Raw genomic sequence first — 72,089 nt, forward strand, 5'->3', positions numbered from 1 at the left:
TTCAAACAGCGTCGGCGTCGGTGCATTCGACATCGCCGTTGCGAGCGACACATTAGGGCCATTTGTTTTTAATCTGTACCAGCTACACCAGTGGAGCAAAAAGTCATTGTAGGTATAGGAGATTTCCTACACTAGTGTAGCTGGTGTAGGTTAAAAAATGTCCCTATCATGGGCATGCATGTGAGATATCGCTGTGGAAGGTGGCATGTCCACGCGCTGAGTAGTAGTCAGGTTATGTGTCGTCAGTTCACTACATGATATGATTAATTTTACAGGAGCCACTAACTGCGGCTACGGCTTTGGAATGAAAGGGTGAGATTAGAATCCTGCCTTGCATAATCTTTGGATTACGTTTAGGACGCTGGCTCCAGAGCAGCAGGCGCATTTTTGCGGTTTGGTTATAGTGAGGCTTCGTATGTTTGTCGAATTGTCTTTCATATATTAAGCTAGCCTCATACTGCGTGCTTATGAGTACTTGTAGTCAAATTATAGGCACATAAACTAAGGGATTAATTGTTAGACTACTAGCAAACTGGGCATATACACGAACGAGGATCCGCAAGTGGATTCTGCAAAATGGGTAAATGACGCCCAGAAAGCGCAGCCTAAGTATCCTACACTATGTTGTACGGATCTCGAGGTGCTTTCAGAAAGCGAAATGCTGTCTGTAAAACATTGTCAATCGAAACACGCGGCCTAATTAGTCGTCATAACAGAGGCCAAACTAAGTCCGTTTTTATGGGCTTCTAGGATATTGGCAGCACAACGCGGAAACTTATTCAGTTCAGTACACAAGGTAGAAGAACGCGTACAAACGGTGGCGAACCCTTGACTTTCTGCTTGTGCAGATAATTCCCTTATGTTAGGCGCTAACGTGACTCACGACCTGCTTTATCAACTGAGATATCGAAATAGTTTTGTGGTTGTTTTACATGTATTCTTTTCGCCTTTGCTAGCAACACACAGGTCGCTCTGAAAACCAGCGTTCAGAAAACAGTTTTCATCAGATTTGATACGTTGGGGCGTTCGAACGTGAGGTCCGTTTTAGATTAGATGTGCGCACACTGGTTAATGCAACCGCAAACGTTGCTCATGATGTTGCCCATAAAAGTTATAACTATATTCTGCAGTTTTTTTTATACAGTGGTTCTCACATTCTCATCATCATCCTCATCTCACATTCTCATCATCCTAGAGGACTCAACCAACTGCAAAGTAAGGGCTTCTTGCGTATCCCTCGAATTTACTTTGTTTGCGCCTGCCATAGTCTACGGGTTGTCACTTGAATCTTTTTCAGGACCCGTCCTGGCTGTAATATTCGCCAAAAAGAGTAGAGGAGTATCTTATGCAAATCTGCTATTTTGAAGAGGCTTTCATGCTTTCTAGGAGACATCATTGTTTTAATGAGCACTGCCGGAAGAGAAGAAGTTGCCTCGCATATTATGTCATTGATAGCACACAATGAACTGGCAATGAACGACGAAGCACTCACCCTTCGTTCACATTGGTTGGTAGCGACCGCATATGGACATCGCCAACACGTTGATATGAGCAACAGCTGGACGACGACAGAATGTTCGAGCCATAATAGCTGAACAGGCGCATGCATAGTCCCGGTGGATATACCGAAACAACAGGGAGCCGGGCTCACGTTGCTTATGCAGCCTCGATGACACAGACAATGGGTACCGCTACATTTTCCACCATCCGGCGTAATATTGCGGCGTCAGCGGTAAGATGATCGTTAATTTGCTGCGTCTCCGTTGCTGTAGCAACCCCTCTATATATCAATAGGAGAGACTTGGACATAGCTGCCGTGGTTCATCGCTTTATATATTCTTCTAGGGAGCTTCATTCAACCACCATCTATTGAAATGACGTCGGTATCTATGGTACACTGTCAGCTTTTTCGGCACCCGCTGTGTAATTTGTACCCAAAGTTTAGCAAAAATGTTATAGAGCCTCAAAATGTGTCTCAAATTTTTGAGCGAAATACTTATAAATTTCATATCACACAATCAAAATACGCCCATCCAGAGATTGCTGAGGCGGCGCGATATCTCATTCATTGTTTACCTGTAACGGAGTATTGGTCGCAAATGTGAATGGCATCCGGAGGAAAAAGAACAATTCTGATCCGTGGTCGCTTTATCTCTGTACCCAGCGCTAGCGATCAATGTGCTGGTGAAGCATGCGAAGAACAAAACTTGATTGCTTAGATGTGGCCTCGCTTCATGGCGTATTCTTTCGTGGACAGACAAATACTTTTCAATTCGCATAGTGCAGTTCAGTCGTTCAGTCGTGTCCGACTCTTCGTGACCCTATGGACCATGTCACGCCATGCTTTCCGGTCTCTCACTATCTTCCTAACATCACATAACTTCATCTGAAGTGCCTCGAGGATGCCATCTAACCATCGCGTTCGCTGCCTACCCTTTCTCTGGTGACCTTTCCCAACATTAAATCTTTCTCCAGCGAGTCCTCTCTTCTCATCAGATGACCAAAGTAGCCGAGCCGAACTTTAGAATTTGACCCTCTAATGAGCAGTCAGGGTTTATGGTCGACAATATCGACTGATTTGATCTTCTGGCAGTCCAAGGAACTCTGAAGAGTCTTCGCCAGCACCACAATTCAAACGCGTCAATTCTTCGGCGGTCAGCCTTTTTCACAGTCCAACTCTCGCATCCATACATCACAACTGGAAAGACCATAGCACGAGTTATACGGATCTTGGTTGGCAGACTAATGTCTCTGCTCTCTACTAGGCGGTCAAGGATAACCATTGCTCTCTTTCCCAGAAGTAGGCGTCTCCTAATTTCATGGCTGCAGTCTCCTTCCGAGGTAATCTCCGAGGTAATTCGCATAATATCAAGGAGGAACTATATGCTTCTTCCAGACGCCAGATCATCTCATTTAGGGCCGAACTTAGAGATAATAGCTAAAGCTAGCGGACATCGCCGTTATGCTAGAAGCCGAAAAATATCGTTTCAAGAAGGAAAAGCCCCTCTCGCAATGAACTAGAGCACTAATATCCCGTCATCGGCATTATCAATTCTAGGTGGATGGTGAATACTGCTGTATTACTTATATCTGTTGCTCATCACACCAGCGTAGGTGCTCAGAAGTGAATAAGATGGGCGTCTTGATTAGATATCGTAAATCAAAGAGAATAGCGCACAGCATGATTAAACGTTTCCTCTTGTCCTGTCTTGTCGTCGTCCCCGTTTTTCGTTCCTGCGCTATGCTCTTTGATTTACAGCGTAGGTATTCCTATTGCTTCAAAACATGAACGTCTTTCACCATTTTCGCATTGTTCGCATTGCCATGCGAACAATTGTATTTAAGTTTTCCTGTAATTCGGCGTACTGCTCGATGGCTCCATAAAACAAAAGATCGCCAAGTCTATTTGTTCGTATTTTTTTTTCATTACATTGTAATTATCTTGTGTTCTTTCCTCATGTTCTGAGAGGCTCTCTATTTGCAAATTACGGATCGAGCTTTTTTACTGCGTAGTTCAGTTTCTTTCTTGAATTTACTACTGATCTCTTTTCATAATCTCGAAATTGCAGCCTCTAATTAAGGGCATTGTTCCACGCGTATGCCATACAGCGGATCAGTACCTCCGCAGAGCTAAACTTCCTTTACCGCGGAATAATGTGGAAAGTACGATTGCATACACGTGATATTTCGATAAGAAACTGATTTCGATATGAAAGCTGGAAGCACCAGTGGCAGGCAATCGGGCTGGGCTAAGGATCATGTGTGCTCTGAAACATGGTGACTTGAAAAGCGAGCAATAAGTTAGAAACCATATTTCGGCGCAAATCTCTTCACGACACAACAAATGGCGGTGCGGTTTGCCTCCAGGCTGTCCCCGGCTGGTCGTCTGCTCCTAGTCGCGATTGCTTTCGGCCTTTCGTGAATATTGCTTTATTCTCAAAACAATAGGTAATTACGCCACTGTTTAGAAGTGCACAGTATGTTTTAACCAAATGTTTACTTCATGGCAAAAAAAACGGTGTTAGGCGCAAATAAACCATATTTTGCGCCTCGTGTTGTTCGTGATGTCTCGTAATGAATGTGTGATGAATGTGCTGACAAAGTGGGCGTATAGAAAACCTCTTAATCACATGTCCTCGAACGTTGACAACTAAGAAAACAAATTACTACAGCGACAGGGTTTCTCACCCCGTGCCAGAACTAACAGAACTGCTTCAGTGGTCCACGTACGAGAGCACTATAGTGCGACAGAATAGCACATCGGCTAGATTAAGGGCACTTTAGGCGCAAGGTACTTCCTGAAATCCGGGGATATCTTAGATATGGCACCAGATTTTTGACACTGTTTACAGTGATATTGAACATGCGCTCAGAACAGTTGCTTCCGAAGTGTTTCTCGCAAACCAGAGTAGTTGTTGCCAACATTCCGTCTTCCATTTATTTATTTATTTATTGCATACTTTGCATTTTGCATTTTGATGTTTGCTTCCCATTCTGCAAACCGCGTAGAATCAAATAGTGCAGTAAACATGCAAACACGCACTTTAGCGCTGTCACTTTCACATCTTTTTGCGCAGGTCAGTAAGGGAAAAAGGGAAAACTACAACCAGGAACTCGCTTCGTGATTGGCAACATGCGGAAAAACAATGGATAGGAGCAACCCAATGAACTCGTGAACACAACGCGCAAAAGAGCCGATCCAGTAACCAAGGAACTGCTAAACGTACGAAATGGCTAGCTCGCATGTAGAAACTTCAGAATACTGAACAAACGCTGCACCTCGGTAACAAAGCATGTGTTCTGGTTTAACTCTGGCTAACCCAAGTTGCTTAAAAAAGGGAATTGCGCTAAAAAAAAGCCCAACAACGTGCTCTCTTAACCCAAGTTGAGTTGCGATTGCAACGGCGGAAGCTTATTTTGCCTCCTATATTATTCCGCTATCAGGCCCTATCAGTGTAAGGTGCTACATTTTTGTGGAGACGTAAGCTATCCTTTAAGAGTATGACGCGAGAGCTTAAGCTGCCAGCCCAAATATAAATGAGAAGGGTTCAATGCTGCTGAACCGAATGTGGAGTGAAAGCATTAGCTACCGATGACCGAGCGTTCTTCTTCTTCCTCCTCCTCTACCGCCTTCTCTTCCTCTTCTTCTTCCTCGCGGCTGTTCAATGTCAAACGTGGCCCTTCCCGGGACGACGTTATGGGCCGAAACCTGGCGCAGTATTGATATCGCAATAAACAGTACGCACAAAAACATAGCATAACGCGGGCGCACAATGCCTACAGCTTGCCGCCTTCTGAAGCGAGAAAGCCGTCTCGTCTGCTGTGGCAGCAAACTCCCGACAAGTGATGCCCTCTGCCGCCATCCGTTGGTTTTATCGCAAGCAATACCAACCGGGAGGCAGCTATCCACGTGCAAGCCAGTATATTCAATACTTTATATTGTATCGTGGTATGCCGAATAAAGACCAATTAGAGGGCGTCTTCAGTGTCTGAAAGCATACGTCACTTTTGCTAACGCATTTAGGTCATCAGCGCAGCCAAAACCAGCCACAATATTCTTGCTTAGTGGCTCACACACCGAATCATACAAATCACTTAAAAGTCTTCAGTCTTCTGTCTATTACCACCAGCACTGCAATGTTAATCACGCCTCCCCTTCCACCCTTCCTTCTCACGCCACACTTCTTCTCAACGGAAAATTAAGACCTTGCGTGGAAGATGAAGAAAAATAAAAATGTTTTACTCTGAGGTGCCTACCCAACCTTTCCCATTTAACAAGGAGCGCAAAAAAGTGAAGCATAAATTATTGTAGAAAGGTGGACGCAGGGAAGGTGGACAGCAAGTGCATCCGAAATCATGACATCCCGGGCTATAAAGGACCATGCCATGGTTTAAAATTGAGGGTCGGAATCGTCGCTTACTTTTATTTTATTACCGGCGTCAACGGAGGAATCAGCCATGAGTTCTGTGGGATTAAGCCGAGCCCTAAAATCCCAAAGTAACAATTTCAGGTTGACACTTCACCGCAGAAGCGACAGGTTGGGCTAATTTCTGGATTAAGTGTTTTCGAAACACAGTGTGAACCAGGCAATGCATCGGTTTAAGGTTTTCTTGGCACCACCTTTTGCTCTCAGTAGTGAGATATTGTGGGTGTGTTCTCCCGAATCTGTAGTAAGTGGTGTAATCATGGTATGAGGGAGGGGCTCTCCGAAGTTCTCCAGGTCTAAGGCAACGACAACTGCTCGGCCGGTTACTACTTGAGTGAATGTGTGGCTGCTGCTTTGCCTGGGGTTCAGGCGTCGGCTGGCACCCAAATTAGATCAATTTCTCTTACCTGTTCTGTGGCATCCAGCTTGACCAGTATGTCCCGAAAGATGCTGGGGATTCTTCCTTTGATATAGTTGCAAACATGCTTACAGTTGCGTACAGTGGCGGCAATGGCGGCTTCTTCCGCGGGAAGGGATCTGAAGAATTTGTGGGTTTCCGACGACATCGACCTTGTCAAATTTCGATCTTCCCGACTTCCGTTTTAAGCAGGGTCAGGTAGCTGAGTGCGTATGTTAATGTGCTTGGAACGAACGCACCAATGATTTGGCAGCGATCGTGCTCTTTCTCTACTCTCTTTTGATTATTGATGCTGCGCCTGATCCTTTTTGTTTTCTGTTGGATAGATCCTTTTATTATTTTCGAGCGTGGTTGCGCTACCCTTTATATGAGGTATTCTTATCGCAGAATTTTCATTTCTTGGACACCTCTCACTTTATAACCTTGCATCTTTACCGTTAGCGGTATTCTGCCTTCTGGTTTGCATCGCCTAACGACAAATAGCTCACTCTCTCTCGGCGAGCAGTCGAGTCTTGCTTTCGCTGCATATTCCTGAGTTGCCCTGGCAGCCTTCTTTGCAGTGCTTCTTGTTTTTCTCCGACTGAACTTTGATTGATTCATACAGCAGTATCATCGGCTTACAGTATGTGGCGCACTCTGTTGATGAAGTTTAGTTATGGCGTTTAGTTTGTTTGCTAGCTTGAAGAGTGCCAGGTTGAACAGGAAGGAGTGTGCCCTAAATACCATAGTACGATCGCTCTACGGCATCCCAAAACTTTTTATACACACCCCTGACAGCCCCAGTCGAGCTGCTGTTAAGCTGCGGTCGCGATCACCAGCGTTTCGCACATTATAATAATAATAATGTTAATAATAATAATAATAATAATAATAATAATAATAATAATAATAATAATAATAATAATAATAATAATAATAATAATAATAATAATAATAATAATAATAATAATAATAATAATAATAATAATAATATTATTATTATTAATAATAATTATTATTATTATTATTATTATTATTAACATTATTACTATTATTATTATTTTAGATTGATGATCCTGAAGTCTTGCAGGGCGCTTTTATCAGGTTTATTTAGTTATTGGCAGTTTCAAAATCAATGCTGCCTGACGTCGGGACCTTTGTCGCCAGGAAGGTAGCAATCTGTCCAGGAACGAGCTTCACTATCGTGTCATTCGTTGATCGATCCGAAGTTGTCTCAGGTGCGTCCATGCGCATATCTTCTTGCTGGTGAGATTGTTTTTTCGAACTCTGAACAGGCCAGCGGTGTCGCGTAGCTCCCGGAAGGTATTGGTTGGCTCCAAGCGTCACTGGTTGGATATCTGTGAGGCGGTGGTCCGTCAGGAGTCGCTGTAAGATATTAACATCTGGTTAGTAATGAGCAAATATATATGATTAAAATATACGCGCTTTCAATCTGGGCAGCATAACAGCTGCCCAGATTCACAGCTCAGAACAATGCTCAGACAGATCATTAAGGCGATAGCCTCTCTAAGCTCATAAAACGAAATGCATGCGCGAGCGAGAGTTGCGCACGAGAGTCGTTTTGCGCAGGATTTGTGCTTGGGATATGCGCGCTGATGTATCACTTGAAAATGATCCTGATGGTGTTGTGGCATATGTAATCGTTGTCTCAGCGAAGAAGACGACGACAGCCTCAGCACGCCTGTTAAGAACGCGCCGTTAGTGCTACGTAGAAGCAGGATTGAATGCCGGTGGTTCGCTGTCCCGTTCCCGCCTGGCACAGCGGGTCCTGCCAAAATATATTTGTGGAGACCCGACGACCAGTGTGTCTGTTGTTCATCTTCAGAATGTCATCAGAAAAATCAATATCCTGTCCCCACCGGGAATCGAACCTTCATGCCTCGGATCCCCAGCCGAGAGCTTTAACCATGTGCGACACGCCCGTGATCGGGAAACGTACTTCATAATTCGCCTTGCCTACCGCAAGGATGACAATAGCAATGATAATGACGCTGCAGTTTGTGATAACGTAGGTGCATTTAGTTGATAATGATAATGAGAGCAAATATCATGCACCGTGAACAGCTGAAACGCTCCGGCTTTCCCATTTCTACAATGTAGATTCCACAGTGCTCTCGGAAGTTTTTTTCTGTAAGGCCCTGTCGGTAGTTGTTAATTTTTTCTGTAAAAAAAAAGCTAACAATGTTCTAGACTGCTTTAAGGGAATCGGTTATCGTTTTACTTCCAGATATTTTATTCAGCGAGATAACGCGTACACTATCGCGATTCTCACGCCATTATTACCATCACATTCAGAAATATTCAGGTCGCCTGAGCATGTGCTCTTTTTAGCTAAAAACCAAAGTTCTCTACCAGCAACCATAAGAAAGCTCGTAATCATGTTATTTCATAGGCTCTGCATAATAAATGTTTTGAGCTCATGAACACAGCAATGTAAAGACTTATCCTCTTCTTTCGCAGCGACATAATGACAGAGATACATACCAAACGCGGGAGAGAGGATGTGGTGAAGGGTGGCTGTTCCTGGCCCTAAGGGGCCGGGACTAGCGGGTCAACATCATTTGGGGCGAGGGCTAGTCTGCCACAAAATTTTTATCTGTTGTCGGCCGTCATTGCACTCACCACCGCTTAGATGGTGGACGACGGCTGTTGCGGTGCGCGTCTTTCTCTCCCTCTTCTTTTTCTTTCTTATCCAATTTCTCTCCTCTCCGCACGAAGCAGTGGAGGTGGCTCAGCTACAGAACCAGTAGCAGGCCCGTGTATTTTGTTTCCCTTTTTCCTACAGCCACAACAACATACCAAACGCCTTCTAAACACATATAATATCGTAACCACCGTATCACTCATCCAGAAAGGCGCTCACTCTAAAGTTATGGAAAAATTTTCCCAACCTGCTGACCTCGTAATCTTCAATCACTAATTCCTGAAGACGGCAGCGGTGGCGTAGCGGTAGAACATCCGCCTCGCATGCAAGAGGACCGGGGTTCAAATCCCGGTGCCGCGCAATTCTCCACCGGATGACAAAAAAAGAAAAAAAAAAAAAAAATCCGCGTGTCGATGGAATAGCATATACAGGCTTGGGGTGCGACCTGATGCCGGTGAACACCTCCGGCAACGCACTCCCTCACCAGAACAGGAGTTGGCCACCCTGGTGCAGTAATTGGCCACAACCTCCTATGATAAGCTCCATAAAACCCCGGCCCTCAGTCACCAGCGGCTGCGGAACAACTGACCACGGCGGCGGTCAGACCTGTGACGCAGCAGGGGGTGCTAAGAAAGCCTGGCTCCGCTGGACAGGCCGCCATTGGAAACTGACCCTGGCAACGTTTAATGCTAGAACCCTTGCTAGTGAAGCTAGTTTAGCAGTGCTGTTAGAGGAACTAGAGGGCATGAAATGGGATGTCATAGGGCTTAGTGAGGTTAGGAGGCCGAATGAGGCATATACTGTATTGAAGGATGGGCATGTACTGTGTTATCGAGGTTTACCAGAGAGGCGACAACTAGGGGTAGGTTTTCTTGTCAATAAGTATATAGCGGGTAATATAGATGAATTCTATAGCATTAATGAGAGGGTTGCAGGCATCGTAATTAGGCTTAATAAGCGGTATAAACTGAAGGTTGTACAGGCCTATGCACCTACATGTAGTTATGATGACCAGGCAGTTGAAAGCTTCTATGAAGATGTAGAATCGGCAATGCGAAAAGTAAAGACGCAGTATACTGTACTAATGGGCGACTTCAATGCCAAGGTAGGGAAAAAACAGGCAGGAGACAAGGCAGTAGGTGACTATGGCATTGGTTCTAGGAATAGCAGGGGGGAGTTACTAGTTGAGTTTGCAGAGCGCAATAACTTACGAATCATGAATACCTTCTTCAGCAAACGGAAGAACCGGAAATGGACATGGAAAAGTCCTAACGGAGAGACTAAAAATGAAATCGACTTCATAATGTGTTCAACCCCCGCCATTGTGCAGGATGTAGAGGTAATCGGGAAAGTTCGATGTAGTGACCATAGGATGGTGAGGTCCCGAATTAGCCTAAATCTGAAGAAGGAACGCAATAGATTAGTAAGAAAGAAACCCATCAACGAATTAGCGGTGAGGGGGAGGGCAGAAGAGTTCAGAATCTCGCTACAGAATAGGTTTTCAGCTCTAACTGAGGATGGCGACATTACCCTAGAGGCAATGAACAATAATTTCAGAGATATCATTACTGAGTGCGCAGTAGAAGTAGGCGGTAGGATAGTTAAAGAGGATACCGGTAAGCTGTCTAAGGAGACGAAAGATTTGATTAAGAAACGGCAGAGTATGAAAGCTTCCAATCCAACAGACCAGATCGAATTGGCCGAGATATCAAAGCTAATCAATAAGCGCAAGGTGGCCGATATAAGGAAGTATAACATGGAGAAAATTGAGCATGCTGTAAAGAACGGGGGAAGCCTTAAAGCGGTAAAGAAGAAATTGGGCATAGGCAAAAACCAGATGTATGCGATAAGGGACAAGGCGGGCAACGTCATCACTAATATGGACAAGATAGTCAAAGTAGCCGAGGAGTTCTATACAGATCTCTACAGTAGCCAAAGTAGTCAGGACCGTAGTGAGATTGGCGGTAGGGAAAAACAGTCAGACGTTCCACCAGTGACGAAGGACGAGGTCAAGAAAGCACTAGAAACTATGAAAAGGGGGAAATCAGCTGGAGAGGATCAGATAACTACAGATTTGCTGAAGGACGGGGGGGATATCGTGCTAGAAAAACTGGCCACCCTGTATACGCAGTGCCTGGTGTCATCGACGGTACCGGAAGCATGGAAGAATGCAAACATTATCCTCATTCACAAGAAAGGGGACTCTAAGGACCTTAAAAATTACAGACCAATCAGCTTACTGTCTGTTACGTATAAGGTATTTACTAAGGTAATCGCCAATAGAATCAGGACAACCTTAGACTGCAATCAAGCAAAGGATCAAGCAGGGTTTCGGAAACGGTACTCTACTATCGATCATATCCATACCATCAATCAGGTGATAGAAAAATGCTCGGAATATAACCAGCCCTTATACATAGCATTCATTGATTACGAAAAAGCATTTGACTCAGTTGAAACCTCGGCGGTGATGCAGGCATTGCGAAATCAGGGGGTAGACGAGCCGTACGTGAAAGTGCTGGAAGATATATATAGTGGCTGCACAGCAACCATAGTTCTACATAAAGAAAGCAATAAAATTCCCATAAAGAAAGGTGTTAGGCAAGGAGACACAATCTCCCCAGTACTATTCACAGCTTGTTTAGAGGAAGTATTTAGAGACTTGGAATGGGAGCAGTTAGGGATAAGGGTAGATGGAGAATACCTCAGTAATCTGCGATTTGCTGATGACATTGCCTTGCTAAGCAACTCGGGGGATGAACTGCAAATAATGATTAATGACCTAGACAGAAAAAGTAGAATGGTAGGCTTGAAAATCAATATGCAGAAGACTAAGGTAATGTTCAACAGCCTCGGGAAGGAACAGCAGTTTACATTAGGTAGCGAAATACTGGAAATAGTAGGCGAATATGTCTACTTAGGACAGGTAGTAACCGCAGATCCAGACCATGAAAAGGAAATATCAAGAAGAATAAGATTGGGATGGAGCGCATTTGGCAAGCACTCGCAGATTATGACTAGCAGCTTACCGGTATCGCTCAAGAGGAAAGTGTACAACAGTTGCATCTTGCCTGTACTCACCTATGGGGCTGAAACGTGGAGGCTAACCAAGAGAGTTCTACTTAAGTTGAGGACAACCCAGAGGGCTATGGAACGAAAAATGGTAGGGGTAACATTAAGAGATAGAAAGCGTGCAGAGTGGGTCAGAGAAATAACTCAAGTTAATGACATTCTAGTGGAAATTAAGAAGAAGAAATGGACATGGGCAGGACATGTAGTGCGAAGAGAGGATAACCGATGGTCGCTGAGGGTAACAAACTGGATTCCAAGGGAAGGAAAGCGTAGCAGGGGGAGGCAGAAAGTTAGGTGGGCGGATGAGATTAAGAAGTTCGCAGGGGTCAAGTGGATGCAGCTAGCACAGAACCGGGTTAAGTGGAGAAATATGGGAGAGGCCTTCGCCCTGCAGTGGGTATAATCAGGCTGATGATGATGATGAATTCCTGAAAGACGTCACTCTCAAGCTGCAATAAAGACAAAATAATATAGAGATAGGGGGAGCGGGGGGCGTGGGGAAGGAGAAATGCGGACAAGGTAATCGGCGGGGTGCTTCTTTTGTTTACTTTGGAATGGAGGCAATGCAGGAAGATGCCAATAAAAGATGAAGTAATAATAGATGATGCTAGCTATAGGGGCGATGCGTGTTATAGGAGTTGACTTCGATGGTCGGGGCACCACATCATAAGATGATCAATCTCACTTTTATTGACAGCGGCGCATTTCTAGCTAACGACAGGTCTGTAACTGAAATACGCCGCCGTCACCAGTCGATTCACAGGTAAATCCAGTGCATCAACAGATATTTTAGTCGTGAATCACTGCAGGTAGACTATACCGGCATTAATCTCGAAAAGGAGACGGCGGAGCCCTAGAACTTGAATCCATCGGTTTTAGTCAACTTTTAGGGAAACGTAATATGAGTTTGTAGCAACACTGGGGGAAAAAGATGAGTCACAATATTCTAACAAATTTTGTCATACCAAACGCATACATGTATCATACAATCTCATATACTTTTCGTACGTCGAATGAGATTTGTATAAGATGATATGATAGTTCTACCAGTTTATTATGAGAGACAATGTATAAGTTTATTGATATCTCATTGCTTTTTGATAGGTTTTTCTCAAGGGAATTTATGCGTCTTGGGGCAAAACGAACACCAGCGTGGCCATCAGGAGCCACAAATTGTTTTGCTAAAAACATACTTTAGAGCAAGAATAGAGTTGTTCTCGATGCTCTTCCCGTTAAACATATGTGCGTCGCGCAGAGCAACAACCTGTCGACAAAAAGGTTTTTGCCGTATAATGGAGTCCACCTTCCTAGCTTATTACAGATCCCACTGACGTACTTGGAAACCAGTGAGTAAATTGCTTAAATTACTTACTGTGATGTTAACATCAACGGGAGTATCAGCGATCCCTAGATGCTCGAGCCGAAGCAGCACTTGACTTGGCGACAGGCTCTCAAGAGTCAGCACGTGCACGGTGTGAGGTAGAGACGACTGAAGTGCCGAGAACTGAAACACGTGCAATGTAACCACTCCATCAATACTTGAGGAAAGGTGTTGTCTAGTGACTCTTTCGATAGCGTGCGTCCATGTCAAGTCAGTACCGAAATTCACTTAGACTTGATTTTACAACGCTATTAATAAACTAACAATTTAGGTTTCTCTTACTTCAAGCTAAGAGCCTCGTCAATTTCACAAGTCCAGGTCAAACATTCTGAGCAATCCACTCTTCTCTAGGACTTTAATATACCGTAGAAAGCGAAGCAGGCACGGAGTAACACATATCTGCGAATATAGTTCACAGCACTGAAAAGACACGCCAGATAATTACAGAAATGCCGTAACATGTGAGCCGGTCAGAGTACCCAGGCTCGAACCGAACTGCGGCGACCACGGTTTGATGGCGGGTAAATGCCAAGGCATCAGTGTCTCTGGAATGCCAGCGCTTGTTAAAGATCCCCAGGCAGTCCAAGTTCCCCAGCCATCCAGTGCGTCACTTCTCTCTCTGTTTCTTGCTCCCTTTCTTTCCTATAACCCAATTTACATATAACAATTAGAGAAACATGGCGCTAAATGAATTCGGTTGATATATGCTTTGTGAAGTACGACTGGGCGCTTTAGTATGCCTTAACATGTTGAAGATAGCCAAAGAAACTGTGACGGCAAAGACACAAGAGAACTCTTCGCAAACTGTCACGTGGGGAAATGTCACCAAGCTATGCAGGCTTAGAGTAGACGTAATGTGAACATTTAACAGCGGCATGAGAGACCCTGATCCTGACCCTGAATCTGACAGCTTCCTTTTCAGTGTTACTAAAGCGCCATTTTGGCTGGTGGATTTCTGCGCGACTAGAGTGCTGGAAGTGTAGCTGGGTCTCCATAAAATCGGCACCTGATGTCCTCTTGGCGTGACTCATTAAGAAGTTCCCTTGCAAATAATTATTTTTGCCAACGAAGATATTAATGAGAATAATGCTATTCATATGCCACCAACTTCAGGTAAATGCTTCTGCAGCTTGCCGAATGTTGCACCAATCTCTCTTGGGGATATGTCACTCATGCATGCCATGACACTCCCATCACAGTTGCAAAACTATTCAATTTTAGGGAGCATGTAATAGTGATCGTAAGGTGCAGGATGATTTTCTAAAATAATAACGACAGTGGGCATAGTTCTGCTTTTCGTTATCAACAAAAGTAGGGCATCAATATAGAACGCACCTAAATAACCCAGAAAGAGCATATATTTAGCATTTCTTTCATTATACCTTGTTCTTTTGCATGCCTGAGGGAAGCGTGGTATAGATTCACTTTCCGGTGATCAATATAAAAATTATTTGTCGCACTTAGTAGGCTTTCCACGTAGGCTCAGCCTCTAATTGTGACGTGACCGCGCTTATCTATCTGCAGCTCGCCCTGCGCATGCTAATTCTCGTACGCCCACTTTGGTGCTCCGGTAATTCCCAATCCATTAATATGTGCCTCTATTATCTCGAAGATACTCTTAAACAAAAAGTGGTAAGCTGTTACATAATTTAAAAGACCAGCCAACATAGGCATAAAGCCCCGCTTATCCAAGCTGTGCGAACGTGCCGGCGTGTCCTAAGGATAACACGCCTGACTGGCAATGCAAGGGTCATGAATGGATCGATTCCTCTCATCCACCCGTATATTCGAGAAACCCGAGTTAGCAGCTCTCGACAAGTCGGCGATGTCACGTGGTCGCGTGTCCTTGTACAACGCTTCCACTAATTAGTGCCAGGCCACGTCAGCTGACAACTAGCTACAGCTTGTCACCGCCATGCTCCTGCGATGTTCCACTCGCACCACCAACGTCAACAACGACACCGTTTTTACTGGAAAACGAGGTTGAAAGGCTCTCACTAAACTAAAACGACAGCATTGAGGCCCGCCAGAAAATCCCTAATCAACGTGTAAGCGAACATTCACGAGCATACCCCTACGATGGCAGTTGGCACCTGGCAGAAGGAAACATCCATTGATCGCTCGCTTGTTTGAGATCAAGAAACATGATCATATGGCCGAGTTCGCCGGAGCTATAAACTTGAAGAGCGCCTTTAAGATGACAGGATGAGATGGGAATAGGTCACTCTGGGATGCTTGGACCCCGATTCAGGCACTTTATTCTTGAGCCACGAAGACTTCTTTTTACGGCTGGGTAAAAACGCAGTTTTGTGTCCTTTTCCACAATGGGGTACCTTACGACTGTTTTCTAACGAGTATGCGTGATATAATACCGACTCAATTAAGGGAGTAGTGAATAAACAAGGAGAAAAGTGTATATACGCGCAAGGTTATCTCTAACGAGAGCCGGCAGAAAGTTACAGCTTAGAGCGATCCGCGATCCTTTGCCGTGAACTGTCATCGCGTGTTCCGCCGCACATGCCCACTTTGCCTTGACAGCGCGATTTGGCGCCTTATCTTGTGCTGCGGCAGGCAGGACTGCCAGGTCTGGACCCATCAGTGCTTGAGAACTCGCGGCGTAATGTAGTGGGTCCCGGTTACGCATCGTGCATTGCTATAACTCTATCAACGAAGTGGCGTCATGCCCGTAATGACTGAGCCGCAATGTCATAGAGACATTTATCTCCTTGTCACTCAGCAGCGTCACACTTGTCTGACGTTAGCTTCACTCACCTGCATGATAGTAATGCTCACCTTGTCCTGCTTGGGTTGCCATCCGGCGGGAGCGAACACCAGAACCGGTCTGTAAACAAGCTGCAACGCCTGTAGACGCAGCAGCTCACGTGCTTCCGTTGGGGTACCTAGAAAAAGCAGGTGCTTTCCTCGGGCCACCAGTCCCTGTCCGTCGGGGCTCGTTTCCTCGATGCTCTCGGGGTTGCCCAGCTCATCGTTGGTGGAGTGGTATCGGTGGAGCTGGACAGTTCGTCCCCGCGGTGTTGCATAAAACAGGAGAATAGGAAGTGAGAGCATAGCAAACAACAGATCCTCACAGTGGCTACAGGGAAGAATGTAATGACATGGAATCGTTGTCTCCTTAAATCCGCGCACTTATTTTGCGAGGCACTTGTTGCCAAGAACATGGAGTGCTCACCGCAAGAGCTGTCTTTATCGTGTGTTCCGTGACACCGTGATAACTGAATATAACGTGTGCGATTGAAAAAGATAACGTTGCCCATGCCGCGCCGCCAAACGCACAACGGGCTTAAATCAATGTAAAATAGAAGATGGGAAAAAAGAAAAGGCTGAGTTACAGGAAAGAAACAAAAATAACAAAACAAAACCATAAACGAAACCAGAAAACCAGAGTTTAGTTTGTTATTGCTTGATGTATGCCCTTTTTATATTCTGGAAGATTGACTGTGATGGGTTTAATAATGTCAGCGTAGAGCTACTATATATGCATGCAAATTGCCAATTACTTATGGAAGGAGAGGGGATGTTTTAGTTATCTACTCAGGATTTAATTACTCATCAATGTATCTTGTTTTTTTTCTCCTAAAGATATGTCAACGGGTTCTCAATCATTAGTTAATACTCAATGCTTTTTTCGACATTACAACCACAACTTCATTAAGATAATGAGGGAAGGCTGTTTTTTTTTAAGTTTTATGACTGATATTGGTACTTTACTGACCAAGAAATTGCACACGATTACGTTACTTCCTAATGCGAAACTTGAGCGCAGCTCATCAGTGGTTTAACAGTTTCGATAAATTGAGGCAAAGATTTCGAGCAAGACACGTATGTACAATTACAGACAACTTTTTTTAATTTTTCACATGTATTCCTTCAAGAAACACTCCACTAACAGGTCTTGGCTGTCATGAAAGAAGCGTTGTGGTCGGAGAAATGAAGAGAGTAAATGAATTATCGGGAGGTTGCGGGAAGCAGCGCGTGGGCCCGTAGGAACGTTGCACGACGAAAAGATAGCAGCGACTGACGATGCCGCTGACGCCGCTAGCGAGTGAAGCCAGTGAGAACGGGATGCACGCACCGTGACCCGCTTAGCGAGCCGGCGTTTCGGCAACCGGAGAGCACCATCGCCGAAACTCAGGAAGAGGGGGGGGGAGGGGCTCCTCCTTTTTCTTCATGGCGGCGACAGTGTTCTGCGCGCAGCACGTTGTTTTAATTCGCTAGCGGTGTCAGCGGCCCAAGTCAGTCGCTGCTAGCGCTGCCTCCGGCGACCCCACCTCCCTACTTTCCTCGTGTTCTCTGGTTGCTGCGTGCGCTCCTGCCCGCATCGTTCGCCGCTGAGTGTACCCCCCCCCCCTTCCTGGAAGGCTGCGGTTGCCGAAGCTCTGGCTCGAACTAGGGGGCTGAAAGGGGGGTGGAATTGGTTACGAGGCCGACGACGCCGACGCCGCCGCGAAACTCGGGAATGGGCGCCAAAGAGCTGCGCTCTAAAAGCATGCCTGCCTCAAGGGTTACGACATATATTCATCCGCCCTGTAGGTCCAGTGAGTTTTTGCGAACAAGTGAAGTTAACTCCCTTTGCTGTTCGTTTTTTTTTTCATGCTACCCATAGGAACGTATAAAAGAAACTTTCACAGCAAAATGCTGCAAGGGATCGACCATATTGGAATATATCAATAAAAAGGCTCAACTCGTAGGGAGTTAGGGCTGCGTTGCCCATTGCAATAAAATTCAGTTTTGCCCACTCAGTGGGTTTGCGAGTGTTTGTTGGCAGCCTGGTAAAGGCCGTTTTTGTTGAATGTTTCCATTTTCTCAGATGCCTCTCCTTCCCGTTCAGCTACAGAATTCCCGGTCAGCAAATTACTTATCAGAAACAGTTTTTGCACTTATTCTCTGGACCTTATATAATTTAGTATATTTTATCGCTTCGGGAATATGTATTGTCGCATCTTCTTGTGTTAGATTTTGAAGTGCAGGGAGTTGTTCCTTAAGAAAGCTACATAATTTAGATAAAGATCCAGGCTCCGTGGGAATAGCTCATTTAATCGTGGATTCAAATCGCTCGTTATCTCCACTAACTGCCTTTATTGCATATTCTGTCGATAGCAATATCGAACCAGCGCTGTGAAAACTGTTGCATGTTGATCTTTTACAAATATAGCAACAGCCACGACATATAGTGGACTGTATTTTTTCTACTTAGTAAACTACGTGAACCGTGATATTTCGAGAATGGGATTCTACTCTGCCGTAACGATATCGGCTTTTATTTTGCTTTGTCACCGTAACGCATTAGTGCTGCTGTTTAGCGATTGCGGTAAGCCCAAGAATTACCATAAGCTCGATGTCTCCCTGGCGCAGACTTGTTCCACCCTGGGCCCGGTCTGGGAGCACCAGCATCTGCAAATCCTTGTCTTTGTCCTGCGGACGAAACGAACACGCAGTTTTAGTACTCTTAGCGGGTAACGCGTTTGCATTGCAGCATGTATACTAGAAAGGTAAATCGTTAACGATTGCAAGATTCCTTTGCTCTGCGCTTACAATTCGCGGTTTGCGCTTTAAAAAGTCATCGCCCAGTGCCCGACAGAGCAGTGGCAGTGGTTTTCGTTGGTTTAAATGGATGAAAGAAAAATGCAAGCAATTTGGAGCTGCTGAAAGGCAACTAGCACAGTTTAATTTTACATACTTTTAAAGTCACAGTTCCTTTGTGAAACGCGGGAGTGAAAAAAAGTTTCACTAGTGACGCAGAACCTTTAGTGATTTGAGCGCTACCTTTAGAGGATAGAAAGCCAGCGTTAGCGGCTTGCAACTGAAAGTAGCGTTGCGGATCCTCGTCAGCTTGCGTGTTGTTTGCTTCTCACTTATTAACTAGTCCCTTAATTTGTGCCCCTACATCTCAGGCATTATTATTAATTGTTTTTATTCACAGATACTGCCTCAGGTTTGATATATTGCAGGAGTGGTAACATAAAACAGAAATAAAAATCACAATACAATAATAGGCACTTATTGAACAAATTGCTGAGGCGGCAGCTGTCGTTGCGATCCATAATGTTTTTTCTACATTTCCACTGTGTGCAGAAAAATAATTAAAAGTGTTCAACGCTGCAGAACCAAATATTAGCTGTGGGTGACCGAGCGTTCTTCTTCTTCTCTTTTTCCTCTTACTTAGCCTACATATAAAGCCCCGTTTTAACAAACCCGTATGAACGTGCCTTAGTGGCCTATACGGGTAACGTGAATGCCAGAGTCCTAGCAGGCTGATTCTGACATAAACGTCCCATGTGAAACGAGACCCAAGTTGGCAGCTCCTGCTGACCGCTTGAATTGGTAGCCCAGCTCTCACCCTAGTGTCACGTGGGGTGTGACGTCACAGCGTCACGTCGGTAAGACATGGCTACCGGCCGCGCTACGCTGAAGGCTCGAAACCTAGAGTAGTATTGCTTTCGCAATAAAAGAAAATTTAAGACAATCAAGGAATGCCCTGAATGATATAATGCTCACAGGATTGATCCGACGGGTGGTACTTGCTGAACAACTGGTTGGTTAGTTTGTGTGGTCTAACGTCCCAAAGCGACTAAGGCTGTGAGAGATGCCGTAGTGGAGGACTCCGGAAATTTCGGCCACCTGAGGTTCCTTAACGTCCACTGATATCGCAACTTGCTGAACAACTAGTGAATGAAATGGGTATAGTTAAAGGAACAGACTTGTGCACAATTCTGAGTAATGTAATAAGCCGGTCCCAGTTTCGTTGATGTTCGGTGGATTTCCGCAATAACACCTTGTAATGCTTTGAAGGAGAAAATCGGTGATGATACCAATTAAAAATGAACCTGATATTTTTTTTCCTGCACCAACTCAAGTTTATCTTTCTCATGCAAAAATGAGGTGACTTACGGTTATTCAAGCAAGAGCCTGACGTGGAATCTATAAGCTGTTGGTTTGTATTCTTTAGAAGCGTCTCTTAATTTTCGTCTAATCAGCCTATATTCTGGCGTGATTTTGCGCATGTATTGTCAATATGAACAGTGCGTTTCAGGTTTGAAGAAAATACTACACCAAGGTACATAAATTCGTCGGCGCTTTCTACTGCGGGCTTCGAATTTTGTAATTGAATTGTAAGGGCATCTTTGTATTTGTGAAGGTCATTGTAAAGGTCATTTCCATTTGCCAAGTTCTGCTCGACACATAAAAGGTGAAAAATACATGATTTAGTAAAACCTGGTCATTGATACTGTACACAGTTGAATATTGAACAACAGCTTAACAGGAGTGTTAGAAACAATTTGGATGACATCATTAATATATATGCGTCGCCGATTTTCACTGTGTGAGATTTGGTACATAAATATTACGGTGGGTTCTATTCTCATCTCAATGAGCTACCTGAGTTGGGAGCTTCTTTCATATCAGCTACGTGAGGTGACATGAACTGGTGGACCAGTTGGTCAGACGTATTTATCCAGTGAAATAGCGCAGCTGTACGAGGTCAAGGGGGAATAACAGAACAAACGCAGCGCTAAACTGACAACAAATATTTATTCCGGATGCTTTCGGCTTATCTACTCTAGTACCTTAGAAAAAACAAAATAAACAGGGAGGAGCGGAAACGTTTAAAGTGATTCAAACCCACTCCCTATATGCGCATGCAGCTGTATCGCGCGTACATCGATTATGTGAATGCAGATAGTTGTGCTCCTCCAAGGAGATGGCAACGGAAGGGGTGCTGCACATTTGCTCCCAGCTTCATGATTCGGATGCCTCGATTATTTTTCTTGTAAGTTTATCCCTGTGTTTGGTAAACCCTTGGCTGCTTTTGAACACTGGAAAGTATGAACAATCACGACAGTGATTGCTTATGTTGCGGCAGCGTTCTTAGCGTTGTTTCCATGCTCCTTAAGTTTTTCATTTAGACAACGGCCAGTCTGGTTGATGTATGATTCACCCCATGACAACGGGACTGAATAAACCACGTTAGGCACACACTTCTTGTGATTTTTCTTGTGCTTATGACCAGATTCCAAGCTTTCCAATGGGCCGTTTACCATTGCACACAAGCCACATAATCTCACAGGTGCCGAAAAAGCAACATCCACTCCAACGTTTTTGCATATTCTTTTCAAATTGTGGGCAAAACATGGACATAGGGTATTACTACCAGATTTCTTTGCTTGGAAGGAGTTACAGCATTGCCCACCTTCAGAGTTTTCAGAATCCCTTCTGCTACTGACGCTAGAATATGAATGAGGTATTTTGCATCTGTTAGTCTTTCAACTTGATTAGGAAACTATAGGGATCGAATTTTGTGTGGACAAGATTTTTTCATGGCATTTTTAAAGCATGACGCCAAAATGCCCCTTTTCACGATTTTTGAATGGGCTGAGCTGTACGGAAGTACCGGCATTTTAATCCTAGGTTCAAATTTCCAGTATATATGACAAGCACTAAAATATAGGGTCAGATCCAAAAACTTAACGTAGCCGTTAGCAGCCACTTAATGTGTAATTTCATGCGTCGAAGGCACATGAGAGCAAATTGCGCACAGGTCATTCACTTCCACAGTGAAACTACTCGGATCACAATCTAGTAAAATAAGGTAATCGTCTACATATTGGGACACTCCTGTGACTGGACAGCTCATGAGACATTGTTTGAGTGCCATGTCAAGCTTTGCAAGAACGATGTCACTCAGCGATGAAGCGATGCAAGATTTTATGCAGATCCCTTTCTTTTGAACAAAAACAATGCCTCGCCATTCTGCATAGGTTGTCTAAAGATACTATACTAGCAGCAGATCTAAAAAGCTTTCTGCAGAAATGCCACAAGCATGTTGAAAGGCAACCGCTCCGTAGTCGTCAATTGCTTCACTAATTCACTTCAACACCGTGTCATGATGCATGGAATAATATAGGCCTTTGACATCAATGCAAAATGCGCGTAGTGGCTTTCCCTGGTCAGTGTTTATAAATTCAATACATTCGTCCTATTTATTTACCTGATAATGGTCGTCAGTACTTAAGTGAGTTAGTTTTTTTTACAAAAAAAAAAAGACCTAGCTCGCTTCTGCCACGTGCCCTCACTCACGGCAGCTCACTTAATGGAACGTCTACTTTGTGAGTTTTCTCGCTAAAAAGAGGCAGCCGAACAAAAACTTACACTCACAGGTCAATCTTTATTATTTTAATCGTGCTCGCCGTAGTATGCCAGAACCAAGACGTCACAACAGTTGCACCTACCTCAATATAAATCCAGGAGGTCACAGGATAGTAGTGGGATGAGATGGGCCACTCGTTCTCTTTCACTTTCACCCTGCACCAAAGGAAATGGTGAATGCGTGCGAAGGTTGCGGGTGAAATATATATTGCATTGCTGGCCTCTGAGACAGCTCTTCTAGCCTTAATAAGGCACAAAAACAAGTGTCTTCGACAGCTTGCAAGATCTGGCATAACCTGAAATAATTGAAGTGCAATAATTATAAACATGAAATTCTCCCGTTGTCGGCCACCTGAAGGAGGCGTCGAGCCTACACCGAGAACGAATATATGGGCACCGATTGTCTTTAATCCATGCACTGATTTCCTGCAATCTGGGCGCCGAGACATGAACATCCGGGATCCTACCGGCATTTAACCAGATCAGTTTTTTCTCTCAAATGCTCCCGCTTTCTCTTCAAACATGGCGCCCCGAAGCCACACACTAGCGCAGAACATCTCCCAATGCCGGCGGTCAAGGCGGCAGCCTTTGGAAGCGCGTTCGGGCATTAGGAATGAAGCCCGTAGCTGTGTTCTGGCGTCAGCTGATGGCGTTTTTCTCTTTAGCTGGTTTTGTATACAAGCTAGGGGCGCAAACGAACTCTCTGCTTCGCCTGCCTTCTTGTCATGCCAACTTATCTTCGTGGCAACCACCCTCCGCGGTGGCACAGTGGCTAGGGCAGGGCGTTCGTCTACTGTACCCAAGAGCGCGGGACAGAATCCTTGCTGCGGAAGCCGCTCTTCGGCAAATGCGAAAAGCAAGGTACCCGATTGTTCGATCCCAGTGCACGTTAAAGAACTCCAGGTGGTAAAAATATCCGAAGCCTCAATTATAGCGTCACAAAGTGACCAAATATCTATATAGTGACATACGCTGCAGCATTGTTCTACATTTCATTACCGTCACTGTCGCCGATGCTTAAGCAAAGCAATAAATCGTGTCGAAAGGAGATGTATAGGAAACGTCTTGGCGGTAAGCGATCGCTTTGTGAGTAATACTGACAGCAGAATGCTCCCTATGGAGATAACATGCTATTCCCATAGCCAATTCATGCTGCTATCTACTTTTCATTACACAAGACACGGGTGTTTCATTTTTTTTTCACAAGCTTTCAGTTACAGTTAGCTTTTCACTTCAATGTACATATTTTGAAGCTTGAAATTGTTAGCGTTTCTGGCTAAACTATGTCATGATTAAATAGCGAAGTCTGATGTTTTATCTGATGAACGGATTAGTCGATATGCACACTTCGCTAAAATTTAGTCTAAAATATTTGCTATAAAATATAAATATTTTGAGCAGCCGCTTACAGCAATCATAGTGTGTGAAACATTAAGAGAGTAATCTTTTTCTACGTTATTTTTATCTCCACTTGCATCAACAATAGAGAAATATAGTTGTACAAGAACGAGAAGCTGCGGTATCCGTGACGAGTTGACAGTTTCAAACTCATCAGACCTTAGTTCTCATTTGTTAATGTTCAACTCAATTTTTCAAGCCTTACTTGCTGAAAGTAGGGCCGCTACGCTGACAACTATTGATGTATGCGCTAAAAGGAAGAACGATGAAGTAACGATGCACTAAGACACTTGCTCACCAGCTTGTAGGCGCGCAAAGCGCTATGTTGTGGCTCTTGAAAAAGCAAAAACTACTCTGAGAAAGCTGTAGAGGGTGCTTTACACTGCAGAAGAAATTTAAAAGGCACCTACTAACTATACTTTTGGGTAATGTTCCAGCATAACAACTTCATTATAAGCTCTGTACAATGAACGTTACAAGCCTAAACCAGTTAGTTAGTAACACACAATGTCATTACTTCTCTAATATTGCAAATATTACGAATTTATTATCACGTAATATTATCGTCAAGCAATAATTACTTCGATCGTTACTCACTCATCCATCTAATCACAAATAATGTAAAGTAATGATTGATCATATCATTCAAACCGCCAATGTTTCCCATATGGTACCACGGCCCCGGCGCCAAAAATCACCAATTATTATTATGCGTGATATGCCACGACTACCATAATGCACATATTATAATTCTTACCGGTTAGATAACATTACTATATCCAGATGTACCCTGACATATAACCAGATGTATTTTACGAGCGCAAGAAATCGCGCGTCGAGAGAGTGTGACAAGAGGGAATAGATGACGCGTGGCTTCCCGCGCCAGAAAGGCTCTAATTAAGCGATGGAAAAAAATGACGGGACCGAGGCTATATTGACTTGCCTCAATGTCCCACTCCCAATGAAAATCATTGCCTTGGTCGGAACTAGGACTTTGGTTGAAAGAGAACACCAAATGGTATTTTGTCGCAATTTTGTAGATGATGAGCATGGACATTTTATTCAGTGGTAGAGAAAAAGAGGAGGGTCTCCTCATTTCAAAAGCGCGTTGGGTTGAGCTGGAGCGTTGTCCCCGTCAGAGTATATCATGTTTGGCTGGTTATTAGATTAGTCATCACATTCGCTGCATTGGATAGCACTAGTTTTATTCACAGTGCGTGGTTGTCAAAACACCAAATCAAACAGAAAACAAAAAATTGGGTAGAGAAAATTAGGACCTTGTACGGGTGAGAACGCACCAGCATTACTATTTGTGGTCGCCTATGACTATAATCATGCCTCAACATCACCCGCCCCTTATTTTTGTGCTTGCGATCTGTGTGAAGATGCCGTCCAGCCTCAGTGTGCTAAACCTGTCGTCATCAATCACTCCGCTGCGCTCACATTCCCTGCTGCTAAAGTGTACGACACCGATCCTAGTCAGTCGATTGCTTATAAGAACTTCCCAAGGTGATGTAGATTTGTAATAAGGGAGCAATTAGTACTCATTGACATCTACCCCAGCGCAGCAGTTTCAGAGAACGCAGTACAGATTTCCTTTGTAGCAATTTGGCAGCTCTCGGGTAGATGTCAACGAGTAATTGCTCCCTTATTACACCTATTATAGCACCCCCTACACCTGCTGTGCCGGCCGTCAGGATAAAGGTCCCATCTTTTTCGGGTAAAATCAAGTATCACAACGACGACAGACAGATTTTCACGTAATAGGGCTAGTAAATATTTCAATTTAAACTAAAAAAATTCTATAAGGCCTTCTTCGCTCTGGTGGCACCATTGTTCGTAGAGCAAGGAAAATATGTTTCAGTACCACCAGTGTTGAGAGGCGACAGCGCAATCTTTCGAGTTTTATTACATTAAGCGACATGGCACACCCGCTGTTAATTTTGCAGCGACAGCTCTTATGGAACACATTATGCAGCAATGGATCATTCTGGCAGGACTTATGTAGCTGGACGCTGGGATCACGTTTTACTCCTTGCGCAAGGCGCATCTTGTGGAATATTCGCTGCCAACAAAAGGAATGCGTAGCATTCAAACTTGAAGCCACATGTATCAATACCATAAATAATAAGACAGCATTAATAACCACTAAGAGAGTTGAATGTAACAGCTTGCGCGCATACTTGTACCTGAAATCGCCCAGCGGGAACCCAATTGCTCGACTTATCTCTGTTGCACGCATGCGTCTACATGGTGTACGATGAGTGCAACCGCTCCGCCATACAAAGAAGTCCAGTCTAATACCAATGTTCGAATAATTAAGCAATTTGAATATTCGCAAACAATTTTTCTTTTTCAAATATTGCTTTGTTCCGGTATGACGTCAAACCTTGCAACAATAAAAAACGCGTCACCCCTGGCATGAATATTTAACCTCCTTCGCATTACGACGTATGATGCCAGGGACCTCGTCTCCCAATAAAAATGCCTTTTATCCGGGGAAAAAAAAAACTAACGAAATATCTTGACCAACCCATCGAAATTCATCTCAGGCGTTCCCTGCAGGGCCCTGTAGATATTGTGAAACGTTGCGTTTTAATAGTTTTCCAGAGTATGAAAACCAGCAGCAAGGTATTAAAAAAAATCAGGGTTTAGCTCTGTTTTAACCAATTATGATCCGCAGAAGCCATGTTTGGCCGCGTTTGGCATTGATCGTCTTGGCAGCTTTTCATTGAAAGACTACCAGAGAATATGACAAGGTGTTAAACGTCTTTAGTTGGCTTGGAATTTGGTGAAAGAAAATGCTGAGTTCTCAGTTTACACCTACACGCACAATTAAAGGCACACAATTGCAGGTATATACAATGTTCTTTCAAATCATTATGACATACTAGCCTCAATTAGCACATCGATGCTAAATGCAAAACGACATGATATCAGATGTGCTTTGAACGCTGGTTAACCAACATTTGTGAGAATAGTGATACGAGATCATGGTATATGTCTCCATGCTCTCACTCTCTGTTCACACTTACTGTCCATGCATTTCATGAGGCAAGTAAGGTTTTCGCATTAACCATTGCGAGATAAATTGGGTGAAGCAAACATTCAGCGTTTATATTTCCTCTATGCAAAGTGAGCAGGATAACATAAGGGCATTCAGTTCCTACATAGATATGTGCTGGTACAAGAGTGTAAATATTTTCATGAAAAGTGCATGTGCAGCATTTGCACAGCTTGCGTCCTGTATTGACCCCATAAAATGTTTTTGCTTCTTTAGCCTTTACACCCAGCATCTAAAAGACGTTTAAAATGGTTTGGCGAAGTACCTCGTGTCCTACCCGATGACGATAAAGGTTGTACGAATAGGGGTGCCCGCATACAATATCTATAAGGCGACGAATCTATTTTGAGGCCACGCACTCAACTTGCTCCACGGCATTTTTACAATGCGTCTCTTTTTTGATATGATGCAATAGTTTTTTAGGTGCTAAAGTACTACACAGGAGGTTCAGAGCCTAGTAAAGTATTCTAATATATTTATGTCCGCTTCGTGCGGGTGCCTATTGAGGATTTGTGTGGATGCTCCGCTTTTCTAAAGCTACTCAAATTATGAGAGACGCCTGAGTGGACGACTCCGAAAATTTCGACCATCTGCGGCTTTTTTAACGGACACTCAGATTGTACAGCCCCAGGGCGCCCAGAAATCTCTATGTGAATGACAAATTCCTGTAAAAAAAAAAAGAAGAGCGTTTCATCTTTGAGACTTCTCGCTCGACACCTGAGCTACGCCGTACGTAACGACTATTATATGAGTGTCATGCGTATGAGTTACAAAGTGGAGTACCAAGTCGTAACTAAAAACTGGTTATGCCATTCAGTCCTACGATGAAACATGACATACAAACTTTTTTCTTGTTTTGGAGCTAGAAATTGATGAAGTCATTAGGCCATATGACAAAATATTGAAGTATGGTGGTGCAGTATGCATAGCTAGAAATTTATGGTGTCATCAAGAAACGTTACCAAGATGACTTGGAAAATAAAATAGAAGGTCGTAACAAGAATCTGACGTCATTGAAATCACGCGACTAAAAAGACATGCAAAAATAGTGTGGTACGTTGTAACTAGAAATTAATGACACCATTAGACCATGTGAACAGATAGGCCTTGCGAAGGTGGTGTAGTTTGCCGCAATTAGAAATTGATGATGTCATGATCAAGTTACGTGATGAAGATAGCATGCGAAGTGGCATAATATATTGTAACTAAATATTGATGACGTCATGAAGATCAGTCAATCAACAAATCAACACGGGTTAGCAATATGGTGCTGCATGCCGCAAGAAAGATGACATTGTCAAAAACGACTTACAAAAATGGTGTAGTATGTCCTAACTAGACAAAGCATCAGTGAGAAGATAAATCGATATGAATTCGCACTCTATACCTATGTTAGAAGCACTCCGCTATCTCTTGTGGGAGGTTTCGGGGCCAGAAGAGACAACCGCAATATGACGGAAGCCTTATTGGAGTGCGCGGGCTGAAGTGAATACTTGGAGTTCAATAATGGGCTTCGACGTCCTGCACATTGACCCCATCGAAACATGTTTGCTGAGCCCCGTACTGAGACCGGCTCCTTCGGCTCACAACCATACCTTCCTAAGCATTTTTAGCCTCCGCGAAGCGTTCAATAAGAAGGCTTGGCCGAGGGACAAAGAGCGTATAACTGCATCGAATGTTGAAGACGCAGCTCTAGCTGTAGCAGTCAAGCTGGAATATTGCTACAACCCGACCCATGGTCATAACTCACGTCCTGTGCATGTTCCTCCAGCCGTTACTGTCCGTGTAGAATCCTTCGTTGCGTAAGTCGCTGTGAAACTTGCTGATCACGTCGCAGCCCGTAAAGTCCCGCCTGGAGGGCTCCGCCATCCTAGATGAGAACAAAACCAAAAGAAATAAATTTAGGGAAGATAAAGAGGACAGCAATACTAAACTGATACACAAGACATCTTGTGGTTATTTGAAACACAGAGAAATCCAAACTTCGCCATCATCATGCAGTGAAAGTGGGACATTGAGCAATATTTTATTGACCTGATAATGAATCTTTACAGATCTTAGCAAAGTTCTCTTTTGAGAATTTGCCGCACTATAAACCGTTTCTTTCAACTTCAGCTGTACATAAACAAGTACTCCTGTGTTGAAAAATTGGGCGGGCAGAGCTAACACGGATGGACTTAAGGAAGCTGCCGTTTTATTTTCACTGGAGTTAATTGCACCTGCGGCAATTGCTCAGCTGTTGAAAGCAAGAGCAGCCATATATATGTTTAGGCCTTTTCTACTTTATATAAGTCCTGTCTTCAGTAAAAGCAGCCTATTATTCATTCCCACACAGTACGTTACACCTTAATAAAATTTCTTCATAAGTATTGTTTCGAGCACAATACGCAGCGGACACTTGCTGCCGTGAACGTTTAGCCTTACAGTTCTGTGAGTGGTCCGACAGTCCAGGTGAACTCGATGAAGGGACTGTCGCTGTGTAGCGTTATAGCTTGAGAAACGTAGTTGTTGAAGATCTGATGGATCTCTTGCACAAGATGCCCCTGTTGAAGAGAGCCGGGTTTACACTGCGGTCCAAAATGCCAGTTATGGTAAAAGCAACTATTCTGACAGATCGCGCGTAGTGCCGAGTCACTAATAATGCGAAAGCATTAATAGGCTCTGTTTTGTCGCCAAAATGTGAAGCCAAAGTGCGTCCGCCGAAACTAAAGCCAGAACTCTGTGAGCGAAATAAAGTCACATGCAGTGCCTTTCCTTCCATATAGACTAAATAACAGATTAACTTTAGGTGTCTATCTTACCTCACTTTCAGCCCCGGCTCCTATGTGAGGTCTCGACATAAAACATTATGCGCTGCTTTATTAAATATCCTTAACCAAAATCCATTTTCGTTTCAGGGAATTTGTATTCTAAGGTAAATGTCCTTACACAAATTGTTGCAAAGCTGCAAAGCGTCGAATTTTGAAGAGGCCGCTGGGGCTGAAATATAGAGGCTAACTAAAGGGTCTGACTTAGATTCACTTATTTATCCTTATGACATCAAATGACAGAGGAGAGGGGTCACTGAAAAGTATTGCAATATAAAGACAAAATGTTCTTTGGCCAAATGCAGACAAAGCTCTCAAAACATGTTTGCTGTGGACATAAGAAAGCGAAAAAGTGAAGAAAAAAGCGACGAGGTAGAAAACTGAATTTCGGGCAGGGTCATTCTGAAACTCAGGATAACGAACAATGCTATAGAAATGGAGTGATAAGTGCTAATCTAAATGATGGGAACAATCTAGATTAGGTCAAAGAACGATTGCTAATAACTGGTTGATTAAACAAACTTTGTTTTCATAGACAAGCCAGGCGGAAAAGGTTAGATGGACGCCACAGACGCAAAAGGCTCCCTTGTTATAACATTTCCTTTGATTAGGGGAACTTAATAGCTTATTCATTGAACCATGAACCACTTCGATCAGCGAGAATTACTTCTGAGAAGTCAGTAGTATACTGTAATCAACATCAAAAGGATGAATAAAGTGAAGTGAAGTGATGAGATGGCCATGGGCAGGACAGATAAGGAGAAGGCAAGATGACAGTAGTTTACGACAAGCGACTGGATTCCAAGTTGAGGCAAGTGTAGCAGAGTGTGGCAGAGAATTTGATTGGCGGACGAGGCTATCAAGTTTGCAGGGAGTAAATGGAAGCAACTTGCATAAACCTAGGATAATTCGAGGAACATTGAAGATATCTTCGCGCCGCAGTGAGTGCACAAAGCGAATGATGTATGCCACCATCTTTAAAAGGATTGATTGGGGAAGGGGGAAAGGGAGATTTACGGAAATGTCATGGCAAGCGCTCTGCATCGTTGGATTGATTCCATGGAGGGCTGTTTGCTGCCTAGGGCTTGCATTTTTTGCGACCACAGATTCGTCCAAAAGGGGCGCAATTGTGAAACGCCACCAAAATGTGTGAACTTCCGGGCCATACACATATTTATTGTTCTTTGTTAATATCGGCTGGTATGAAGAGAAAACATTGAAACTCTGGCAGTATGATTATTTTTTTTTACACATAGCTGGTACTCATAAACCTAAGCTCTTGGTATCAGATGTCATTTTCCTTACATTTTCGACCTTAATTAAGCTTTTGCATTACATATAAAGAATTATTTTATAATATTTATGTTGTTATTGATTTGTATTTTTAAGAGTATGCATTTTGCAAACTGCCCTGCAATATACTGTGGCCTATATCTACACTAGCTGAGATTTAAGTGTACAATTTTATGATACTTCTTCCGGTTACAAGCGTATCGCGAAGCAACTTTTCTGGCACTCCTGAAATGTTCTGCCATGGCAGCCAAGCTCATTTTCATTGATATATGCTTTTTCGATAAAGCATACAATATGAAGTTTCGAAGAGAATAACATAACAAAATTACCATGAGAAATATCAGACGAAGCAAAATGACATAGTTTGTCGTGTGTCTACCGACGTCTAGAAAAACGCTGGCCCAATCCATCACTTCAGCTCCTTTTCTTGTGCTTGATAAGCAGAATCACGATCAGCTTCAAATTATAGAACACTTGCTGAGCTTGAAAAAAAGAAAACTACAGTGCAAAAGCCAAGTTCCCACGAAGAAAACACACGGACGGAAGGACGATTCATCTAATGTATTAACACAGTTCATATTGGAAAGGCCGGTGCTACTCAGAGCTCTTATAGGTTGCACTGTCCCCATTTCAGCCCTAATTGAATTTCCTGTATGAATGTCTACAGGATTCGGTGCGCCTTTGCTCTACGGCATGAAATGGCATGAACACAATTGGAGTTGTAATACAGGAACGGCCGATATCAGTCATCTTCCATGGTTCAGGAAGGAAAATACTGGACTCAGGCTCTTAAAACATGTTTACAATTATAAATTCAGATGTTTGCTTTTAAGAAATCGAAAACAAAAATTTGTTCAAAAAGTCTACCGAGGCAAAGACTCGAGCCATATCATATGCAGAGCCCGATCCGACCGCTCCAAGTACTCTGCGTTTAAAGCTGGACAATATAGTCATAACCTTTCTTGCCTAGCGTACCTGTGCTTTTTCGCACATTAAAATATTTTTTCCTATCAGGAGGCGGCATCAGTATCTCGTATCTTTATTCTCATCGATATATTGCAGGCACGATTCAGAATAACCAAATTCGCTAGTGCTATTTGGTTTCAGACCCTCTTAGACTCACATTTGGTTATATATATATATATATATATATATATATATATATATATATATATATATATATATATATATATATATATATACTTGTGGGGCTTCTGCCACGGCTACTACCTCAACTATATTGTCTAATATGCAGTCACCAGTGCATATTTAGAGGGTCAGCGATGTGTTGCAGTTACATTACGCTCGGGCATATGTTAGCAAAGTGCTACTCTCTTCCAGACACTTTCCTAGTGAAAGATTTTTTTCAGTGTGGACAAGAAAGTACTCAACAGGACCAGACGACCTACAGCGATTGCATCTTGTAACTAATGCATACTCTCGTGGGAAATAGCGAGCTGCAGTGCGATTAACTCACCTGGTCGCTAGGATACACTTCAATAGCCTCACAGAATTAAGGTATTTGCTAAAACTAGGCATATCGTACACATACGCAAACGTTCTTGCATATGTTAAATGCCTAATAGCATGCTGACATAGCTGGCAGCAGGACACTGCTTTTCTCGCTTTGCCTCCGCACCGAAACCCGCCGTCGTGTTGTAGCTTCGAACCAGAAATGATCTGTCCGCTTTGACCGTCATATTCTATCGGTCCTTCCGGTTTAAGTTCCAAAGCAAGCATAGCCTGTCCGGTTTGATCTCCATAACTGGGCGACTCCGACAAGATTAGGCTCCTAAACAGGCATGGTTTGTCGCCTTTCACCTCCATAGCAGAGCTGTTAGTCAAGTTTTAGTGTCGAATCGGACCTGATCTGCCTGGTTTCAGCTTCAGTCTTGTTTAGCCTGGCCGGTTTGAAACTCTGAACCGGTATAAGCCTGTTAATCTTCATACGGGGCAGGCCACATCGGTATGAGACGCTTGGAAGAAAAGACGGTCTAGCGTGATACGGGATTTTCAGTAAGGAGAGATGAGCTGAGGACACCCCACTACTTTCCGGTTTGAGACAGGTTACACCGGGCTCAATTAGTGCTCATACCGGACAGAACATAACTACTTCGAGTCTTATACTAGCTTATTTGGGTGTAGCGTAGGGCTCTCACCGGATGTTAGTCAGCCAATTATTACTTGAGCATAGTGGATTGCGCAGTACACGCCCCTAGCAGTCACCGGAGATAAACTTGGAGCGCATAAATACTGGCATGAGAGTAAGTTTATGTAGGAATATGAAACATACCGTAGATGATAAATTGAACAAAGCTTGACCTTCGTAATATATACTAATAGCTACATATAAGTGACGCTGCAGCTGTATATGTAATTCCTCCAGAGAGAGGTCTTTAAGGAAATAAAATGAAGGGAAGTGAATGTCGTATTCGATTGGCAAAGTACAAAGCAGGGGACATATCAGCAGACGGTAAAAAAATGCGCAAGGAATGAGAAATAACACTGGACCTAGCTGCTTTGGTGAAATTACTTTTTGTCTTGCTTTTTGTTCGTAATGTGAACCAACTGAGCTGAAGTTCGTTAAAACATCCATTCACTGTTCATATCTATTTGAGGCTTGGTCAAGAGTCTCCCGCTCCTTTTTTTTGTGTGATATGGCACTTTGCCTGCCCAAAGTGATGCAAAATATTTTATGTGAGACCTCATTTAGTGGCAAGTGTTTTGTTTGAATGTGTGTGTGTGTGTTTTTTCAATGAAGTACCTGCGTCTGTGCTCCGCGGAAGCACGTGAAGATAAAGGATGTATCACGACATGCGTTATCGTGCCAGATATGTTGTTGTGTAACCATAATTTAGTGCGCTAAGAAACTGTGAAACAAGAGCGAGTAGTAACATTTCGAATATTCTTAAATGCTCTGTACAAACCACCTGTGCTTAATAGATGTTCTGTAGTTGGCTGACACCTACTGATAGCAAGGAAAATTTTCAACAAGCTTACAGGAAAGTGCATGGCTACAACCGCAGTTTACACGCTTAGAAAAATATAAGCCGAACATAAAAACATGCAATTTCGTCAATGGCATGCATAACTTTATACGTCTAACAAATACGACGAAGGATATAAAATTTACATGCCTCAGTAGTCAGCAGTATGGAAAGGCTTCGCATGTTAGTGGTTCTAAACCTTTCTGGACAGTTTTCATTTTCGTTTTTGTTCATTTAAAATGGTAATTGCAATGTTTTGAAATTCTGAATGTCCTTTTTTGGCTTCCATTCTTTCTCTAAACAAATAGGGTTGCTGGGAAATGCAGGCCGATCATTTACAAATCCACCCATTTTGGTGCAGGTCCATCGTACGCATTAGGACGTTTTTTTTTTGTTTAGTCCTCTAAAATATTCGTCAATATTATTCAGCAGTGGCTTCGAGTAGAACGCCTTTGAGGTGCCTATTACAGAACTAACACTTTAACATCCAAGCTAAAATGCATGCGATGGTGCAAAACTACAAAAGAGGTTTTGGACTTGACACGCAACCGCATTGAAGGCGCTTCTAGAATATTTCCCAACGCATACTAACAAAAGCCGACCGCCGCTGTGCTGCTGCAGCAAGTGATCCCTTTTAGATTTTTTGAAAAACAGTATATTTATTGAGTTTATTCCGCATCAAAGCGCCCCATACGAAACAATTATAAGGGTTCAACGCTGATGAACCAAATATTGAGCGAAAGCATTAGCTGCGGGTGACCGAGCATTCTTCTTCTCGTTTTCTTTTTCCTCAGCCCACATATAAAGCCCCGCTTGAACCAAGTCGTATGAACGAGCCTTATTGGCCTATAGGGGTAACGTGAATGCCAGGGTCCTAGCAGGCTGATTGTGACATAACCGTCCCGTGTGAAACGAGAGACCCAAGCTGGTCGCTGCTGCCAGCCCATACCCTAGTGTCACGTGAGGTGTGACGTCACAGCGTCACGTGGGTGAGACGTGGCTACCGGCCGCGCTATGCTGAAGGCGGTTGCGGCGGCTCCGACCACCTGTGCCTCTCATGTGACGTCACTTAGTTTGCGCATGCGCAGCTGTCGCTTTTTCTAACGACGGGGCACACACGAGACTCGGAGTTGACTAGCCTAGTGAAGCTTTTTGCTTCAAAACGCGCCAATATGGCGCGACTCACCTTGATGATGCGGTAGGTGACGGCGCCGCCCATGTCCTTCGCTTCGCTGGTAGCCGTGAAAACGTAGTGACCAGGGTCAGATGTGTTTGTCATTGACGTCTTCTGGAACAAGTAGGCGGCAAATGTCTGCCTCAACTGCACCGACACCTTAGATCCGTGCAGGAGGACCGACGAGAGGAGACCAGTCTTCGGGTTCAGTGTAACGTGGTACCTCTAGGAAGAAACCACAATCCGAACCGGTAGCATGTAATCAGGCCATTTGTTCTGAAATTACTTGACACAGTGCCGTTAAAGCATAACATAACGTCATAGCATAGTATCCCCAGCCTAGAAAATGCGTAGTTGCATAGACCTATGTACAGTAACATAACAGCGCTCGAAGAATGCCATTTTAGGATTTTGGAGTAATGCTAAATTATTCCGATGTGAGATCTCATGCATTTACTTGAGAGCGCACACCTTGAAAGTATAGCAAGGTACGGACTGTGAGAGCACAATATAGCACACTGTAGCGTAGAACTGTAGTGCGTTGCACGACGTTATGATGCAGCATGTACATCAAACGTTTTGCCTTTTATCAACATGAAACTTTTGACGAGATTATGCAATGTAATTTTTAAATAATACAATACTGGTTCGATATGCGATAATAAGGGCGTGTTGGTAAGGCATAGCATAGGCTATCATAGCTTAGAAGAGCAAGCACTGGAAAGCACATAAAATATCAGCACAGACCTCCACAGCGAAGAATAGACTAAAGTAACTTGTTCCGGTGTACTACAGAAGCCGTCTCAAATATCTAAAGTAGGGTTGCGCAAATTTGATTTTATATTAACACTGAAGGTTTCGACTCATTGAGAAGTGCTCTATGTATTTCATCCACTGAAAGAAAATACAAAGCACGGGCAGCATCCTTGCCCTCTTCCTCACTAAATAAAGAATGGGGAAGGGCACCACTTATGCCGAGAAAATATCTGTCTATATCATATATTGTTCTCGGAGGTTGACACCAGGAATGCTTCAGCATCTACATATGTATCCAGTAGTGTGAACTGGCAAGTTAACTTAATAAAGTAGGACGCTCCGACAGACGCGACTGTTTGTTTCAAAGTTTATTTAGCCGACAGTTTCAAGAATGATATTCTCTTCCTCAGGGCCACTTTACAATCACAAATTTTTTTGGTCACCGACTTGAAAAATAACGAGGTGTGAAACCACCCACGCAACCCACTCGAGAATGTGGGCTCGACCGCATAACCTGCTGCCCTCAAAAAGCACCCAAAGCTGCCCTGACGAAAGGAATACCATTTCTTAAACTTTCCGCGAAATATATATACACTGGGTATCCCAGCTAAACGTAACCAAGGATTTAAAAAAAATACTGCGCTGAGCCATAGCACAGTCAAATCAGTTAGGAGTTGCAAAGAGCCGCCTATGCTAGTCTGAAGTATTTTTCTTTCACTAAGATTATAATAGCAAATACTGATTAGCTATTTTTAGTTATTGACTTATGAGAACTGTTAATCCAAAAGTTGTAGATCGAAAAATAGCTAACTACACACAACAGCGTCCCAATGAGGACATGCCATAGCGAAAAACACGACACCGACGCACACTGGCAACTGTAATACAAACAACGGAACTCGAACTTTCTCTTTGACATCCAAGTGCAACTTCCCCCTCTACACCCACGCATATCACACTCGCACACCTCTTCGTTCCCAAGCAGATATGTCTGGCCAACAAAAAACATTAGCAACCCTTACATCCAAGGTAGCGTGCACCAACTGGCCCTACAGGCTGCTATCTTATGCCAGCCACGTTGTGTTCATCAAACTAGCGCTTAAGTAAAGTGTTTATTTAGCAGCCGAAAATGACGCCTGGAGCAACAAAAAAATTAGCAGGTTTCAACGCTGCTGAACCAAATATGGAGCGAAAGAATTAGCTGCGTGTAACCGAGCGTTCTTCTTCTTCCTCTTTCTTCTTCTTCCTCCTCCTGTTTCCTCCTGCTCATTCTTCCTCCTTCTCCTCCTCCTTGTTTTTCCTCCTCTCAATCTTACTCCTCCTCCTGCTTCTTGTTTTTCCTCCTCTCATTCTTCCTCCTCCTCTTCCTTCTTCCTCTTCCTTCATCTTCTTCATCCTCCTCCTCCTTCTTCTTCTTCGTCTGTTAGGCGCAGCGCCGGCTCGGGGACCACGGATAAGGCACACAGCGACGAGCGGTTAGACCTGGCGTAGTAATGCTTTCGTAATAAAAACATTCCTCGTGACTGCTGCAACAATTAGTGTCATTACGTGCCCGCGATAACAAAATCCGCTTATCCCTAGGACTCGCGTTAGATACCAGCCGCTGCAGCCGCATATCGATGGAGGAGGGGTGCAAGGAGCCTGTGTAACTTCCTACTTCAGTGTATATTAAAGCAACCCCAGTTGGCCTAAATTGGCACTGTTAGCGCATGGCTATTTTATTGAAAAATAATGATAATAGGTAGTAAAAAGATTTTTCTTGCACTAATATTAATTATCGCTAACAGCGAAGGCACCTACTAGGACTGCGGAAATAAAGGGACAGTATCAAAACAGGTAAGGGAAAACAAAGAGGGGAGGAATAGAGAGAAAGGACAGGGTAGGGTATGAAAAAAAAAGAAGTGTCGAAGCATCAGCAGATTCCAGTTCGTGAGTGTAGGCGTTGAAGCAATGGCCGGTGGATGCACCGACAATACAAAAGGAGCGCGCGCGTGAATGTGCCTTTGTGTATGTGTGTTTGTGTCTTCCTGGAGGATCTATGTCTTTGACGCTCTTGTCCCTGCATAAGCCCACAGCAGGTGGCTAACATCCAACTCTGCAGCAGCCCCAGCCTTCATCCTTCTAAGGGATACCTCCTCCAGTCTAGTTATGAGGGACGGGGTACGTGCAATGCGGAATGAGAGCACGTGTACGAAAAGTAGTTAGCCTAAAGATACAAAACATAAATATTACATAGATGTGGTCGATTACTGCATAGTCTTCAACGTAGCATTAACAATGCAAGAATAATTTACCAGAATAGTATTCTGGGAGTAGAAATGACTATGAATTTGATAAGATTATCGCATCCTATATAGTGAGAACTATACCTTTTGTAAACGATTCCACTCGAAGTACTTTGCGCCTAATATATTCGCTAAATGTAAAGAACGTCATTGCCATTACTATTTTAAACTTGCATCAGATGGCCTACGGCGCTGCGTTATGTTTTGTTGTCATGCATTTAACATCAAAATAGTTAATTTTGCATGTGGAAATAAGGAATCATCTCCTGTTCCTAGAACGAGCGCGAGGCACGCAGTTGGCCATAATTAGAACTGCTTGGGCTCTTGGAATGTCGTAAAACAGACTTCATACAGACAGAAGTAAGGAGAGACTGTCGACTAAGTTGAAATTGTTCGTGTCAAACGAGACAGCCTGCATATGCCACGCTTTTGTAAGGAAGCCGAATCCCATCCAGCTTTACTGGCAACGTTTTGAAAAGTGCAAGTTGTTGAGGCATTGATTATATTCCGAAAATACATAGTTTCAGACTCAAGCACAGTACCTCGTTTTCAATGAAGTTCACCGCTTCGTCAAGGTCGAGGAAGTTCTCAGGGCTTTTACGACTTTCTTGGGCGGGTCCCACCTTGACGTGGTACAAGCTCGCTCCCAAAGGATCTACATCGGCTTGGAACACCAGTGACTGCCGCACATCTCCCGAGCTCTCCTGTATGCCATGCCGGTGCGGAACCAAGGAAACCGTCTGGGAGGCGGAAACGCAAAATAAAGTACGACACCTATGATATTATGACGAATGTCTGCAAAACATTCATGGTTTTGAGATCTAGAAAAGTAAAAATGCAGCCGTACCTTTTATATTGGTAAAATATAAGCTCTATTCTCCATGCCCATCGTCCAGAAAGCAATAAAATCTGTATTAATTTACCCGTGCCGCCGGTGCGAACTTCAAGCATATACTGTTCATATATTATTTTTAGCCATATTCACATCAGTTACTTGAACAACGCAGTAACATTGTCGAAAAGTTGATGGTTACATGACTGATGCTATTGGACAGCACTGAATGAGCTAAGACTTTTTTGCATCATTAGATTTTACATTCGACACAATACCATGCGCCTTTGGCAAGGCCTCCTGTGCACTTACATCTACTGTGAAAATTACAGAATTGCAGTTAGCTTCGCTCAATTTTTGTTCTCATAAAAATGGTGCATACACACAAATGGGTCATGACATGCACTTAAGAGCTTAATGATGAAAGCCTTCCTTTCTTCGTCTCTTCTCCCTCGTCTGTCCACTTCTCTTTTTCCTCTATCTTGTGTGCTTGTTTACTTATTATAATTTCAGTACTTATATTTATTTGACTTAGTTGTCAGACTTATTGCGACTTCCCCATGGGGAAAATTATGTTTATGTGAGGACCTACTCCGACGTCTCGCTGACACTTCCCGCGGAATCTCGCAGAAAAATCTCGCACACACGAGATATTCACCACAATCAAGAAAAGCTTTCGCTTTAATATACACTGCAAAACAATATCTAAGCAATGAGGTCGTTCAGCCTATTTTTGAGCAACAAGTACCCAAAATTATGCGCGTGTTCTTTGCATTTTTGCGTCTCGACCTTACTCCACTGGCTGAGATATGTTAGCTCCTAGTTCGACGAGACGTTAGAGCGCAACATTTAAGCGAAAGTTTGGTGGTTGGGCTAGTTTCTAGTTGAACCGTGTCGCCGTTGTCCAAAGTGAGAAACATCTTTTGGCCGAGCTGGCTAACCTAATGCGTTTTTTAAACTTTGTGACGCCTTACGTTTTGCTAGCGCGCTTCGTGGTATAATACCTTTACACTTTCACCTTCTTTGTTTTTCATTGTTAGCATGAAATAAAGATACAAAAGAGAGTCGCCAGCCAAAGAGAATTTTTCAGAAGAAAACCGAGCCACGAGCAATGCACCGCTCGCACGTGGCTCTTCTTGATCTTGTTCTGACAATCCTCTATGGCTAGGGAGAACAATAATGTTCATTGTAAGTGCGCACACAAGTACGCACATTTATCAAATACTTTTTCCATGCCGTCTCCCATAGCCTGTCTCTTTTCGGAACGTGCAACCCCACAAACTATCAAATACTTGAACCTCGATGTATTGAAAAAACACTGAAATATTTTCACTCGAATTTCTGCATAAGGAGTGTCGTAACTGTCTTAAGAATATTTAGTCAAAGCACGAATTTGAAGGCAGGATCTAGTTACCAGTTTTCATGGCTAAGGAAAGTATCTCTTCGACTAACCTTCTGTCAGACTCTTTGACTTCCGTATAGTGGACATGCATGACGAAAAAATTATTGCTCTTGGCATATTTAACCCAATATAATTTCTGAGTACCACTCTTGAAAAAACTGCAAATCATCTCTTAGGTTCGATCTCGGCAGCAGACTGTTTTTGAACCGCTCTGAGGCGGCTTCATGAACAGTGTAAGGACTAAAAACAAACAAACGGAAAGGCTAAGGACTTAAAAAACGCAAGAATATGTATAATGATGCGTTAGGAAAACCCTTTCCTTGTCACGGGTGAATCATAGGAAGACATAAAACAAAAGATAAAACATGACAGCTAAAAAGCGATACACGTCTGCGGGGTCCTGCAGCGTGTTAAAGTGTAATCACCCTAAGACATCGAGAGAAGAGCCGGACGACCGAAAGCCACAGGCTACCCCTCCCAAATTACCTGCGATTCAATCTTCGCGCCATTTGGCCCGGTGACAGTTGTTATGCGTTCACCGTCCCCTTGGAGAGGCAGATGAATATATGGGGAGACCGGCACGCTCGCTGGGTTGTACACGATCAAGCCGAACTGCGGTGCCACAAAATCAATCAATCAATCAATCAATCAATCAATCAATCAATCAATCAATCAATCAATCAATAATTGCATATTGGCTGATCTAAAAAAATTCATTATTCAAACTGTTGCACGAAAATGAAAGAGAACAGGCATGACAGGCGTAAATAAAACTTGAAGTACACATCAGAAAATTAACGATCAAATTGAAGGCACCTTAGTAAAAGCGGACTGAATATTCTCGCGAATTAAATCACCAACTATTAGATTCCATAGAGCATGCAAAATTATTGCTCTCGCGTTTTTATTTAGGTTCATCTGTTCGTTTTTCCGCTTGACGTAATGCACAGCAATGCAATGCATATTCAGTTTATCCAAATCGAAAGCATTCATGGTGTTGCTGCCAAGCTATTTCCAGCAGCATAAAAAAAGGAGGCATTTGAAATAAAACAGAATTCCGTTAAAAGAAGTACGTGAGGAAGGCTTAATTCAAGTAATTTAATAAATAAGAGCGTGTCGTACATTTAGGCCACAAGTCAGTCCGAACACGAACTTACAAAGAACTAGGGCACCGAAACACGTATAGAGTGCTGTTAACATATTTGCTTCGTTTTCACTGTCAATCACACAAGAAACGGGTCAATAGTAAACACCCAAAAACCAGCAGAAAGAACGACGCTGGCTGTTTCTGAGGTGCGATAGTAATATACATGATGCTGAAATTTCAAATCAGTATAGAATGAATAATATAAAACTCTTGTAGACTGCTTTCAACATATTTACTTCGGTTTAAGTTTGATAAACGCAAGATACGTGTACAGTGTAGACATGCGGAAAATGCACAAACAACAATGTTGGCTGCTTTTAAGGTGCGAGCATGTTACGCGTGATGCTTAAATCTCAAACCAGTATAGGATGAATAATATTAATATTTCTCATTTTTAACTTTCTGCTACTATAAATCATGTTTTCATCAAGTCTTCTTTAATAATAATAAGTCTGCGTTATTATACTAGTAAATATTAATAAAAAATGGTTCTGAGGAAAGGAAAGGCGGTGGTGTATCTGTCACCCTTGTTTCATGGACACCTGAACCGCATCGTAAGGGACAGAAGATGGGAGTAAAAACGGAGAGAAAGAAGTGCCATGTTGGATGGCTACTGAGTAGCTTAGACCACCTGGGATCATTAACGAATACTGACATCTTGTTTATAATATTGAGATCTTGGTTTCTCCATACTGAAGTTAGATGTCGTGTTAAATATCTTTTAGTTGACTGTTCTAGAGAAGACGTCGTTGGTGCGACTGCCATGACTTGGGACTGGCACAAAGTCTGTCGTGTTTGATTCAAAATTAAAGGCCTACCTCACGAATTCCTCTAGCTGCTGGTTTTCTGCGCTTGTAATGTGAGATATGTAATGTCTCGTTGCCATCTCTTAGCACCTGTCTTTAGCGGCCGAATCGTGGCATTTATGAGTCGCGTAGACGTAAAACACAGAACTGCGTCATTTTCTCCCTCGGCTAGCACAGTGAAACCTCAAATGCCCAAGTTAGAAATTTTTGTTTGGTTCTGTACAAAAGCGTAATCATGATGTACCCACGTCGAACTAAAACTAATGAAAATTTTACCTTGTCGCAAAGGTATTTATGCAAGGTGTTTGGCAGTAAACCTGTTGAGACTATATGCACTTCTGTACTAACATCATTAGTGTGTGTAGTTACAACAGGAAAGTACTGCAGAGACAACTAGAGAAGCATAAAAATGTACCACACAGCTATAGAACAGTCTGCCGATACGACAGAGCTACAATATATTTCACCGTATCTTTAACGATATTTGACAGTTCTGCAGTATTTTTGGATTGAGCTTCCTCCAAGATAACAAGCCATCTTCAAATTATATCTTGACAGTGCCATTCCAAGCCTGATGGGCAGCTCGCTTTATGCTCGGCGCCTTAGTGGATTTTTGTAGGTATAGGCCGGTCATAGACAGCACTGTTTCACTAGCAGTCAGTGATAAGCATACATGCAGGTCTTCTCACTCGGACACTTTCAATAGGCACTGCATTTTTCTTATAAAATCTGTAAAAGATGACTCTTAGCACGGCGATGAAATGAGTGGGCGCGTTCTATCAATCTCCTGCATAATTTTGTTCCACGCTGCGCATGTGCAATACGCCTCTAGAACTTTGTTTTCTGGTGTGGGCAGGTAATAAGCTCAGTTTTTACAAAAGACTGCACTGCAACGTTTACGCGCCGACAATCTTTTCTGGGTGATTCTATATACAGAGATGAATACGTTGAAGGGACGCTGAATATAGAAACTTGCTTGAAATGAGTTTTTGCAATTCGCCTATGATAGGTTTACGTTTGTTGACGGATCTCCAGCTTTTACGAGCTTAAAAAGATAAGAACAGAAGTTATGGCGTTCCGAACACTGGAAAAACACCACAAATAAACTGCGGCGAGTCAAAAAATCATTTACTGTCTCACTGAAACTACGCTGCATCCCCAGTCACTTAATAACGACGGTGACGAAGTATATCTCGTTCTTGAAGTTGCGGGTAAATCGAATAGCATAAGAATGTTCAGCTCATATTTACATATCAATCATTACTTTGTTTCCAGCCGGATAAACATCGGTACTCCCAGAAATACAGTTATAAAATTGATTTCTTTACCGGGACTTGTAATTAGCCTATTATGTAGGCCGGCCAAAGGCTGTTTATTGCTCTGAAAATTATTTATTACATACTTGAATCAGCGCTAACATTGTGTGAAATGAGCTCACCGCTAGAAATTACCTGTCATATTTTTTATCCTTTTAACATGATAACAAAGATAAATCTCATCTGATTACTCAGAACGAGTTTTGACAATGTGCAAATCTTGTTCACATTGTAGCTGTGCAATACCGACTTCTGCATGACTTCAGTTTATATGAAACAATACACACCAGACAGTGCCTTGTATGGACACAGGGGGATAATTGAATAAGAAACAAACTGTAACTTGAACCACGTGCGACAGGCACCTAAGCACGGTCTCCTGTAACTTCATTTCTTAAACGCTATGCCTAGCCAACCCAAACAGGTCAGCTGACCTGAACGTTAGCCGCTATGCACCTACCTAGACTAGGGCCACTCAATGAAGGTAAACTAAAAACTTTTAAAAATACTGCCAGACTCCTTCCCCTTCCATTGCCTTGCTGTTCGATCCTTTCATGTGCCAAAGCGTTAGTTCTCCTAGGCGGAGGCACGCAACGCGGACAGCATATGAAAAATGAAAGTACCATTTTGTTACAGTGCGATAAGTACCACTACGTGATCACTCACAGAACATGCCTTATTTTGAGGCCGCATTTAGGGGTGAGCGGTGAACAACGAGGTGGAGAAAAGTTGAGTAGGAGGAAATAAAATATAGCGCTAACTTTACAGTTACAATGCGTTCTTCTTAGCAAGACGTCTGGGCCATGATCTAACGCATTCAAGCTGTTCTGCAGCCGGTCATGTGATCTTTACCACACGTTTCGCTTCGTTTGCTGCAAACCCTTTCATACACATCATTTTTCACAATTGTATTATTGCACACTATGGCTTCGAACAGGAGCCTCGTCTTCAAAGACGTGCCACCACGAGTGGCATGTGGCGCTGTATAGCTTTTAACGCGATATCGTTAGGGGCCCCGCTTCGCAGAAAAGCAGGTTTCGGCGTTGTGGCTGTGAACAGAAAATCAGAAGATCACAATCTTCTGATTGCTTCTGAGAAGCAACAAAAGTTTCGCGGAAACGGGTGGAGTCGCACAAGGTTTCTTCGCAGAACGAGGTGTGCACGCAACCACTCCGCCACAGAACCGCATTGATTCTCTGACAATAAAGGTAGACCTAATGTATGCATTGACTTTTCACTGTCAGCTAATGCTTATGTGTGTGATTAGAAAGAAACTAATTACAGAAGTAATAGTCAAGCCAGTTACAAATAACATTTCCGGTTTGGTTACCTGCAATGCGGTGCTAATTGGATAATGCCTTCGATCGAACGGCGCTGCCGCAACAGATAGCGCGAGACACCGCCAGAATACAAGCCTTATACATCCACCCATTGTCTTAAAATAATGGCGTTTAAATGCTATCGCGTTAAACTGTTAAACGCAAAGCTTAAGCGTTCATTTTTTTTTAAATATCTGGATAGCGTATGACATATGCCCTTCCCGGCTATAATGAAACGTGTTGCGCTAATAAATGTACCTCATGTTCTTTGCTGTACTGGCATTCGCTTTGGTTGAGGAGATGACAGAAGTGGAAATTCGGGGTGTTATTTACGGTAGCTGCACCCGGATCCAGCAGCGACGCCACGCTTCTGCTGATGACTTTCTGCGGCGAAAAGCAAAAAGGCAAACCGTATTGTGTAAAATACCGCTTCTCATAAAAAAAGTACAGTGTACTGCTCCGCCCTGAAATGTCCTTTGTGAGGCAATCCAGATACGCAGCCGTCAGTGTGCTATGCTGGTAAGAGACTCTACGCTCTAGCAATGGATAGTGCCCGCGAGCTTGCAATGTGTACTTTACAACTCGCCGCGGAAATACGACAATTTCATCACTATGCCATAAATGGAGGACATGACATCGTCTACCAATGGCTTCTAGGACACAGCGGCATAGCGGGCAATCTCCGGGCAGACGAGGTCGCACGAACAGCCCACCAAGGCGGCGATTGCGTGTTGATTCCATTTTCCAGGGCAGACGCGGCGGGCGCACTTGCGCGGGAACACACGCTCTCCTTGTGGAATTCTGACCAGTTTGCGAACTGCCGCTTAAAATCCCTGGACCCTGACCTGAAGCTCCGGCTTCCACCTGGCCTACCCCGATGTGAAGAAACTTTGCTGTGCCGCCTGTGGGTTGGTACGTGTAGCATTTACAAACTCTTATTCTTTTGTGATAGGTATGGCAAATAGCCCTGCATGTACAAACTGCGGGTGCGAAGACACTATAGGCCACATTCTTTGTGAGTGCCCCATATACAACGAGGGAAGACAGTGCCTATGTCGTGCGCTGGAGCGTCTAGATGGACGCCCACTAACTGAAATTAAGATCCTAGGTCCCTGGCCACGGCGATCGTCTGCGGTGAAGGCCTCCCAGGCACTGCTCCGCTTAATGAAAAGCACAGGACTGATCGAAAGGCTATGAATTTTTATGTTACGTGATACGACTGTGACGTGATGTGATGTGACTGTACTGTCATCACCCATCCCTCTCTCACCCACAACTTTTATACCCATATCTACCCCTCTCTCCCAGTGCAGGGTAGAAAACCAGTTCTTTTACTGGGTAATCTCCCTGCCTTTCCTCCTCATCTTCCTCATCCTCCTCCTCCTCCTCTGTATCTCCTATCTTCTGTATTACACAGGCGGTGCTATGGCAGCCCAAACCTGTCTGCAGAGCCAAACGGTCTCCAAAAGATTTAAAATATGTCAACCTTTTTCTTCCGCAAGAACAAAAAAAAAAAAAAAAACTTAGGAGGGATGATTAATAGAAAAACCACTTGTATTCGGGGCAGAAAGCAGTGTTCCGCATTAAGTGGCGGATCGGGCACATAACGCTACAATGTCAGCTTAAATGTTCTCTAAGATGAATAGAATGTTGAACCGGCCATGAATGCCTATATGCCACCACGTGAATTATCTATTACTTCTCTACAAGAAATATAAGTAAGAAATTGTCCATAATAACCGACGTCGCAATCTTGTTTCTCTAGCTTATAATAAAATTAATAATCATCCTAATAGATGAACGAAAGTGTCTCACCTCGCATTCAGAGATGCCTTGATGCAGCATCTTCGCATAGTCTCGGGCCACGTCATCCGTGCAGGTTCCCCTGAACATAGGAAAGGTGATACCAGACGAGGAGTAAGAAGATTAAAATATTGAGGCCGCCTTAGCTTTCGAAGACTCACGTTATGCCGTCGTGATGTTGCAACGTAGCAACGGCTTCACCTGCACAGGTAACAGAAAAAGATTAAAACTAATCTGACGGTTTTCACTTATCGTAGGAAGGGGCTGTTTCTGCAGGCGGAGAGGGTAACATTTGTGAACTGGGTTTTCTGTACGCAACCATCAAATGCTTCCTGTCACGAATCTCTTGGAGATTTTACCTAACGTATGCCTCATATGTGCTTCGTGGTATGGCCGAGAAAAACTCCTTAGCTAAGCAAAGGAAACGGAAGGAAAAGCGAAATATAAAATAATAATATATTAAAATATAATAATACAGAAATATTAGAGACATTTAGTTTACCGCGGCCGTCTACTGCTACCGCGCGACGCCAGCATAGCACACGCTTATATCGCACCCTGTGTGCAGCACACCCTGCATAGCACACCCTGTGTGCAGAGCCCGCCAACATTTGAGGCGAATTGACGCGCCATCTATCGGCCTCAGGGTGATCTGCGTACGTCTACTGATGCTCACATGGTAGCGGTTGGTAGTAGCTGTAAAAGGTAGCACTGTAGTAATTTCTCTATTGAGCACATGCCGCTGTTAACGCTATACGCAGCATTTAATAAAGAAAACCGGAGCTAAAAAGAGAAAAATACGGATGCTGCTGGTGCAGCCCCAGCAGACAAAAATAAAAAATGGCGCCACGTGCATTAAGAAGAATCATTAGAAATATTAGCCTAAAGAACAACTGAATACTAGTCGTGTAAAGATGAGTAGAAAGTCATGATTTCTTCTTGAAACTTATAGACATTCTTACTTCGCTCTTACTCTTGAAATTCATGTGGCATTCGAATGCGCCTGAGCTATTGCTGCGTATCTTCATGGAACAAATCTTTCCCGTTGACGGTACGAATGAAGCATTTCCCGCAGACTTGTGTTTGAGCTACTCGGATGAAGTTGCCTTACTCGGCAGTGAATGCTCAAAGTTTTACAGCACTCTGTGATGTTGCGTCACACACTAGGACAGTTGAAGGCCATATGAGCGACTCGGTCTCTTCCTTCTTGACTTTTAGCGGCAATGAAACCCGTTCCTGTGTAGCTGCGAATGAGATACTCAATCAAAAGGGAGCATGGCGCTAATTGCTCATCAAATGGGACATTGCCTGGTGATATTTATTCCGTGATTGATCCAAAGTCACTATTTAATGACCATCAGGATTTAAGCGGTGCACAGCGAAGCGATAAGAGCAGCTCCGAAAGCGTCGAACTAATATATGTAAAAAAAAAAAAAAAACAGCTAATAAGTTTCATTCGGCGACCCATGTGTTTTCATTCGAGTCCTCCGGACGTTTCCGTTTCATGTAGCTAGACATAACTCCTAGATAACTTATTTGCGCCTTTGGATTTGCTGGTAACGTGGGTTTGTGTTTGAAGATGATCCTCAAGATGCCTCTTAGATACAGTTTTCTGGCGTGTGGATAAAAGGTATTATTATTTATCGGTAATCGGAAGTTATTTGGTGGGTGGCCTGATGTGCGTCCGCACGAGAGTTCACCGCGAAGACATCTTCTAATCTTGGAGAGTGGCTGGAAAGGAGAGACTTCAAAAATATAGGCACACGGAAGGAAGGAGTGTGCTAGAGGACTTGTCGACTGTGCACCTTGTCTTATCGCCTCCTTTCTCCACTTCTTTGAATGACGAAAAATGTTCTAGGCCCTCTGCCTTTCCTGCTCTACCTGTGACATCTCCTACCAAGTTTTACTAGCCACTTATTATACAGTGTTTAGGCTATAACATTGCCGGTGCTCAGTCCATTAACGCAGGGAATGATCACAGAAAGAATAGAACATCAAATACGAAGCGGCTCTTTTGATTCTGATCATGAATTATCCCAATACAACATAGCAGTCACTGCTTAATGTTCCTTCAAGCTATCTGTACTAACACTGATGAATAGAGTACCACATATTGGTTCGGCTCTCATAGCCTTGCGAATGCGCGTTGTATATAGATACACCTGTTAAACTATCTATGAATGCAAATGAAGTGGTAAACGAAAGGTCTCAGGACAACAGCGAACCGATTCATTATTCCTGCAGTGCACTTTCAGCACTATATATATATATATATATATTTAAGTTTTTTTTTAAAGCCACTTAGAGATATTCCGTGAGGCCTTTCAATATGAATCACACGGTAAGGTGGACAGCAATTAAAAAACATTAAATAATACATTTTACCAAAAGACCACGTTATTGATACAGGACACAATATTACATTGCTCCTGCCGAAGTGCTGTACTAGATAGGTTTTTGGGCTGCTCAAACCAATGACGGGAAAATGCGAGACGCGACTGCAGCATTGCGATGGAGACGGCAAACAAGGCGCTATCGATGTCCACGTTAAAAACCCCGGGCAGTAGAATCTTCAGGAGCCCTTCACTACAGCTTCTCTCACAGCCCGACTCGTTTTTGGACGTAACGCAATATAAACCAATCCACAACATTAAACTGAGCAATCAAAAGCCTTCAACACTGAGGGTAAACACGGTTTATAAATGTTCTAAATCAGCATGCATGGTGCTGAATTATTTAGAAAGCAAAAGCAAGGCTTCTGCTTTTCATGTTCGCTTTCCCATATGCTGCACAATGATAAAATGGCATCTTTTTATGTCATACAGATGCTGCGTACGTCATTTATGATGTCGAAGATGCTTGCGCAATTCCTCTGACAATAGCGTGCCACGCAGACATGTCCTTTTAGCGATGTTCAGTGTGGCAAACCTAACATCGCAGGCTGTCAAAAGCGCGTTGAAACGTTCGATGCTTCCAACCACAATGAAAGTAGAGAAACATTTTATACCAGCCTCAGCCATTATGTGAAAGGCCTTGAATTTCCCGATATGGTTCTGGATTCATAAAAAAATTGCTGATTGGCAATTCGTAATTATTTCGTTATCTCTTTCTTTACTGTTTAATTCCAGTATTATGGAATAGTGCCTCCCCCTTCCCTTACAGTACAATCGAGATGAAAATTGTGCGCCAGCCTACCTGCTGCCATTGTTTAAATAAAAAAAATCTCTATGGTTCTTATTGTTACTCCACACAGGCGTTCCTATTTTGGTGTGGAAGTATAATAGTGTAGGATATTCAGCTAATTGGTCTGCACATATAATGAAAAATAAACTAAACGTCAGCACTTCTGTCATATTGTATGTGCGTTGCAGACATGGCCTTGCACTTGAGACTTCTTACCTTTTCTCGTTGCTTTCGCTAGCGTTACCTAGCCCACATTGATCATTCAACTAAGCGACATTTCAGACAATTTGTTGTTGACGTAAACAATCGAAATGCAGTGAAATAACAAAATAGGCAATTAAGATAGAGTACAATGACAAATCATCGCCAATCAATAAAAACATTATGTACAGACGCTATTAAGTGCCACTTTGTGATTTTATTGTGCTGAGGAAAACAGAAGTGGCTGTTTCTTCCGTGGTTATAGTTGGCGCCGCAAATTATGTTTAACAACGCCAAATAATATACAACCCAAGTTATATATAAATGAAACTGAATAACGGTGACTGGTAGGAGCTTTGCTCAAAATTAAAAAGTGGCGGAAATTAAGTGAGTTCATAAAATGTATTTCCTGAACCGCACTATTTTGTGCAGTTGACGTACGTAGGCACCTTACCCAGTGCCCGGACTTCGGCTGGAGCCTCTTTTCCTCCAAGAACTGAGAGTTGCTTGCTGGCCTGTTCGAAAAGAAACAAGATGCAATCTAAAATACCTTCCACGGTGGCGAAGTGTTCAAGAAGCCCGAATACTGTGCGGAGTACCCGGTTTGAATCGAGCGCCAGCGGCTGCGCTTCGATGGAGGCGAAAACGGAGAGGCGTCCGCGTGCTGTGCGATGTCATTTGAAGTTACAGGCAGTCAAGATTACTTGCAGCCCTTCACTATGGCTCTTCTTTCTCTCTCTCTACTTTATTTTTCACCTTCCTCCGTTCTCTCACGGCGCGGGTCAGATGCTCGCAGAAAAAAAGGTGTGACAGATACTAGGAATTTACTTTCCTCTAAACAATGGTATTAACATTAGTTATAATCAAGTCTATAATGAAGGCGTCAACACTGGCTTGGAATTTTTCCTAGAAAGTAATGCCGCTAAGTGTTGTTCAGTGGGGAATGGTTTTTCATTTTCAATGTTTCTTCAGAAAATATGTTTGTACAGTTCAAAGATAATGTATGAACTTGTCTATAAGGAATTTCTCAGACCTGAGGATATGCGTCTGGGGAAAACATCAACTTGTTATAAATCATGAAAACATAGGAAATGTAATTTACATAACCAATGTATATAAAAAACCTTAAAGACAACAAATCCCTTCCTCCCATGTATGGTGATTTACGTGCTCTTCACAGCTAACACTAAACGAAACTGAAGGACCTTTACGCACTTTCCCACGGTTTGGTCGTTATGTGGTCTTTCGCATGATCAATCACAAAGAAAATTCAAAGGTAGAAACTGAAAGTAAAAGCGGCGCTGTGGGTTCAATCGCGGAACGTTTTCCTTGAGTAGAGAGCAGCAAAGTAAAAGTCGTCATCAAAAAGAACTTAAGCACGTGCTTGGCATGACAAAGCTGAAAATTTATGTTTGGATCAATTTAATTAATTGGAGTCTTTTTGTTATGTTACTTTTCTCAGTTGCTATTTCCTAATGTTACGCCTATCATTTCGTTTCCGTAGCTTGCTGCTCAGCCGCCGAGTAACAGGGGACCCAGCAAAGAAATATATGGTCACTTTGAAATGCAGAAACCTGTTTGGGTTTTTTTTTTCAGAATTCAAGTCAAGTAAAAAGCATTGACAACAGGAGGTTGCCGGATGTCACCTGACAACAGGAGGTTGTCAGGCGACATCATTGGCGCCATTTTGTGGTGCAGAGCAGAGCTTCAGTAGTGCAAGGCAAAACAGATAACAATAAGCCGACTGGCATGCCTGCGGCCTTTCGCGTATGTTTCACACACCACAAATCGGCCGACACTGTCCTCTAAATTCTTTACAGCTCGGGAGCACGAGAGCCGTCCACTTTGGGCATATCCAGTTGCCATTGATGCGCCTCGCGTTCTGGTGGCTGTAGGTGCGCTTGTACATCTGTCAAGGCTTATTTCAGGCTCTTGCAAATGGCATGCTGCGTAACCTCTTTGTGTAGATTCGCGGTTACCATTATCTACCGCCATCGCAAATATTGATTGCGCAGCAAAATGCAGGTTGATCAGTCTTCGGTATCCCATTAGTTGATACCCCTTCTTGTGAAGTTAGGAAAAGTTTAAACGTTTTTCACGCTTTCAGTATCATGGAGGTCGTGAATAATTACTCGTAGTTGATGGCAAGTTCTTTTTTTCTGGCACAGTGCTTCTTTTGTCTTTGACCAGTGCTTTTGCAATCATTCGCGAAGAAAACCGGAAGTAGTTAGTATAAAGGAGAAATCTATACTAACGTGCATTCGACCTTACGGCCATGGACCAACTACCAAAAGTTCGAAGTGAAATGACCGACCTTCTTTCTCCAAGAGACAGCTTAAAATATAAATGCTGCGGAGAATATTTGCGATTGTTGCTCCCAATGAGCGACGTAACTAAGTATTCTTCAGTTCAGCTTTCTTTAAGCTCCAGTTCGTACCGTGCTCCGTATATATGAACGCCTAAATTTTTTTAAAACTCACGGGCGAACAAACAATAATGATAACCGGCTTGAGAATCGTGTGCAAGGCTGCACATTTTTCTTGGGTTACTTATGCGTGATGTATATATGTTGAATCTCACATACTGTAAGAGATTTATTGTTATACATAATTTAGTATATCACGGTTTTGAAAAGTTAACTTTAAGTTCGCATTCTTGGCGTAGTTCGTGAAATTGTAAACGGGTTTTCCTAGCGACAGGAATAAGCTCTTTAGGAAGCCTGTTTCTTCTGCACGATTCAGTAATCTATTTAGTATTTATTTGTAGGGCGTGCTGCTCACTTTGTGTGCCGTGCTATGCACACGCTGTGCATAATTATTCTGGATGCTTTGCATCAACTTGTCGCTACGAAGGCCTCGTTAATCTAAGCGGTAGGCTCATCTTTCAAATATCCCACTATCTTCGTGCAATATTTCAACAGGAGACTTCACTTCGTCAGTTGTGAACCCATGTTTTTTTACTGAAACATTTTGTGCTTATTTGTGTTTCTTATGTTACTGTGGAACGATTCCAGATCTTTAAGTGGTGCATGCTGGTAAAACGATTCCATAGCACCTGCAATACCCCATGGCTCAGGTTTCAATGTGCAGTAAGCGAATATGTTCATTGAAATTCATATCTAGGTACAGGGATCAAATCTATTGCCATATTCGGATTTTTCAGCTTTTAACCAACTGAACTGCGGAGATAAACTGGTGTGACTCAGGTGTTTGAAACACGTTTCTTACACTACCCTCCCCCTTCCCCCTTTAATACCCTCATATGGCGGCCTGTAGGAGTACGTCAAAAAAATGAATAAGTGTCAATAGTATTTGTATTAAAACCAAAACCTTAGTTGTTGAATGTGTATAATAGTAATAGCACTGTCGTTAAATAATTAGGCCACCTTGACTAAATAATTTGATTATTACCCATTGACTACTAAGATAAATACAGCATACAAGCTGGGGTAGACAATTGGGTTAAAATTGAAAAAAAAAATTGTATACGGGAGCACATGCAGTAATTAGTATATTAACAAGCGCTTCAAAACATGACAGGCGGCTGGATCTCTCATGTCTCCTGCAAGGTACTTGCCTGCAGAAAGCCATTAGCGTATCGCACCATCATCTTAAGATTTGGCCTGGTTGTGTAGAACCCGGTCCATGAACGGTACGGACGGTCCGAGTACGGCAGCAAATCACCCGAGAAGGTTGGCCAGCTTCGGACCGCATCGTGAAGTGCCTGCGTTCCCAAAGACACGTGCACAGAAGGAACAAGGAAAGCAAAAAAAAAATAATATTGAACCCTAATAAGTCAATATGTAGTATATAGTTGCCAAATGTGCTTATTTGCTGCGGGTATATGCCCAGCGAAAATTCATTTTTGAAGGCTAAAACGTCCTCGCAACCCGTTACAGAAAGCACTCTCAGCGGTTATAGCATGAAAGGCTCTGAGACGTGAACTGAGTGAGCGCCTTTCATTCGTGCACAGTTCTCTCTGCCGGCTGAATTTTTGTGCAGTAATGAGAAATATTTGTTCGAGTCATCACGCAGCTAAACAATCTATATGATACGTGTTTTAGGGTACACGGGAGAATTTATTCGAGCACAACTGTCCTGAGAGAAAGAAACACTTTTCAGGGTTCAAAAGTCGTACCCACAAGCCGAACATAGTAGCGACAATAACACAAATTATGTAGAGCAGTAACTTATTGTGCTAGTTTGTACATTACTCGGCTCACGGCTCTTACAGCCTGATGAAGTAGATACTTAGTGCTAGACTTCTGTACCTAAGGATGCAGAATAGAATCCTAACCGCGGTGGCCGTTTTCAGTGGAGGCGAAATGGAGTGGCGTCTGTGTGCTGTGCAATGTCAGTGCACGTGGCAAAACCCCAGGTGGTTGAAATGTGCGGAGTTCTCCACTATGGCGTCTATCATGGCCTGACTCAGTTTGGGATGTTAAACTCGACAAATACAAACCAAAACGACACTTATTGCTAAACAAGCACTAGCTAACGATTCAGCTACAAACCTGGGATGGTTATTCGGCAGGTGACTATGTAACCGCGGGGTGAAATTGTTTGAAGCAGGAGTTATTCATTTCCAGAAGCCCTCGAGTGCTAGGACTTTTGGGGCTTTTCAACATAAATGAAAAATCCATTGACGACGTATTGCACTGCCTACGGCGTCATTTCGAAGTCTGCGGTCCTGTATACGGTAACACATTTCATTGTATACTTTGTTGCTCGGCGGTTGGCGAACGTTAGTAATCTCTTGTTACGTGTCCGTCTTTTTTTGATAAATGATTATTGAGATCTGTAATACTTGTTTAAATTGCGTAGTTTATGTGCATTAGTGTTCTGTAGTATGTTGTTCTGTAGTACGTTTGTAAGAAGAGGAAGTGTTCTGCAGAGTCTGGACTGGGCATCCAGGACAGTGAACTGTGCTAGGCATGGCTTGCTCATACCTCCACATAGCAGGCCGGGGTCGAGTGCACAATGTGCACTGGCAGTTCGCCCTTTTTCGCAGGAGGCATTTGGTTCGCTTTCCCAATGATAGCATCTTGCTTTTGGAAGCGCCAATCTGCCGCCACGAAGGTCAGGTCACCGCCAGACATCATCGACACGGTATCATTGGTGTAGACTTTCGCCTGCAAGCAGGGATCAGTTCGGAAGAAATTGCCGAATAGATAAGGATAGCAGGCCTCCTTTGACGTGCAAATAAAAGGCAACGCTGCGATAGCAAAAAATATATCGTACTCTCATTGTTACGAGCAGTGAGTCTTTATTTAAAGAAAGCTGTATCGTAGCACTACATTGTAACGTTAAGTATGCGATTATTGTCACAAATCAAAGCTCTTTTGACAGTGAAGTCTGCAATGTGACTTACCGTGAAAGGCTAATGTGTGCAAACTAGCATGACACCAAGACGCCGTCTGATGTGGGATACTGCGCGGAAGCACATCCGCGAATTTTGTCTGCTTTGAATGCGTTAAACTAGTGGGTAAGAAAGTAAATACAAGTACTTTACACAGTGCTGCTTAAAGCACGTATCAGAATGAAAATATGTTACCTTCTTTAGAAGGAGCATAGAATATGCTAAATGAAATTGTCGATCTAGGATAATGCTTCATCGCTACCCAGTTGAAACAACACTAAACGTTTACATTACACGCCAGCATACTAAAAGCGCTGATAAATTTGGGGCAAGATATGGTAATAACAATGATTTCAAACGACATAAATGTGTTCTGAAAAGATGTTACCTGCTCCCGGGCGTAGCCAATAAGGGCAGCTGGTTCAGTAGACTCCGGTAATTCATTCTGGTACTGGAACCAAAAAGGCATACAAAAACGTCAGCTGTTTGCGCAGGTGAAATAATATTGAAGAGCAAACCTGCTTCCAAATGACCCTATGCCCAATTATAAAAATGTTTTTGACAGGAGTGTACTCTTTGGTTTTCGTCTTGAACTATGTAAGTTATCATTTAATCCGGTTAGTGTACGCATGCACGTGAAACGAACGAAAACCTACAGTTTCGTCTTCCTCTTTAAATTTCTACGCACATACGGCAGCGATCTTTATCGGGTTATCGGCGCAGTTTCAGAAACGCTTGTTTTTGGTGCGACGGATGGAAGAAGGAATCTACTTTGGACTTTTTCACGGGTGCATGAATGCTAACCTTGGTTCGTTAGCCCCGTTATACGATAAAAATAACGGCAATGTTTATCGTCGCTTCAAGGAGATGTAAGCTTAGAATGCTTTGCGGTAACCGACATATCACTCAATTGTTCGGCCTGGAAATTAATACAGAAATATAAGCACTCGTTGTGAGGCACATACGAAAGAAGCCAACCACCACTGACATGATGAAAAAAAAAAGCACAGAGGGTATTGTGTTGTATGTACTTCCAACTGTGTTCTTGAATATGTCTCAGTCCTGATGCTCTGCACCCACACCCAACCACGGCACACCACATCACCCGACACGTCATGCCACACCACAGCATTTCGCACTGCGATGCACTTTGGAGAAATCCCACTAACGAACCAGATGAAGATTTACAAGCCAGTGGCACATGTGGTCACAGCCAACAACGGAGACCAGCACGCGCACTGTTTCCCGAGTTGCAGTGAATCTCCTTTCAAGGTCTCAACCCTTAATCGGATACGCAACCTGACCACAGCATTTTATTTTACATTTGTACATTTTGCATTTTGTACATTTTATTTGGTTTTGTCAATAAAGTTCCTTGAAAAAAAAAATTACCCGCCACCGCATGCCACCCCACGATGACATCGAATTTCGATGCACTTTGGATCACTCCCACTAATGAATCGAATGAAGCGTTCGAAGCCAGATACTTGCACGGTCACAGTCAACTACGGAGACCAGCACGCGCACTATGTCCCGAGTTGAAGTGAATCTCCTTTCAAGCTCTCAACACATAATCGTATACGCAACCTGACAACAGCAGGCCTGATCACGAGGCATCGTATGTCACACCACGACGACATCGCATTTCGATGCACTTTGGATCACTCCCACTAATGAATCGGATGAAGCGTTCCAAGCCAGAGACTTTCACGGTCACAATCAACAACGGAGACCAGGACGCGCATTATGTCCCGAGTTGAAGTGAGTCTCCTTTCACGCTCTCAACACATAATCGTATACGCAACCTGACCACAGTAGACCAGATCACCAGGCATCGTCTGTAACACCACGATGACATCGCATTTCGATGCACTTTGGCTCACTCCCACTAATGAATTGGATGAAGCTTTACAAGCCCGAGACTCACACGGTCACAATCAACAACGGAGACCAGCACGCGCAAGTGTGTCCCGAGTTGGTGAAACTCTTTTCAAGGTCTCAACACTTAGTCGGATACGGCAACATTCTTCAGCCCGTACCCGGGCAGGGAAGGTCCGGCTCAAGCCAACGGCGAAAAAGCCCTGGCAGGTGAAGTACCTATGCTCGAACATTAACCCAGAATACTGGCTCGATCCGCTCGACTACGGAAGATATTCGGGGTCTTCGGCAAGTTGTTTAAGCGCGATTTTCGCGGCGTCAAAGAGCCGCCACTGCATTTTCTGGGTTAAGAAAGGAAGTCTGGCTAAGCGTACGGCATATGCTTTAAATACGTAAAAGGCTCCGCTTTCACCACGGCTATATCGACGCCAACGGTGAGCGAAAAGCGATTGAATTATGAAAAACAAAGGTAGAAATTTAATAGCCTGGAAAGCTCTTCGATTGAGATAGATGGCAGAGGATTTTTTTACGTCAAAGGCACGGAGAGAAGGAGGACGGCATTTTGAGAGAACTTGGTTGTTCATTCTCTCGGAGTCTAGGTGTTATCCTTGGTTTAATGCTTCACAGGGGTATAGTGAAAACAACCATCCAAATATACGGTTCCCAGGCCCGACTCGAGTAGAAGGAATCCCAAGTGGCCTGAGCCCGGCCTGCTGGAGTGGCCGATATTGAGCTTTCGGACTGGCTCTAGCTTGCGCGCAGCTGTGCTAGACATATACATAACACCTGAAGCGTCGCTCGGGCTCGACAGCTCATGGCCCCAGCCAATGGTAATGTCAGCATATCTCGTTTATTGACGCCATACTTCTGATCATTATTTATGGCAAGCTGGGTTATCTAAAGAAATTTTCGTCCTGACATTTGATTGACGTTAACGCCGCCATGCATTGCAGCTAGCAAGCTCCACATCTTCATCGTGTTCTGCGACATTTTAACGCTCAAGTTTTCCTCGGATAAAATTTGACAATCGCGAATATCTGCCAAAGACAGAAGACTGAAGCATGTTATCATTTGAAAGAGTAAGGGTTTTTGAGAAATCAGGAAGAAAATCCTCCAAACTCGGAAGCTGTGAGCGAACATTTTCAGACACATACACACAAACACAAACACACACATGCACACACATATATATATATATATATATATATATATATATATATATATATATATATATATATATATATATATATATATATATATATATATATATATTTCGATGAAAGACGCGGTGAAGGAACGAAGAATGTATAGATGTTTCGGCCGTTGGACCGGCCTTCGTGGAAAAAAGGTTACATGCAGTGTCCTACATTTATCCGGTCGGCCTATCAGTATAAGGACTGATTACAGCGACCATCTAATAATAAACAGTAACTAAAATTGCTTCTAAACTTATGCAGTCAAATACGAGTCATGATGCAGATCGCAACTGGTTTAAAATAACAAAAGAAACAATGACAGGCAGCGATGCGATGTTATCGATTATCCAACGGAGTTCACTTTTGCGCAAACGTTCACCCTAATTCTCGAAATAGTAAGCAAACCAAGACATCTATTATGGTTTGCTATATACGTGTTTGTGTGCGTGCGTGTGTTTGTGAGCGCATGCCTATTTTGCTGGCGTTACTACAAGGAAGCAGGACAGTTAGCGACATGTGTCAGCAATAAGCCTTCAACATTGAAATACGCCTGTTTTTACTTAAATGAGCTCCTAATTCTAAGCAGCATGAGCTTTAACGCCGCATAGCACAGAGTCACACTTCATCTACTTGAGAAGCGACGAAGACGATACTTCATGAGACTTCAGTAGCAGGCTGGCTCGATTGATAAAGAGCTGTTTAATAACGTCATGCCACCAAAAACGATCCCTGTTTGAGCTTCCAGATTTCGTAGTATTTATCTTTTTAATTATTTTTTTAATTTGTGTTTACTTGGCAGGGAAGTAGGTCCCAACGCGAAGCTACCAGGCGGTCCTGCTGTAGCAGGACGCAACTGCGCAATATAAATACACAACATGGCTGAACAACAACGTTGTAATTATTCAAAAACTCGATGAGTAAGAGCCACGATACGTCATTAAAGTAAAAGAAAAAAGAAACATGATATGCATCTCAACTCACAGAGGTAAGTTGATGCATCCTAAGTATCGTTACCAAAAAGTCGACGATGATTTAGCGTTGATAGGTTATGTTAATTAACAGCGCCGTCACTTCGGCTTTCACTTGGGGTTCGGTTTGAAGTCCAGCATAAACATTAACATGCAGCTGTGAACCCATAATATGTTACACATCCCTCGAGGTAGATAAGAAGGCCCAATTCTACTAAGCTCCACCATCGTAGGTGCATGATGTCTGAGCAGCGTGTCCCCAAAAAGTCCGTATGGGCTTGTTTCTCTTATCAAATATGCTACCAGCATGTCATCATCATCATCATCATCATCATCATCAGCCTGACTATACCTACTGCAGGGTGAAGACCTCTCCCATATTCCTCCAATAAACCCTGTCCTGTGCGAGCTGCATCCACTTGACCGCTGTGAACTTATTAATCTCATCCGCCCACCAAATTTTCTGCTGCCCCCTGCTACGCTTTGCTTCCCTTGGAATCCAATTTGTTGCCCTAAGCGACCATCGGTTATCCTTTCTTCGCGCTACATGTCTTGCCCATGCCCATTTCTTCTTCTTGATTCCCATTAGAATGTCAGTGACTTGAGTTAGGTCTTTGACCCACTCTGCACGTTTCCTATGTCTTAACATTATCCCTATCATTTTTCTTTCCATAGCCCTCTGCGTTGTCCTCAGTTTAAGTAAAACCCTCTTTGTAAGCTTCCACGTTTCAGCCCCATAGGTAAGTACAGGTAAGATGCAACTGTTGTATACTTTTCTCTTGAGCGATACCGGTAAGCTGCTAGTCATAATATGGGAGTGCTTGCCAAATGCGCTCCATCCCAGTCTTATTCTCGGTGTTATTTTCTTTTGATGGTCCGGATCTGCGATTACTACCATGATGTGCCTCTTGCTTACTCGGCTACATTATGCGGTTTTGTGACGTCACTCAAACGATCGACGCATACAAAAGCATTGTGTGCAACCGTTCCTGCTGCGAAAGCCTGATATCTTCAGCTATAATACAATAACTAAAGGCTGTAATGATATAACTAGTGCTAACGTACTGAAAATGGCCAAAAATTGCTCGACAGGCAGTCTTTTCAGACTGATGACAACGGGACGTTTTTTTTTTTTTCATGTCAAGAAATAGTTCGAGAGCGTAATAGAGCAAGAATGTAAAATTAACAAGTAATTTTTACCCACACCTTGTTTCGCACTCGTCAGCAAGATTCAAATACATCCCGACCGACAGAAAAATGTTTCCCTTTTAAATAATCCTGGGGAAATTACTCCGACAGAGGCACAAGGCTCCACAAAGTGCATGCAAAATTAAGAGATATCGAACGCTAAAATTGGTGCGTTTAGCTTAGAATGACCCTTCATGATACTAACTTGAGTGAAATTTAACGAAATTGATCTGGCACAAACGTACACCACTCACCGGCATATCGTCGCATCCTTTCCAGGCGAAGCAGATGACAGGTGGCGTATCGTACGAGTTTTTAGGCACCCATCCTAATATTTGTCCGTCGTCACCACCTGCTATGTGCGACATGAAATAAAAAAATGTATTGCTGGCATTCACAGTAACTATACGCATAAATGTAATATCTAACTAATTTTGAGGAAAGCTATTTCTATTTCCTTTATGGGAATTTGTATATTTGAAACGGCTGCAATTACGAATTTCTGATTTTATTTTAGGCAACTGTCTTACACATCGGGGCATAACAGTTAAAACATGGACGGTTTTCAAAGCTTGCACTTCATTCAGCGCTAAACAGATGTGCTAGTAATGCACGCTAGTAAACTCAATCGAAATCGCTAAGAAGCATTTGTAGCGTATACTCGACCTAATCAGGCCTTTACTAAAGATTTCAGATTACTGAATAGGAAGCTAGTTAAAGGAATCTAAACAAGGGCTGAGAGGAAGTCTCAGTGAGCTGGCCGTTCGTTCGCGAAGTGGACTTCACTTCGTCTCGACAGTGCTGGAATCACATGCAGGGCATTGAGATTTTGATTTCGAAGATAAAATGCAGGAAGCTGAGGGGTTGGCAGGTAGGAATAGGAGTGAAAGAAGTTACCCCTCCTAGAAATGGCTTTTTCTTAACCGAGAAGCTGCGGCCCCTGAGCTGAAAAAAAAAAGAAAGCTGCAGAAGCAGGGACATGAAGACAACAAGCAGGCCAGATGTTAGTTCGTGTTTTGAGGAGGCAATCGACGATATCAAAGGCATCTGGGGCCGAAATATTGACGGCTGACAATCACACTCACAATCATCCTATTGGCCAGTGGCGACCCAGTGGGAGTGACGTTTCTGTACGTCATCGACGGCTGCGCTTTACGTCAAGAAAACGCTTGAAGTAATGACGTTGGCCATGGGCTGATTGTGAGCGGTTGTTGTGAGCGACGCAAGGCGTTCACAACTCGTTTGTGAGCGCTCACAAAGGGAATGTGGCGGCGATCTATGCGGCGGCCGGCGTTCTCTTGAGGCGGTAGCGGTGTAGCCACGACGCGATCATCAGTGAAAGACGGTGTACGAAGACTGTTTGACGTGCCGGGCGAGACGTTTCGACGCGTTGCTACTCGAGAAGGATATATTACAGTGACTCTGCAACGCGATGAACTGAGATATCTGTGTGCGACCGAGTGCGCTGTCTGTGCGGCAGATAATGTGTGCACTGCGCTTTTTTGAACTGCTAATGGCTTCCAAGCCGCTACTGGCAACGAGGCGAACATCGGCCTCGCGCAACCGACAGTTCGAAATCGTGTGCGGTTTGTAGCTAGGGCGGCGGCGAAGGCTTCCTTCATCACGACAGCATGCGCGGCGTCCTCGGGTTTGTCGACGGCACATTGGCCGTTCACAAGTAGGCCTGTGATGTCCCTGTTTTCAGATATGAGATACCAACATGATTTCGCCATAAACCTCCCTGCCTGGGATCTTGGCATGATGCTTTCTTCTGACGGCATTCTCTGCTGCATACAGGTCGAGGCAGGCCGGCTGCGATACGTCGAGCTCACAGCAATAAATCGCGCTGCTCTTTTCAAGTAACAGTAGGCCCCAGATACCTCACGTGTATTACCGTTCTTGCGCTTTTAAGCAGAAACATAAAACACGTAGTACGTTGTTGAAATGCCTACGCAAGAAACGAAGGCGCAAATGCGTATATTTGATGCATGTATTTATTACGAATGGGGCATCATTTATACCGATATGAAGTGCAAGGCTGGCCTTACGGCAGTGTTGATGAAACGTTTTATCATGCATTCTCTGCACGCCCATGATTGTCATTGTCAGCAAAACCTGCAATGAGCTACTTAATGAGACCCTCCATTGTGTCAGTAAGGTTGTTGAAGTTTGAGACTGTTGAGGTCGACAGCGACGACGAATGTGCTTAAGAGAATGCCAGTTTCGGTTGTGCTGGTGAGAGGGACACCTGTTTGAGGCATGGCTGGCAGTGCCATGGAATTCCAGTCCGGACTCTCCATAAGGGTTATAGAACAAGACATACACCTCCACAAGGTTAATGGTAGATAACTGCATCGGCGTGCTGAAGAGCCGCTTCCGGTGCTTGCAAAACTACGAGACGCTCCTCTACCAGCCAGAGCGTGTAGCATTTGCCGTACTGCATAACGTCTTTGGATGTCTTCCTGCCTGCAGACGAGGAGGGTTCTGCTGGCTTGGACAACAAATGGTCACATATGTGTACCGGCTACTTGGAAGTGGGATCACTGGTGTCATGCATACCTCTAGGGAAAAGCCATACAGAATCATGTAGTGACCCTGTTCTATAGAACCAGCCACCAGAGGCTGAAACTGCTGCACACGGAGCGGCAACAGCTGCGGCGTCAATCACAGCACAGCAATCGGCCGTGATATACCACACTTGGCTGACTAACTCATCACAGGCAGCCCAGTGCAGCTTCTCGCTTCATGTCTTTGCCAAGAAACTATTTGTGGTTAAGATGCATCTTCTCGAATCAGTCGTTAAAACGCCTCATCTGTCAAGTCAGATATCTCTTCATACACCCCCTTTCACTGTTGCTTGCAACCGTGCCTGTTGGTGCTTGTGTGTCTACATGTATTTGAGTACACAAAGTGTTTCACAACGAGGCAGCAATTGCGATGCCTATCGGAATGGGAAAGTCTCACAGAAGTTTTTTTGGAAGCACGTGCATCCGCTGTATACCATTATTTTACTGCAGCATTTCATAAGCTTGAATATGTAGCAGCAAAACCAACTGCCTGCAATAGCATCGGTCGTTATTACCACGTGCTGCACAATTGTGCTACACAGAAGGGACACACAAGAATAATTGTTTAGAGATGTATGCTTGCACAGTACCCAGCGTAGGTCTGACACACTTCAAAAGCAAGAAACGAAAGTATTGTGCATAAAACTATGCGATACAGAGACAAGACACAAAAGAATAGTTGCTTAATGATTACAGGCTTGCACAGTAGTTGTCATATGGTTTGCACATTTCAGAAGCAGGAAACAATGTATGGCCCTTAACAATGCAGAAACATGGCACAAGTAGTGCTATGTACAATTTTTGCACAGGTCAGTCTTCATTAGTGAGCCTTTCAAGACTACAGGCCTGCATATACTGTTAGGATGCACAGAACGCATTTGCTTAATGCTAAACAGTGTAGCATATCAAGGATAAAGCTGAGAAATCGAATGAATATTATTGAGAGTTTTAGTGCTCACAGTGATTGAAGCATAAGTAAGAAATCTCATAGGTATACAAACTGGTGCACAAACATCACATATGCATCAAGCAAATGGTTTGTGGGCAGAAGATATCGCTCAAAAGCAAAGCAATCAAGTGATGGAGCACGCTGAAAAAATACAGTGCAAACTACAATGGACGCTATCAGAAGCCCTCTCACGGTGGCACTGCAGTGAATGAAGGCTTCTGGTTCAGTCCCGGCAGAGGTAGAAGCATTCCCATGATAATATTCTTTCCTAATTATCCTGATACATAAAACAGATGATCATGCAACCACAGAGCTTCATTTTGGCCTACGCTACATGCTTCACAGTCGTCTTGTATTTCCTAAAAAGAAAAAAATAGAACTGCAGAGCCTGCATGTTGCACTTTCAGCACGTTTCTCATCAATGCTAGTAGGCGCCGACCGAAAACGCCTCCGCAAGTTGTCTTCGTCCATTTTTCGTGTCAAGCGCTCCATGAAATTTTATCGCTGCAGGCCCTGAGCTTCGACTCCCTTCTATTAGATTTGCAGCATTCTCACGGCATCCGCACAGGGCTTCGATTTCAGAGGACGCTTAAAAAAAGCACCTTGTCGGGAAATCAGTTTGCTTGCAGGCCGCCATATGCTCGCCTTGGCGCCGCCGGCGCACCCTCGTGGCAACAAAGTTGCCTAACAGCAAATATAATTACAAAACTAAGAAAGCTTCTATGTATACGCCTAATGTTATTCAATATTAAAAATAGTACCTTGCCAAAATATGCCTTTGTTTGGTTTATTTATTGTGTTCTCTCCCAAAAAGTTAGGAGATGGTCCTTGTCAGTTTAGTGCCACGTTGTGGCAACAGCGTTTGCTGTGGAGTTGGAACTACCTGGGCAGAGCCAAGCTAAAAGACACTGGTAATAATACGATTTCGTGCTTCGCCACGATTGACGTCTCAAGACTGGGTCACGGCTCCGTCATTTTGATGCCATACTAGGGGATCATACGAGAACACAGGGACATCATGCGAGAAGGAATGCAATTGAGTAACTTTCCGTGTTGGCGACTGTCGGTCTGCCAGATGAACTCCATTGAACGGGAGCTCTGCCACTCGTCTTTGGTGTCCCATGATATGCGGCCAAGCATCAGACTGCTGAAGCCCATCTGAAACAAAACGCACGAATAGAATAATATGCGGGGATGGTTCGCTAGACACCACGAGGGGCATTGACGTGAACTTAAGAAATGAGCAAGATTGACTCTAATTCTGTAAAGGAACTTTCCACGAGGAGCGAGGTATAACAGTCCACTGATATCCACACTGTTTTCATTGCTGACAGTTAAGCTGCACGATACGTGTTGCTGTACCCATTCGTTGCTACTGGTGCTTCTACGTTTAAAAGCAATCGTAATTTTTACGCCCCAATTAAATTCTATGTCTCAGCGCCATTGAACCGCACCTTATTTACTCGCTTCTAACTCGATCTGACTTTTGAAAGTCACTCTCTCCGAATCTAGCGGCCTAAACTAGCAACCAAAGCAAGGCGCCAGCTATGATACAGGGTGGGGCGGATAGGAAACTGACACAAACAACGATTATGCAAACAAGCTGGTTTTAGCAGCATACTGTTGTTGTTGTGGCTGTAGGAAGAACGAAAAGAAAATGCATGGGCCTGCTACTGGCTCTGTGGCTGAGCCACCTTCGCTGCCTCCTGCAGACAGAAGAGAAAATAGGGAAGAAGGAAAAGGAAGAGGGAGAGAAAGACGCGTGCCGCATATCCTTTTAATGATTTATGCTATGTATGTGCGTCCAATTTTAGAGTTCGGTTCAGTCTTGTTTTCAGGATCAGCAGCTTATAAAATTCGACCGCTTGTTCTCTTGGAGCGAGAAGCGCTTCGGTTGTGTCTTGGACTTCCAAAATTTGTTGCCAACAATGTTCTCTACCTTGAAGCCCGGATTCCACCCTTGATATATAGATTACAAATTCTAACCGTTCAGATGTACTTAAGGATATATGAATCAGAGTTTCACCGATCTATGTCTGTTTTTTGCTGTCAACCGACCTCCTTTTTCGGTGTCCATTGGCCTAAATTTCACACCCCGCAGGTCGTTATGGTCAAAAATTTGCTGGACCCTTTAAATGTTTTTCTTCCTAGTATTCTACCCATACAAACCATCGGTTCATCTATTGAAATTGTCTTTGACGACATATTCCCGAATAATGCTAAAAACTTACCATCCGTTATTCTAAACGGATTATTAGAAGATCATTTAAGAAGCCTTTCTGCAAATTTAGTTGTAGCTACTGACGCATCTGAAAGTAATGAAAAGGCGGGTGTGGGTATATATTGTCCACATTTAGACTGGTCTTTTTCTGTCCGGCTTCCGGACTTCACCCCAATTTTTGAAGCGGAGTTTCTGGCGGTGGTACTCGCTTTACGGAAATTAGACTCCTCATTATCTAAAATGGCTGTAATTTCCGACTCTCTATCCTTGTGTTCATCTCTCTCTTCGTCGGTGGATTCTGCAATAGTAAAAACCTTTGTCTCCCTGATCCCTAGACATTTGAAAATTGTACATATGATATGGGTACCAGGCCACAGCAATGTGACTTTAAATGAATATGCTGACAATTTGGCAAAAGAGTCCCTTAATGGCCCCGTATTATCTATCCTTCCGGCGACCGCGTACATCACCGCAGCGAGGTTTCGAAGAAACGTTCTATTAAATATAAAAAATGCACATCTTTTAAGATCTGATGACTACTTGCATCTAAATAATGCTTGGAATAGAAAATTATGTCATTCACGGCAACTTGAGATTTCACTAACAAGGCTGCGATGCCGTATCCCACCTTTAAATTTCTATCTTTACAGGTCTGGTTTGGCACTGTCCCCCGTCTGCGCATTTTGCGGTGAACAAGAAACATTAGATCACTTTTTATTGTTTTGTCGCCGCTTTACTACGCTGAGAAAACAGTTGATGGAAAGGCCATTGCAACAGCTTGGCCTTAGTTTAAGCAGCCCGACATTGTTACCATTTGGCGCCACCATCCTTGGGCACAATCACAAGTCTGTTTTTACCGCCATGCAAATTTTTTTACTGGACTTGAATCGTTTGCCTTGCTAAATATTTAAACATCACTTGTTCTTCAATTGTAGTGTCAATCTCCCATGAGTGTTACCACTTTTCATTTTATATTTCACTTATTTCCCGTTTTGTTTCCTTTCCTCTATCCCTTAAATCATCTTTTTTTTTTAATTTTTTATGCAAGTATATTTTAAAAAAAAATATTCTTTGCCACCCAATTCTTGGCCGATCCCCCTCTGTGGGTATGTGCCATAAGTTATTTGGACAACAACAACAACAACAGCCGTTGTCCACCACCGCAGCGGTGGCAGGTGCAATGACGGCCCACAACAGGTGAGGGCTCGGTGGCAGGCGGGCCCCCGCCGCAAGCAGCGGTGACCTGTTGAAGAGAATTTTATTTTTCATAAATATCTACAGAACACAATTATATCCATCTGGAGCCTTAGCGGACAAAAATTGCAATAATTCTACGAAGCGGTGACCTAACTGTCCCAGCCCCATCAGGGGTTGAAGAGAATTTTATTTTTCATAAACATCTACAGAACACAATTATATCCGTCTGGAGCCTTAGCGGACAAAAATTGCAATAATTATACGAAGCGGTGACCTACCTGTCCCAGCCCCATCAGGGGAGCCATCAGCACACTGCTTCCAATGCAGCTGGGCAGGTATATCATCTAAACCCTCTTTTTTGAAGAGGTAGCCTCACCACCCGAGATAAAGCCAAGGTCATCGTACGCCGTTAGTGGCCTTCAAACAGCTTCACGGTCACGTCGGAGCTACAATTCTGTCGGATTGTTTTATGGGGTTTAACCTCAAAAAGCGACTAAGGCTATAAGACGCCAAAGTGGAGAACTCCGGAAATTTCAACCACCTGAGTTGTTCAACGTGCACCGACATCGCGCAGCACACCGACGCCTTGCCTTTCGGGGAACTAAAATGATCTCACAGAAAAGAAAAGGCGCAGAATCTGCCACATTTGTTCGATGGATCGCTGACCTGTGCCGTACAGGGAGGATGATGAGAATGAAAACGGAAAGAAAGAAACCAGTGCCATAGTAGGGTATCCGGAGTAATTTCGACTACCTGGGGACATTTGACGCGCACTGTCACGCACAGCACGCGGACGTCTCTCCGTTTGCCTCCATAGAAAAGCAGCCCCCGGCAGCAGCACAGAGAATGAGAGTAAGAAGGCGAAGAGAGCAGCATGGACAGCATTTTGGTCAGCTATGTTCCCACCGAAGGTCAACTGATTCGGGAAGTAGCTTAACGCGTGAGCAACGACGTGGCGAGGCATATGATGGCTAACGTGAATCTCGAGTGCATATAGAGGCGCTCCACGCGCATCTGCCAGAGCCGCGTCATGGACTCGGAGGAAGAGCAACTGAGCAGCCGTGCTCGTTACGATCGTCGGTTGACTGCATCTGAGGACATTGCTGGTTTGGTCTGTTTGTGGGGTTTAACGTCCCAAAGCCACTCATGCTATGAGAGACGCCGTTGTGGAGGACTCCGGAAATTTCGACCACCTGGGGCTCTTTAACGTGCGCTCACATCGCACAGCACACGGGCGCCTTGCTTTTCGCCCCCATCGAAAAGCTGCTGCCGAGGCCGGGATTCGCTCCCGCGTCCTTGGGAACAGTAGTCGAGCGCCGTAATCACTGCGCCACCCCAGCGGGGCGGAGGACATTGCGTTGCGAGCTGAAACTTTGCGGAAGAGAATAGAAGGGGCTACAGTCGAAAGAGCTGCGAAAACGGCGGAACAACGTGAGCAGCGTCTTTAAAGACCACTACGACGATGCTTCGTGACGTGAGTGATGAGCAGCACAGATGGCCGCCACCGCTTATGCGTCTCTATGCTTCTCTTTTTTATTTTTTTATTGCCGACTTGGACATTCAAAACAAGACGATGAACAATAAAACGTGCCAGCACATTTTCGCGTGACACGGCGGGTTAAAACTTTTGCAGTTTTACCAAACTGTCAAGCACATCAATCCATTGTGGCTGCTCGGGGAGTGTCATATGCACTTGCCTGAACCGCACAACACTGTGTATGAAATGTTCTCGTACAGGATTGACTTGTATATCTGCATTGTTAAACTGCATTCTGGTTTTCCACAAGCTGTGGAGGCCCAGGAGCATTATTGTATCATAGGGAAACTCCTCTGTATTAGGAAAAGGTAAAAATCGTATGCCATATGCATCTAGAGGTAACTCTTTTTTTAAAGTTCTCTGAAGTACATCCCAGAAAAAAATGGCATCCCAACAGTCCAAAAACACGTGTTCTATCGTCTCTGGTCTGTTACACAAGAAACAGTTTGTTGGCCATCAGTTATCCCTTCAAACTATGTTTAACCGTAGCTAAACTGCTGCCAATTTGTCGAGTTAGCCATCCGACAGATAACTACATAAGGCCAATACAAAGGTATACACAGAGCGCGTCATCACCACGTCGACGCGGACATTAGATAAATTGCAAAAATCAAATCTCACTTCTTAGCTTGACTGCCTGGATATGATGCGTGCCTTGAAGAATTTAACGCATTTTATTATTGTGAAACCATTGAGGGTATACTGGTGACGCCAAACCGTGGACGCAAGTCAAGCCACGAAGGTTCAGGTGTAGATTGAGAAAATGTGACAGATACTGCGCCTTTTCTTTCCTGTAAATCAATTACTAATGCGAAAGCATTAGTAGCCAACGTAACGAAACATTATTAAATATTAGTGGTGTTAGAAATTAATAGCAATACTGATATAAAATAATATGTAATGATGATGATCGGCGTTGAGAGTGTTAAAAAGGATTTAAGGAATATAACAACAAAAATAAATAAATGAATAACGAATAAGAAGAAAAATCAAGAAATAAAAGTAAATAACGAAACAAACATAAATGCATTAAAAGTAATAAGGTAAAAAAAGAATATGTGGCCACGCATTCTCTCAATCTAATGTCTGCAGTGACCTCTAATTTTTGTTTTCGGATGCGTCTTGTGCCTGTACGTGGCCAAAAATAAGCCAAGCATACTTTTGCATTTTCTTGCAGAAGAAGAAACCTTCTCATTTTAAAGGATAAAAGCCAGTACTCTGCCCCTGCGCTTCGTACATATAGTGTGCTATGATATTTGCATATCGGGGCCTGAAATATGTTGTTGAGCAACCGATAAAACAATTTTTTTTCGTTCCAATAGTAGGTAGGGGCGGGGGTATTAATAATCTTTATGATGCACCGAGGAATATTTCAAAAAAGACGATAAAATGACCCCAGAATTATCTGCTGGCTATTTGCGCCAACCCTTCCAATATTAACTGACATAAATTTTTAAATTTATTCCTCGCACTGCATTCGCTCCTTTCATTACAAGGCATTTTTAGTCAAAAGCGACACTTTCAAAAACTCTCTTCTCGGAGATTACATTTGTCTAACCTCGAATTCCCATCAGTATGAAATGAGCGTGTGTGCTAAACTGACCACTTTTAACACTGCTGAGATAAACTAGGAGGCCTGCTTCCCGGCCCCTAGTTTATTCTCCACATCATTGTTGCCAAGAAAGCACTTCGAACAGCGTCAAGAATATACCTCCATTTCTTGTTAATTAGTTGTTAACGTATATACCAGAACTTCCCAATGAATACAATCACGTTCTCGAAACACACTGATTTTTCCTGCACAATAATAATAATAAATTGGTTCACAGGAAGGGAAAGGCGCAGTAACTGTCACACTTGCTCTGTGGACACCCGAACCGCGCCGTAAGGGAAGGGAGGAAGGTGGGAATGAAAGTGGAAAGAGAGAAAGAGGAGCCGTAGTGGAGGGCTACGGAGTAATTTCGACCACCTGGGGATCTTTAACGTGCGCTGACATCGCACAGCACACGACGCCTCTTCGTTTCGCCTCCATCGAAACGCAGCCGCCGTGGTCGGGTTCGAACCCGGGAACTCCGGCACAGTAGTCGGGCGTCTTACCACTGCACCACCCCGGCGGGGCTTTTCCTGCACAATAAATCTGGTTTGCGTGGAAGTATTTCTTCCGCCCGGAAAAGGTTCAGTAAGTGAAGGCTCATTGGGACATATTTAACGGAAAGCCGTAGAACTGTATCTTTGGAGTTAATGCTGTGAGGTACAGAAACACGGAACACGACAAGAAATAGAAAGGGCTGAGCCCAAGAAGCGTTCTGGGAATGAGCGTCAACGCGCAGTGGAAAAATGGAGGGAAATGTCAGACCTTCATTGCACATTATTATGGGGAACGGCAGACCAAGCCCTAGTCGCGGGCGTGGAAGAACGCGAAAGTGCACGGCGGGTTAAGAGGCTGAAGGAGCACCAAATGCTACTCGTTCATCAGCACACCAACAAAACGCGCAGCTAGTTTTTCGGCTTCACAGTCTTAGAAAGAACTAATCATCCGCCGTAAATTTTAATCATTGGCTTTAGGAACAGAGCAGCAGTTCCCAATTTGTACATGGTTTGCGAAACTGTTATATATGATTGAAGGGCACATTACTAGTTGCGGAGCTTT

The 72,089-nt window shown here is 43.5% G+C and overlaps 2 protein-coding genes across 2 annotated transcripts in view; both read right to left on the bottom strand.

The window, feature by feature from the left end:
- Positions 1–7,415: 7,415 nt before the first annotated feature.
- LOC146178777 (lysosomal alpha-mannosidase-like) lies at positions 7,416–55,478 on the bottom strand. The gene is made up of 16 exons (XM_084580030.1): positions 55,329–55,478; positions 53,957–54,103; positions 50,835–50,895; positions 47,158–47,197; positions 47,009–47,078; positions 45,452–45,577; positions 41,092–41,217; positions 38,914–39,111; positions 35,343–35,555; positions 29,504–29,612; positions 28,820–28,934; positions 22,691–22,763; positions 18,789–18,875; positions 16,236–16,454; positions 13,434–13,565; positions 7,416–7,710 (listed from the first exon to the last, which is right to left on the bottom strand). The coding sequence occupies exons 1-16, from the start codon at positions 55,476–55,478 to the stop codon at positions 7,435–7,437; spliced, it is 2,142 nt and encodes a 713-aa protein (XP_084436156.1). The 3' UTR covers positions 7,416–7,434.
- Positions 55,479–65,471: 9,993 nt separating this feature from the next.
- Positions 65,472–72,089, bottom strand: part of LOC146178778 (lysosomal alpha-mannosidase-like) — a 14,872-nt gene continuing 8,254 nt past the window's right edge. Inside the window, exon 5 of the mRNA XM_084580031.1 lies at positions 65,472–65,642. Coding sequence (XP_084436157.1) covers positions 65,472–65,642 — 171 coding nt within the window. The remainder of the gene's footprint in view (positions 65,643–72,089) is intronic.

This window comes from Amblyomma maculatum, chromosome 9 (assembly GCF_055883805.1).
Source record: "Amblyomma maculatum isolate TAMU_Amacu chromosome 9, ASM5588380v1, whole genome shotgun sequence".
Classification (NCBI taxonomy): domain Eukaryota; kingdom Metazoa; phylum Arthropoda; class Arachnida; order Ixodida; family Ixodidae; genus Amblyomma; species Amblyomma maculatum.

Bases quoted from the DNA above. Each gene is read 5' to 3' on its own strand.
- LOC146178777 (XM_084580030.1), bottom strand. From the start codon at position 55,478: ATGTCTGGCGGTGACCTGACCTTCGTGGCGGCAGATTGGCGCTTCCAA. The intron at 35,556-38,913 runs GTACTGTGCTTG...GTTTCTTCCTAG, and splicing joins TGAACTTCATTGAAAACGAG to AGGTACCACGTTACACTGAA. The intron at 22,764-28,819 runs GTGAGTTATGAC...CCTTTGGTGCAG, and splicing joins TGGAGGAACATGCACAGGAC to GGTGAAAGTGAAAGAGAACG.